The sequence below is a fragment of the Anarhichas minor genome, unplaced genomic scaffold (assembly GCF_050575085.1).
Source record: "Anarhichas minor isolate MPS153535 unplaced genomic scaffold, ASM5057508v1 ptg000016l, whole genome shotgun sequence".
NCBI lineage: Eukaryota > Metazoa > Chordata > Actinopteri > Perciformes > Anarhichadidae > Anarhichas > Anarhichas minor.
This window is the reverse complement of record NW_027466462.1, coordinates 1,034,310-1,105,669: the sequence shown is the minus strand read 5'-3', so window position 1 is coordinate 1,105,669 and position 71,360 is coordinate 1,034,310. Positions and strand designations below refer to the sequence as shown.

General features: G+C 40.8%; 4 protein-coding genes across 7 annotated transcripts in view; 2 read left to right on the top strand and 2 right to left on the bottom strand.

The window, feature by feature from the left end:
- Positions 1 to 3,552: 3,552 nt before the first annotated feature.
- LOC142950752 (palmitoyltransferase ZDHHC3) lies at positions 3,553 to 11,955 on the bottom strand. 2 transcript variants are annotated; one of them, XR_012954496.1, is made up of 10 exons: positions 11,827 to 11,955; positions 11,070 to 11,158; positions 10,759 to 10,832; positions 9,604 to 9,716; positions 9,407 to 9,468; positions 8,997 to 9,117; positions 8,793 to 8,865; positions 8,344 to 8,509; positions 5,470 to 8,194; positions 3,553 to 5,419 (listed from the first exon to the last, which is right to left on the bottom strand). XR_012954496.1 is itself a non-coding variant. In XM_076092350.1 (9 exons), the coding sequence occupies exons 1-9, from the start codon at positions 11,949 to 11,951 to the stop codon at positions 8,103 to 8,105; spliced, it is 915 nt and encodes a 304-aa protein (XP_075948465.1). In that variant the 5' UTR covers positions 11,952 to 11,955; the 3' UTR covers positions 3,553 to 8,102. The 2 variants fall into 2 exon arrangements, 1 of the variants encoding a protein (XP_075948465.1); XM_076092350.1 differs by having other exon boundaries at positions 3,553 to 8,194.
- A 943-nt stretch (positions 11,956 to 12,898) lies between these two features.
- LOC142950750 (serine/threonine-protein kinase 26-like) lies at positions 12,899 to 31,827 on the top strand. Of its 3 annotated transcripts, XM_076092348.1 has the most exons (14): positions 12,899 to 13,207; positions 20,550 to 20,601; positions 21,952 to 22,006; positions 23,276 to 23,344; positions 23,547 to 23,708; positions 24,223 to 24,279; positions 24,834 to 24,942; positions 25,191 to 25,348; positions 27,537 to 27,722; positions 28,700 to 28,842; positions 28,962 to 29,070; positions 29,152 to 29,214; positions 29,532 to 29,659; positions 29,884 to 31,827. In XM_076092348.1, exons 6-14 carry the CDS (start codon positions 24,244 to 24,246, stop codon positions 29,897 to 29,899), a joined length of 948 nt encoding a protein of 315 aa, XP_075948463.1. In that variant the 5' UTR covers positions 12,899 to 13,207; positions 20,550 to 20,601; positions 21,952 to 22,006; positions 23,276 to 23,344; positions 23,547 to 23,708; positions 24,223 to 24,243; the 3' UTR covers positions 29,900 to 31,827. The 3 variants fall into 3 exon arrangements, with proteins under 3 accessions (XP_075948463.1, XP_075948464.1, XP_075948462.1); XM_076092349.1 differs by lacking the exon at positions 21,952 to 22,006; XM_076092347.1 differs by lacking the exons at positions 20,550 to 20,601; positions 21,952 to 22,006 and having other exon boundaries at positions 12,904 to 13,207.
- Positions 31,828 to 33,153: 1,326 nt separating this feature from the next.
- Positions 33,154 to 43,132, bottom strand: LOC142950602 (FERM domain-containing protein 7). Its single transcript, XM_076092164.1, has 12 exons — positions 43,001 to 43,132; positions 39,000 to 39,104; positions 38,881 to 38,923; positions 38,364 to 38,442; positions 38,190 to 38,287; positions 37,399 to 37,513; positions 36,467 to 36,614; positions 36,066 to 36,161; positions 35,815 to 35,978; positions 35,116 to 35,181; positions 34,727 to 34,802; positions 33,154 to 34,341 (listed from the first exon to the last, which is right to left on the bottom strand). The coding sequence occupies exons 1-12, from the start codon at positions 43,127 to 43,129 to the stop codon at positions 33,154 to 33,156; spliced, it is 2,307 nt and encodes a 768-aa protein (XP_075948279.1). The 5' UTR covers positions 43,130 to 43,132.
- Positions 43,133 to 69,380: 26,248 nt separating this feature from the next.
- Positions 69,381 to 71,360, top strand: part of dachb (dachshund b) — a 72,013-nt gene continuing 70,033 nt past the window's right edge. Inside the window, exon 1 of the mRNA XM_076092338.1 lies at positions 69,381 to 70,075. Within this exon, the coding sequence (XP_075948453.1) occupies positions 69,381 to 70,075 (695 nt within the window). The remainder of the gene's footprint in view (positions 70,076 to 71,360) is intronic.

The following is a 71,360-nucleotide window of genomic DNA, read 5'->3' as shown; positions in this document are numbered from 1 at the left end:
TACATCAGATTATTTTGGAATAAGTATTCAGGTACTTTTCTTAAAATATTTACCTCTGAGATATATTGGACTAGAAGTCTAAAGTAGCATGCAATGGAAATATTCAAGTAAAGTACAACTTCCTCACGTTTTTAATGTACTTCAGTACCCTTACAGTAGTCTTCTAAATGCACTGAGTTACATTCCACCACTGAACAGATGTTTAGTGATTCTTCTTTACGACATTTGTCATGTGTCCGGGACACTAAACCCGCTGAATGCTTCCTGCAGCACCTAACAGCTAGCCGATGAACACGGTGGAGCACTTAGCATCTAAAGAGTCCAACGTGTTTGGAGTTAGAGGCAGAAGGAGAACGAATATTAGTGTTACATTCATCCGGAAGGACAGGAACCCGACACAAGATGGCTGCTACTGTTGCTCCCTGTCTGCTGGATGTGTAATCACCTCATCAACAGGTGTTTTCACTCATACCTGATGAGACCTCACTCTGTGTGGATCACACAGGATCATCACCAGCTTCCTGTACCGTGAATCCCAGTTTGTCTCTGCTCTTCTTCTACCTGAGCAGATCTCTAACTTGCGTAGGTGCTACGTATCCTTGAACAATCTTTCATTTGAATAGTCTTGGGTTGCTAAAACTCTAAGAAATCACTCTGAAGACATGACCTCAGTGACTTCATTTCAGCTTAGGTCCCCCAGATATATCCACTACAGGACTGAGTTACATTATTAATTAATAAATTCCGCGCTGACTGACCGACCTTGGCATTGAAACCCGGAGAGGTATGATGATGAAGTGTTTTCTGTGAGTGTGGATGACGAAGGCCGGTGGACCAAGCAGGGGGCATTTCAACACTAGCATGTGACCCGCTAGGGTTTCATTACTGATGGATGAACCAGTGGGCCCACTGGGGACGTAGAGCGCTGCTAGAGTTTCAAAACAACACTTGGTGCGTGCTGCTGTGTGTGCAAATGCGTATACAGTATGTTTATGTGCATGACGTGGGCCACGGCTCGGAGCCCAACATGCGCGCAATCTGCTGTAAGCGGCTCGTCGACTATTAGCGCGGCTATTAGCATCTCCGTCAGCGAGCGCATACGAGTTTTCCCTGGCGGGAGGCTTGACCTCGTTGACGCTCAACAAACAGCATCCGTCTTCAAGAAAAGACTCCATCGACACGAGGGGTGATGCCTCCTTCTCATCCTAGAAAGTTTCCTATTTAGGTAGCGAGCTAGGCGGGCTTTCCAGTAATCCCCACGAAGCAGATGACGTCTCGTAATCGGATATGTACTGAAAGCAAAAAACACCTGCCCTTAGAAAATAATGTCTGACATTAAAAATATAAAAAAGCTGCATCGAGAGGTTCAGCCATCATTGGTACCCATCTACGGAGCATCTGTGATATTGGTGAGGTGGGGTGCCTGCGCAGAGCGAAAAAGAGAAGATATTAAAAGACGATACAAACTCCAGTAACTGCCAGTTCACCCGGCTGCCGTCTGGTGAGCGATACAGAAGTATGAAGCTGACGTACAACAATTATGATGATTTTAAAAAACGTGGGACACTTTTCACAACATGTACAAACGATGACGGAGCAAACATGGGTTCATTGGGGAAGAAGATGCAGGAACCGGATCCTTAAATGTCCTAGACGTACATTAAACTCCTGTGATCTTGGGAGAATATTTTTCAAGTTTTGGATTCAAATAAAATGTGATATGTGTGTGAAATGCATTAAAGTGTAAATGCACATTTATCCAGAGAGACTTCTTCTGATTGAGTGTGGTTTTGGGTATTTGGCTGGACCTCTGATGGCGTTTTTTGCTCAGGGAACACGTAATCCGTTTTGGGATGGCCGCTCTTAACACCAGGGAACCCGAACAGCCGCATTGTGATACAGCGCTTTGTGTTTTGTTGCGCGTCCCCGTACTTACCTTTGTGCGGCGAACGGAAGCCGGGGGACAAAAGATCAGCACGTCTTTCCAGGAACCAGCAGCCACTTAGCTCTAAATAGCTTAGAGAGCTGAGACAACAGGCCTGGAGACGCACACAGAGACCACCGCACCTCCAGTACTCTGGTGTGTCTGTAGCTCAGCCAATACGCATCAGGAAGTAGATTAGTGAAGAAAGCCTGCAGCTTTAAACGGCTTAGGAAACCGAAACAATAGCTGCAGCGTCTGCACAGAAACAGAAAAGCGAAAGAAGAAACTCCCTGGGTTTATTTTCTCGATGGATTTTATGTGTTTTGCATTATTTTATATCAACACAAGAATCTTTTTACGTGACAAAATACAGCAAACACAACCTACATGACATAATCAGCCAAACATTTAATTTTCAGCTCAAAACCATATTTTGTTCATTAAATATAAAGTGTAGTGCAGGACTCTTCATGTGTCACTTCTACCTGCTGACAGCAGACCAAAGGATGGACACACTGATTTTGGTCCGAATACAGCAGCAAACTCAAAATGAATTTTCTATCAAAAGTATTTATAATAATATTAATAATAATGAAAAAAGTATTTCTGTATCTGCTGCTCTTAAATGTTATTTCTTAAATTCATTGAATATTTTAACCTCTAACACAGTGCATGACCTAAGGGCCACTCAAGATATTGTGATGATTCGTGTAAATACGTTTAAAAATGTCCATATTGGTTTCTGTTCAGGCCTTCATTTGTTAACAAATATAATAACAATATAAACCATATGAAGAGATAACCTAATAACCCATGGAGGCATTAATGTTTGTATGTTGTATGTAAATGTTTTTTTTACTAAATGTTATCAGAATCATTTTAATTTAGCCATTTGCATGTTCTCTTACACATGTTGCTCTTTCAAAGCACATAAAAGCTACATAATATATGAATGCATCTTTTCATCATGCAATGAGCACATGAGAAAGAATTACACTTTTTTTTCTCTGCTGGTAAGTTTATATCCTCTGACTGTGATGTAATGCTGCCATCTGCTGCGTACTTCACGTATTGGGAGACCTCTTAAATTATTTAGGAGTTTGGAGATCAATCCATAACCCTTCAAAAGAAACTAGTTATCTTTAGGACACACAGCACGAGCGTTTCCACCCATGAGTCCACCGTTTCCCTCACAAATGTGCAATCAATTAAATCACCAAAACCTCATTGAATTGAACCTTAATGAGGTCCCAATGAGGTCTGGTGCCCACTACTGCACACATTATTCACTATAGTTCTACAATTTGGCAGTCGCCATCTTGGTTCTTTTGCAGCGAATAAACAGGAAGTGACCATATTTGGACTGTGGAGTGACGTAGAGACGCAGTATACGTCTCTGGTAGCGACCTGTCAATCAGCGTGTAGCCCCGCCCTAAAGCATCCCCTGCTTTATGGTCTGTTTGACTCTAAATGGACCATAATGTACTAAATGAACATCATGCTGTATTGAAGAAGACTTGAAACTAGAGATTGAGACCATAAACTCTGTGTTGTTTGTCTATTTATTAAACCCAAAAAACAATTCATCTTCAGAATTCATTTGAACAAAAGGAAACAAAAGGAGCCAGTGAAGTTGAAAAAACATCCGTTTTACTTCCAGTTGAAGGAGCAGCACGTCATCAGGAATAATACACAGGTCACAGTAGTAACAATAAATAAAACAGTCGGTTGTAAACTTGTTCATCATGAAGCCACATGATAATAAACTCTTTGTTGCTTTTGTTTGAAGGGCGTGAAACTAACGTTTTTTGGGGGCAACCAGCCAACAGATACAGAGTTTTACAAGCTGAAGAAAACTCCTCAGTTTCCTCCAATTGTGCCAAAATATGAAGACTAACTCGGGTCCACGAGACTCTTCATTGACCTCAATGGTGAAAGACACTTTAACCACATCCACACGGCAGATATCAAACTTCATGTGTTTAATATTCAAAACAGTATTTCAAATGTTGGTAATTACTTCTTTGGTTGATTTTTTTGTGTTATTAGCGAACTACTTTTCAAAATTATGATTAAAAAAAACCCGGCTTTGCAACAATTACAAGCCACTGTAGGCCGAAGAGGGAAATTGTCAATTGTCAATAAAGTTGTACATGTTTTTGAATTGCCAAACAGGCTAGCAGAAGTGAATGTTAAATGTTTGGCTGGTTGCGAATCATTAATCTCAGGTCCTCTTTGTTTGTACACATTCCTTCCCGCTGTCAAGGAAAACACCAAAATGGGGTGCGCTTGTTTTGTTTCAGCTAACAGCTGGTGAATGTTTTTTACATGATAGAACCAGCGGTAAGGAGGCACCAGTGTGGAGGAACCGAAACAAGCGCACCACGTTACAAAAAAAAAACGGAAACGAAAAAACAGATCAACTGCATTTTTCGAGTCAAACAAGCAAGCAAGTACCCTGAAAGTTAGAACCCACCCGGACACAACACATTCACAGTTTGAAATGTTTTAGCTGTTTGATTTCAGAGTACAGGGACTGGAACTTATTCAGATTTTACACGAAAAGGCAAGAAGAGCTCGTTTCCCCGTTTCATTTTCACCACAAATGTTAAAATTCAAGGTGAGACAAATCCATCGCGCAACTCATACAAAAGCATTTCAAACCTTTGTTTTATCCAGATCACGATAGAGAAAACAGAAAAAAATAAATAAAAATAACTTTTCCCTTCATGAAAATTGCACATCATCGATATATAAAATATGAACCTTCCTATGTACAGCTGAACCAAACCTTGGCGAGGGTGTACTGTGTGCGATACCTGCCTGTCAAGAAGTGTTTGGAGAGCGGTTGACAGTAGTCAACAAGTGACACCATCTCCCAACTGGCAGTTGTTCTGGTTTTTGTAGCATTTGAGGAACATTTGTTAAAAATGAAGACAACACATAATAACTATATACACATAAAAACACACAGAGGGGTGAAGTTGTCTTTGAGTCTGCAGGTTTTTCTGCCGCTTTTCAATTTAAAGTGAGACGTCAACCACGAAAGACCTCCTCAGTGTGAGTGTTTCATGATCACATGAAGGAGAGCGGTTTCCGACATGTAGACACAATACAAATACTGTAAAAAGCTAACTATTATTTGTGTATCCCTTCCTTAGCTAGTTATGTATCCCTTCCTTTTTTTAAAGATGTATGGGCAATCTCTTCAACTTCTTTTTGTTGCCTAAACCTAAGTATTGTTGTTGCCTAAACCTAACTTCAGTATTTTTGTTGCCCAAACCTAACTTAGTAGTTTTGTTGCCTAAACCTAAGTATTGTTGTTGCCCAAACCTAACTTAGTAGTTTTGTTGCCTAAACCTAAGTATTGTTGTTGCCTAAACCTAACTTCAGTATTTTTGTTGCCCAAACCTAACTTCAGTATTTTTGTTGCCCAAACCTAACTTCAGTATTTTTGTTGCCCAAACCTAACTTCAGTATTTTTGTTGCCCAAACCTAACTTAGTAGTTTTGTTGCCTAAACCTAAGTATTTTTGTTGCCCAAACCTAACTTCAGTATTTTTGTTGCCCAAACCTAACTTAGTAGTTTTGTTGCCTAAACCTAAGTATTTTTGTTGCCCAAACCTAACTTCAGTATTTTTGTTGCCCAAACCTAACCAAGTAGTTTTTTTGCCCAAACCTAACCAAGTAGTTTTGTTCAGCCTTAAACCTCACCCTCAAACTGTTTTGTTTCCCCACTACACACTTCATTGTTGCTTCGACAACAGCAGCAAAGACGACCTCACCCCATCACATTAAAAAACAAAACACAGTTATTGGTAGAGATATCTCCACGGAATAGTTAGAAACAATAAATAAGTTAAAAAATCGTCCCTTCACTGAGATTTAGCAGAATACTGAGAAGTGTACTCTGTGTGTGTGTGTGTATTAGTTCGATAAGTGTAACTCAGTTTAGTTAGTTGACACATCAAACATAGTTGTACTTTACAAATAAACACAGGAATGAGGAAATAAAATAAACAGAAACACAAAAATGAATCTCTTTGTGGACATTCGTGTTTCCTGTTTGCTCATGAACCACGAGGCATCACATGAACACATCGTTTTAGTTTCTATTATTTCTGTTGTACCAGTTTGGTGGCAATAGTTCACAGGATGTAACGGAGGACAGGTAGATCGTTCTGTTTTCCATCTCGTAAGAAATGACATATTAGTGGATAAAATAAATATCTTTTAAAAATGAGAGTTGGTCACTAAACATGCCAACTAGAACTTCATAGGGTTCTGCGGCTTCTCCCCATAGGAGAACCTTTTTTTGGTAGAACCTTTTATAAAAGGTTCCACCTGGAATGCTTTGAGTTTTCTACTTAGAACCGAACATCTGTGAAAGGTTCCACCCAGAACCCCGTATGAAAGGTTCTACAGGAAACACTTCTACTGTGTAATGGTTCCACCCAGAACCCTCTTTAGAGGTTCTAACCAGAATCTTTCCACCTGCTAAGGGTGCCAACAAGAACCCTCCCAGGGGATTCTACCGAGAATCCTTTTATATTCCAAGGGTTTTATCTAGAACCCACACACGATGTTCTACCGAGATCCCTTTTATATTCCAAGGGTTTTATCTAGAACCCACCCACGATGTTCTACCGAGATCCCTTTAATATTCCAAGGGGGTCCTCTGGAATACACCGAGGGGGTTCTACCGAGAACCCTGTTATATTTCAAGGGTTTCATCTGGAACCCACCCAGGGTTCCTCATGAGGCCTGGGAACCCTTGAAAAACCCTTTCTCCAAAAAAGGGTTCTTCGGAAGCAAATGGTTCCGGGTAGAAATTCCGCCCTTCAGGAAGAACACTTATCTTGAGAACAACTGTTTGATCGGAGAACAAAAATAAATAAATAATAGAAAATACAGTGACCTAGTGTCTTTTGGTGTTTGTATTAAAGTGTTGGACTATAACTATGTCAGTAACAACAAAGAACCTCTTAGAGATGCATCTGTAAAATATGTGGTCCAAAATAAGTAGACTTCTGGTCCAGGGCTTCGTTATTTTGGCCCTTTAGTTGCAATGAAGAGAGGATAGAGCGATATTTAAGTGTGCTGCAAATTTAGTGTCAACAGTTTGGGTGAGACCTGAAACTAGTTTTCATTCTGGGGTTGAGGGTGTAGTGACACTTTGATGAAGTTGACCTACCTGACCTCCTTCAGTAGCTTTTCGTTGTAGAGGCTGATGCTTGTTTGAGTAAAAGGTAAAGTTTGTGTTCGAAATCTTCTGTTATCATAAATACTGACCAGAGTAAAAGCACCGGGGTCAGACTGACATGTGGGTCAATGCTGATCAATCCGTGTCGTATTTATACATAAATACTTTTGCATCATGTGTATTAGACTCCATTATTAGCATCTTGGAGTTTCCACTCGACAGTTTTGGTGTCTACTAGACTACTAGCGTAACACACGTGTTGCATTCTGGGTAATGTAGGCTCCAGGTTTTGATAAGGAAAAAGAATACATGGAATAAAAAAAAAAAGATGAAATCTCCGATTCTTCTGAATCGATTTTTACCCTTTTTTTTTTTAAAACCTGTCCATCGTGAGTTCGACAACGTTAAAAGGAATGCAATGCCAAATGTGTCATTTAATAATAGGTTTTTGGTGGATTTGAACCGCAGCTGTTTTGGAGGATCACTACGTTTTTAAATCCACTAATAAATTCCCTCCTGATCCATATTCTTATTAAATCTGGCGCTGAATGTTTGCAATTTCTGGACGTGAAAATGGACAAATTGAAGTAGATTAATGCATCAAATACCAGAAAAAAAAAAAAAATCAGCCTTGTTAAACCCACATCAGTCAAACCCCAGTGTTCACGAGAAGCCAACCTCTACACACAATAATCAAAGAAGGCTGGTGGTTAAACTACAGATCGGGACCGTCGGAGCTCCTCCGTCCCGACAGGAAAGAGAGTCAAGAGTCTGGGTTCTGGGTTCTGAGGCTGAACTCTTTTAGGTCCGGGGGGATAAAATCACACATTTCATACACTCACTCATTCCTTTATCTAACACACACTTCATTCATCCCGGTCTCCATCCTCCTTCCAAAAGGTAAGACATCGTAGCTCGGCAGAAAATTCACTCTTTTCTCTCTCACACACACACACGAAACCTTTCCTCGCCAAGATCAGACGTCGTAGTCGGGCAGGGCGGAGTAGGTGATGCCGCCAACCGACGGAGGGCTGGAGTGGAGGGGAAGAAGCCAGCAAAAGACCGAACCTGGAGAGATTAAAACAGATAAAACACTATTTTAGATCTGAAATTAAACAGTATTCCTTTACAGGGCAACTAAAACAAATGATTCACTAGCAATGATTCGCCAATGTTTTGCAAAGTCTAAATTGTAGACGATGAAACACAAACCCCACCTCTTCCGAAAACCTCCCGCAGCAGAGCGAGCTTAGGCTTGCGGGTGTGTGTGGGGGGCTGAGGCAGCTGAGAGGAAGAGGAGGAGGATGAAGATGCTCTGTCCTTGATCATCAGTCTGTTCTTCTTCTGCTCAATGGGAGTCTCGTCTGTGACTATGGAGACCAACTGGAGGGAAGGAAGTACAGAATTACATTACATATATATATATATATATATATATATATATATATACAATATATAGATAATATGTAATGTTTGTTTCTTCCAAACACAGTAACTTTATTATTAATACGTTAAAATTATCATCATTGTAAAAGGAAAATGAGCAGTTTCTAATTAATTTCCCGTCATTTGACTAATTGTTTCAGATGTAGTGATGTAGTGGAGGAGAAGTACACATTAAAGTACCTCACATTTGTAATGAAGTACAGTTGTGCTGTTTGTGTACCTGATCGTAGAAGATGACCATAACGAACACGCCGAACAACACCGACTCCACCAGCAGGATGATGTAGTGGGCGCTACGAGAGAGGAGGGAACAGAAACAACGAGCCGACCAATCAGAATCACTGACGACCTGAACAATCTAGTTCAATACTTTGAGAAGATTTGACACTGAAACACAGAAACGGCCGTCAGCTTCGTAACTCACACTATCAGGTGCTTGCTGGGCGTCTCCTCGGCTTCTTTCTCTGCGTCGCCTTCTCTCTCGTTCCTTATCTGCCACACCCAGGCCGACACCACCAGCGCCATGGAGTACAGGCTGGCCATGCCTGTGTGCAAAGATGGAGAACCAACAATCACAACATCAGGAGCTTTAACAACAGCTGTGGTGGTGGAAGAAGATCCAGATCCTTTACTCAAAGTTACTACAAGGAACTTTCATTTTGTCTTGATTCTGGCGGTCCCTGTGGACGAAAGCGGTAGTGTTTACGAGCGCCACTCATATGTATATACATACACACATATATAATATATACATACACACATATATAATACCCAGTAAGGGTTCAAAACGTTCCCAAATCAGTCTTAATAAAAGCTATAATTCAGTGAACTCACCGGTGTAGAAGAGAAACTGGATGAAATACTTCTGGTTGAGCTCTCCGACACAGTTGTTGATCCTAAAACAAATTAAAAATAGAGAAGAAGAAGATGACTAAACTGATTTTTTATTTTTAAAAAGGGGAACGAGACAAAGTCAGAGCAGAGGAGCAGAGGAAGGAGGAGGGGAAGGAAATGTGTGTGTGTTTCCTCACCAGGGACAGTGGTGGTCCATGCGGCGTATACACCTCTGACAGATGCGGCAGTGATGCGCTCTGGGAGGTCGGTAGGTTTCACAGCGGTTGCACACCGTCCAGCCTTCACAGCCCTGGAAACAACAGGACAGCAGGTTTAAAGAAGCACCTGCTGCCTGATGCATATCCAACCCCTTCACAGCCGTCTCTGGTAGAGACCTGTCAATCACAGTAAGCCCCGCCCTAAAGCATCCCCTGCTTTATGGTCTGTTTGACTCTAAATGGACCATAATGTACTAAATGAACATCATGCTGTATTGAAGAAGACTTGAAACTAGAGATTGAGACCATAAACTCATGTTTACAATGTTTACTGAGGTAATAAATCAAGAGAGAAGTAGAGTCATTTTCTCATAGACTTATATACAACCAGAGGAGTCGCCCCCTGGTGGACACTAGAGAGAATGCAGGTTTTGAGACATGAAGCATTGGCTTCACTTTTCAGAACCGGGGGTTGCCGCCTGGTTTTAACTCAAATCAAACTATGTCACTGATCTTTCTGACTTCATGGGGGTACACCATTAAGTATAATGGGAAACAACCAAGTCAATTGGATCATCACAACAGCGTGTTTACAATGTTTACTGAGGTCATCTTTAAAAATATAAAATTGAAGCTTGTAGTTGCAATTTTTCCAACACTTATCTGCCAATATTATCAACACAGAACAACAGATTCCTGTTTTGAGTCGAGCTATAGAGACAGACGTCACTTCACAGACATCATAAGTACATAATAACAAGCCCAACAGCAGACATAAGTACAGCTGCTGAGATGTAAAAACAGACGCCGTGAGATAAATACACAGTTGGTAATAATGTAATTATAATCTGAGAGAAGCGCTCTCTATCATCAGCCTTTAACGGTTGAATTCATGACCAAAACACGCCCAAAAGGTGGAAAAGTCCACTTTAATTCTTAGTTGTAAACTATATATATATATAGAGCCTCCTTTTTCTGCAGCATTGGTAACACTTGTGTAAACTTACCAAAATGTTGGATGTATAGATTCATTGTTTGCCAAATTTTGTAAAATAATTTGGCAAAGAAATTCAACTGTTGCAGTAAAACGATGAACTTTGTGTATTTAGAAAATGTTAAACTTCCGAGACTCACCCGCTCATTCATCCGAGACGACTGGGAGCGAAGGTCTGAGAAGTCCATGGCTGTCTCAGGAAGAGGCACCATACCTGGACACACACACACACACACACATACACACACACACACACACACACACACACTAAATACTAGGTTAAGTAAAGCAGCACTATTTTTGGTGCTTTTCCCCCCTAAGCCTCTCGAGCGCACTACAACTTGACAGAAAACACAAATACACAAGACGAATTAAGAAAACATTCTTCACCAATTTAACACATGTGCTGCAGATACAGAAAACACACACACACACACACACTCGTACTGACCGGGGTCTGAGAAGACGGCCTTGGCGTGGCAGGCGAGCAGCAGCAGCAGAATCAGGTTGAACACAGATCCGTGTAGAGAACACCACACGCTGTCAGAGGGTCAGAGACGCACAACGTCATGCACAGATCAGCTCGTTTAGAACCAATAATAAGCATCATGTGTCGTTTAATTGATCAAAATATTATTATTAATTTAACCACTTTTATTTCATTATCTTATAATATGTATATTTATTATTATTAATTATTATAATGTAAATTGTTAATATTTAAAGTAACTAGTAAAAAGCACAAAATAATATCTGAAATGTAGTAAAAGTATAAAGTAGCATTAAGTGTAAATACTCAAAGTAAAAATACCTCGAATATGTACTTAAGTACTTAGTTAAAACACAGCCACTGTTAATTAGTAAAAATGAATACAGTAAAATATAAATGACATATAAATATATTGTAATGTATCAGAGATAAACAACAGAAACCTCCTTCGTTACAGCTGATAGTAAACCAAAGAAAAACACGTGTATTCTGGTGTCACCTCAATATAAAACCGGTACAAACAACCACCTGAATACATATAAACACGTGTTAATGTCATCAAAAATAATACAAGTTTGGTTTAGATTCAGCAGAGAAAGACAGCGCGTGAGAGCAGGAAGCTGTCAGTTCCGGTTAAATGAATGGAGACAGCGCAGAGAAGCAGCCGCCATGTCGGTGTTTCAACGGTTTAAACGACACAAATACACAAAGCACCGACCTGTCCGAGTATGCGGGGATGAGGACATACTGTATGACCACGTAGTCCGCGTAGAACACGCTGAAATAAGTTAAAATCAGACAGATAACGCCGCAGAGGTCTCGCCTACAGCGGACGAGCGCCATCTTCTTCCGGGCTCCGCCCCCCTCCTCCCGCTTCCGGGTCACGTCACGCTGAAACCTGACGCTGCTTTCCTGGACCGTAAGAAAATCGAATGTTGTTCTTAAAGGGCCAGTTCACTCAATTAAAAAACGGATATATTAATTAAGTATATAATATAAAGCTGCCTTCCAGGACCGTAGGAAATAAAAATATATTCTTACATTTTTTTTCTCATTCGCATTAGTTAAATTCTTCGATGAGAATTTTTTTCTTTCAAAACATTGAGTCCAAATCTCTGAACATTTCTTTTGTTCACAACTGATTTTAATTCCTCATTCGTTCCAGTAAATTGCACATGTTTTTGGCACATGTGTGCAAAAGAGGAAGTAGAACTGCAAACAATTTGTGCAATAACTACTCACTCCGATGTCTCAGTGACATTGTCTTACACTTCACAACTACTAAAGATTCTTTCATTGTTTAAGCCATCACATGCAAAATGATCTATTCAATTATTAAAATCCACTAAATATAATACTAATATACTAATGTATATACATATATATATATATATATAATATTTTGTTTCTCCTCCTTATTAATATTGTTTTTTGTGTACATGTATATATATGTGTGTATGCGTGTATGTACATATGCATGTATGTATGTATGTATGTATGTATGCATGTATGCATGTGTGTGTACTGTACATGCATGTATGTGTAGGTGTTTATATAACATCTATATATATATACATATATTAATACAAATATATATTAATATATATAGAATATTATATATAATATATTAAATATATATATACATTATTTTTTCCCCTTCAAGTGCTGCCAGTATATCAACACAAGGTGTCAGTAGACTTCCTCGTGTATAAAAACTGTCATTTACTACTCTGTGGCTCCTCCCCTGAAGTAGGCAGTAACCCCTCGTCATCCTCCTCGTTTTGCTCAACACTTCTTTTTATGTGTTGCTGCTGCAGAGACTCTCAACAGGTCGTGTTTTGTAGTTTTCTCATTTCTCTCTTTTTTCTACTGCAAAAACACACCGCCCTGTTTTTTTTCTTCTTATCGGATACATCTCCTCCACTTTCTTCGTCGAAGTTAAACCTAATTTCTTTTTGGAGTTTATTTTTTCTCTCGAGGAGGAGGAGGTAGAAAGAAAGCAGGAATCAAGAGAAGAAGAAGGAGAAGAAGGGGAAGAAGAAGAAGAAGAAGAAAACACACACCTGGAGGAGTAAACCATGGAAGTTCCTGGTATGCAGGTGAGCAGAAAGGTGCACTCGGTGGTGGATTAGTTCGTAAAGGTTGTTTGGTGTGTTTCTGTCGTCGTTGGGAGCGAACTGAACCAGTTTATCATGAAGTGGAGGGAGGGAGGGGGGGGGGGGGGGTGTAATTGTGCAACTACAGGCCGTTTCCGATACATTTAGATACATTTGTATCGTGTTTCTGTGTGACGTTTGAACTGAACTCAAAGGAGGTTTGTGAGCTCGAGCGAACGGTTCTCTGTCTCCAGTCTGAAGAAAAGTCACCGTGGTGTTGTTTAAGAAGCTCCTTATGTAACATGTGGCGCTCCACACCGAGTTTATGGTGTACCAACACTCCTAAAGTAACTTCCAACGTGACTTTAGTACTCTAAACTGAGTTTATAGTGACATTATTGTGTAAATATCTCTAAAGATGTATCTGTAATACTCCTAAAGTTACTTCAAATGTGTTTTTAGTACTCTAAACTGAGTTTATAGTGACAGTAAGGTGTAGTAATACTCCTAAAGTTACTTCAAACATAAGTTTAGTGCTCTAAACTGAGTTGTTAGTGTCATTGTGGTGTTAATATCTCTTAAGATGTCATTATAGTGACCTAGTAGTGTTTAACCCTTTAAGATGTCCCTTTACTGTTCAAATGGTGACTTATGATGTGGTTTCGGTCGTCCGTACTGACGTTTTAGCGGCTTTCCTGTGTTTATATCTCTTTAGAAGTCTCTGAAATATTCCTAGTGACTGATACCTGTCATCAGTGTATGAATGGGTGTCAATGGATGGATGATGACGTGTGTTAAAGCGCTTTGACTGGTTTGAAGACTAGAAAAGCTCTATAGTCTCTACAGTCCTTTTTGTTTTTACAGTTTTAATGTGACTTTTGTGCTCCATGTTGAGTTCACACCGACTTTCTGGTGTTTACATCTCTTAAAATATTCCTTTATTTGCTCATTGTGTGTCTGTGGAACCCCATACTGACATCGTAGTGACTTTTTTTGGCACTTTTGGGTCGTTGTCTTATTATAAAATGGCTCTTGAGTGTGATGTTATCCCTGTAATATTCCCACAGTGACTCATTGTGTCTGAGAGCTTATTTTAGGCGTATTTATGGCTCGGTATCTTTATCTGTTTTTATATGAGTTATAATTAGACTGCCCTCAGACGATACTGTGTGATACTCCTTTATTGACCTATAGTAATACTCATAATGGACTAATATCTTTTGTTAGATTATTGGTTTGACATTGGACTGGTATGATAAGACTTAACGTTTATTCTAGGGTCACCTTGTTGCGTATTGAAGGTGAATCTGTAGTTTCTGTCTCCTCAACAAGGTGTGCAGGGTGAGTTATAAGCCTCCATTCGGCCTCCTGTTTGGCTGGCTTTCAGGTGTGTCTACCTGTGGGACTGGCTGTCGGTGCACTCGCTCTGCCGGCTCTGTTCGCCCCAGGTGGGCATGGCGGTAATGGTGTCAAAGGCTTGTTAAATACACACACATACACACACACCTGACACCACGGCAGCAGCTGCTGCAGCGCCGAGGCTGACAGGAATATATACACAAGTCTGTTGTACCTGCCAGGAAGACCGATGGTGCCTTGTGGGAAGTGTTGTGCAATGCTGACTAATGGTGACAGTTTCATGTTTATTTTTTAGTTAGGGCTGAGCACCGACGAAGTCTCCAAATGAGTTTTTAGTGACATTGTGGTATACATGTCTCTGTACTACTCCTGAAGTACTTCAAACCTGACTTTAGCACTACAAACTGGCTTTATAGTAACATTATGGTGTAAATATCTCTAAAGCTGTCCCCGTAATACTCCTAAAGTTACTCTCTAAGTACATAAGCAAGTGCTGTAATGTTTCCTGACTGGAAACAATACAAACTGTCTTCACAGTCGGTGATTGAATCATCATTGGTACGCGTCTACCAAGTGATATTGGTGACGAGGGGTGCCTGCGAAGAGCCCATTGGATATTTAAAGACACTATTCACCCAGCCACGGCCTGTTTAAACCCTGCTGCCATCTGGAAAGAGATACAGAAGTATCAGCTGCTGTACCACCAGACTACAGAGTAGCTTCTTTCCTCAGGCTAACTTAGTTTTCTTGTGTTTTTCTGATGTACCAAGATGTGACCACAAACTGTATTTCGTTGCAAAACCCTGTTGTACAAGTAACCTTGTAAATTTGGAAACTTAACCACTTCCTCTGGTAACTTAAAGCTGCTATAATCTCAAAAGACGCCTCAGTTTTTTCTTATCAATGGATGACACTGTGCTGTTGTGAAATCCCAACACTTCACTTGTTCAAGAAACCCTCACCGATACCAGATATTACAGATGCTGGTCTTCACATCCTTTTTGTATTTTTCTGATGTAATTTCAAAACTATGCCCTCATCACGACTCAGTTATTTACAATGCTTTTACAGTCTGTTAAGAATAAAACATTTATTGTTCAACACTGTAACATTTTGCTGCCTCGAACTTATGATCTTTCAGGGTTTCCCACAGTGTAATTTAAGCGGAGGCGGACCGCCAAGCCTGAAATACAGACCGCCTCTGCCAGCGCCACCAGAAATTATTAAACTTTTATGAACATTTTTATGAACATCTACCCTTTAGAGAAAATTTAGCAGAAGTGCTACATTAGACAGAGAAGGCCGACTATTGAAAGAGTGTTGCAGTTGTTAGTTTTCTAGTAGAAAGATCCTGTATTTTATGACCAAATTTGAGAGATTCGTGTTTCAAAGACTGCAGGAACTCAAATGTCTACATTGGCTCATAAAAATCAATTACTCATCAGGTTCCATCGTTGTTTTTTGCTGATCAAAGCGTTTTCAAATATGAGGATTTGCTGTTTTTTTAGGAGCAGTACAACATAAAACACAGTCCTCCTCACAGTCTCCTATCAATTTCAATTTGTTGTTCACAGTGGGACATTATCAGAGACCGACGACTAGAAAAACATAAATGACGATCTCTTGTTTTTGATAAATTAACAGGAGAAGCTGGTAACGTTAGCAGCATCGCTAATGGCTAACAAACGAAGGTTCCGTTCAGTTAAATTATGATGCTTTTAAGTTCCTTCTGTTTCTAAGTAAAATATAATCTATTATATCTATCTATGAGCTTAACCGATGGACTGAGGTGACACTAGGAAAGTACTCGATGACTCTGTCGTCTACAGCTGATCTGACGGCGTTTAATGAGACTTTTATTCCTTAATTGGTTCACGATGTCCTGGCCGCTTATGGGAAACCCTCAGAAATGACTCCACATCATCAGGCACATGTGAACATGTTTTCATTGGTGCTTATCTAATTGTTTTATTGTCCCGTGATGTTCTGAATGCTATTTTTAGTCGGCTATTTCCTCTCTGACAGAGAAAAGATAGTCAATTAAGAAGGTTAGGAATGTCCTGATCAAGTCTTTTGACCCTGGTTCCAAAATAAGTCTTGATATTGTGTATCTGCAGATAACCAATATTTTATTCTGTTGGAGTTGCACAACCTGCAGAAACTGTCTATAAGTAATAACCTTAAATCAGGGTTTTTGTAAACTCTCGTGTGAATTATTTTATTTCTTTACACAAATGAAAATAATCACATTTTCTGATTCGAACCCACTGGTTTGTTGACTGCGATTTTGAAGCCTTGAGTTTGGCATTTTGGCCGTCACCATCTTGGTGTTTTTTTAAACCAGAAGTGACACAAGAGGGTGGAGCTATGGACAACCAAATGCTGAGTATTTAAATTGTCACGCGACCAAAATGTTACAATTTTCATGAAGGGAAAACGGTGTGAAAGGTTTAGAGTTGTAAAACGAAAACACAGACTACTCCCAAAAGGGACTACGTCTCTGGTAGCAACCTGTCAATCACCGTGTAGCCCCGCCCTGAAGCATACCCTGCTTTATGGTCCATCTGACTCTAAAGGCGACTGTGGCGAAGTGGATAGCAGGGCCGTCCTTCAATCAGAGGATCAGCGGTTCGATCCCCGGCTCAGGCTCCACTAGTCGCATGTCGATGTGTCCTTGAGCAAGACACTTAACCCCAAAATTGCTCCCGTAGCTGTGCCTACGGTGTAGAAATGCGATACAATCTGAATTGTAAGTCGCTTTGGATAAAAGCGTCTGCTAAATGACTGTAATGTAAACGTCCTGTTTCCCTGATGAACTGACTCCTGCAGGGCATACTTTTTTAGTTTCAGCTGAAGCTTTCCTGACATCTGGTGTGAAAAGTTCCCGTAGTAAATCAGTCTGCCACTCTGACGTGAACGGGTGCAGCGCTGGCAGGTTGTTTTCCAGACATTGCATGGAAGCTCTGCAGGTGTGTCGACAGAGACGGGGAGTGTCCTTTTCTTCTTCTTCTCTTTCATGACACAATCACCGGCTCCACCAGACTGACACTTAAAAGAGACTTCTGTTGTGTTCCTGGGTGAGAAATAATCAGCTGCTTCTTTGGTTTTGGCTTCGGTAGTGAGTCAGTCTTTCTGTGGTCTGAATCATAGCATTTTATTTATTCTGGTTTGTTTACATTTTCCTACACCAGAGGCTCCTTCTTATTGGACAGACTTTCAACAACATGTCACGTCACACATCTGTCGAGTCCGATTGAGTCAAAGTCGCCAGTTTCACTCACGATCACGGTCGTCATCATGTTCGATTTCAAAGAAAAGCATCCGCTAATTAACTAATTAAATGATTTAAGACACTGATTTATCTTTGGTTCAAATTTCAGCTGAAACGATTAGTTGATTCGTCTCCAAAGAAAGTAAATCGGCAAACATTTTGATAATGAATTGCCCTTTTTCAAGCACAACTACCAAACACACATCCTAGTTCCAGCTTCTTTATTGTGCTATTGCTGCATTTCTTCTACTTACGGGATAATAAATTAATAATTTGGTGCTTTTGTTCTGTAGCCAAATTCCGACTCAGCTTTTTCAGATTTTTGCCTATTTCTAGAAACTATAATTTACAGCATACACAGAGGTTTTTGTAACTTTTCTTTCATAGAAAACTGAAATTCAATTATATGTTGATAATAACAAATTGCCGCAGTTTTGGAGAAAATGGATTTGTCAAAGTTACAGAACCTTCTTGTTGTCTAAACCTTGTTTTTAAGCTTGTTCCTCCACGCCTTTTTTTTTTTACGACTATATTGACGGCGTGTGTGTGATACTTTACCATCTGTGCCGCTGTGTGCCGACATCAAACTGCCATGCGGCATGTGTTTACATATGACGGGCTAAAAACATTTTAGAGACTGACAGCAAGCCGGTTTCGTCTGGTGGCCGATTGATCGGTGCATTTTTGTGTTTTGTCAGGAAATTGCAATGGCCATTGTTTACTGTTTGTTTACTAGAGTTTTCTCCCTGTGGTCTTGATTTGCTCTGCAGTATAAAGTCCTGCACCTCTATGGAAACAGAACAATCATGGCTGGAAGTAGAGAGAACTCAAGCATGTCTTTAGTGCAGAATAACACAGTTATTGTGACATAAATCTTGAAAAAGAAAAACGCAAGTGGAATTTCTTTAATAATTATGAAAAAAATTGTTTTTGTAACTCATCAATTAAAACAAAACAAAAGGGCGTTGATGTGTCTTTAAGAGCTCTCCTGTTGAATGACTCAACACATCATGTCATGTTTGTCGACTTGAAACGAAACAGGAAATGTTTGAAGAGCGGTGAGATGTTCACATGATGCGACTTTGCAAAGGTCATTTTTGAGAATGTTGTGTTTGTACTTCCTCCTCCAGCAGCTGTGACCTTTGAACCCCTTTTTGGTTGGATATTTGGACACCACTTGTTAGTAAAAACATGGATCTCTCGCTCTCTCTCACTCTCTTAATCGCACACAGAGTTTCCACAGTCGCGTCCAAGTTTTCCTGAATGCAGCTGAATGTTTGCATGTTCCCTTCACTTCCCTTCACCTTCCCACTCTGCTTCTTTCTGTCTTTGTAGCTTTGACCTGAAGCTGACTTCTCTCACCGCTGTTTCCCTTATCACCATTTAAACTCTGTCAATATTTAAATCTTCTGTCTGCATTTAAATTCAGGCTAACGTGATGTAAAATGTGCTGTAATGTGTCTCTGAGACTTTATAAGCCGAAGCAAAAGTTAAAGTTGTTTCCCCCAGAGAATGAGCAGTGGCTTGAAATTGTTTGGAAAATTAGCCAAATGGGAAAAAAACTAACGTACCTTGTGAAAGACAGAAATCAGGACAATTTGACCTTTTACATGAATCGACATTCTGAACAAATAATCTGACTGTGGAATGAATGAATCCTTGTTGCAGGTTTCAAATTTGAAATCTCAATAAAAGTACAAATAAGTGTGGACTTAGCGGCCGCTTGGAGCTACGTGCTAATATTCATCAAGCCAAAAGATATTTATTTGGCTCCTTTTAATATGATGATTTGCTTATTTTCTGTGTTGCAGAGTGAATGAGTACAATTTAAGAACTGTATGCTTCACTCACACACTCTTGTCACGGCGTAGAAAAGCCATCAACACACGAGTGACAACTTTGTTCGGCTCATTTTCTGGAACCAGTGTAGCATTAAAGCATGGTGGAATTATCAAGCTAGCTAACTAGTGGACAGCTAGCTAGTTAGCTAGCTTGGTAATTCCACCATGCTTTAATGCAAGCTAGTTTGCTAACTACTGGACAGTTGGCTAGTTAGCTAGCTTTCTAATGCCGCCATGCTTTAATGCTACATTAGTTACAGATGAAATGAGCCGAACAGCAGCCCTGGTTAGCTATCTAGCCTGCCACCTGTCTCTGTTGTGGTTCTTACCCTAACAACAATCACCATATTCTTTTTTACAAGACAAGTTTAATTATATAGAACATTTCAACAAAAAGGCAATTAAAAGCACTTTACATAAAACCTCTGAAGACAGAGTGAAAAAGAAACTCATTCATGTAACATTTTTGCTGTGTTTTGTGTCCAGTGATCCTGCTGGCTGGTTAGTTATCTAACAGCTTGTTCAGGTTAATGGATGCACAGTGAAGACGCAACACGCTTCCTGCTTCTCCTCGTAGATATTTAAACACTTTCTGGGTGATTTACGGCGTAAGGCTTTATCGAGAGTGAGCAACGTGATCCATATCCTCTCTTGACATTGTGGCTTCGGTTAAACATTAACGCCAAACAGCTTTTTTATATCTGGAAAGTAGGTTTGTTTGCATTTGTGTGATTCTCATTGAACTACACTATTGTAACTGATACGCTAAAAAATTAAAATTCCCAGACGGCGTGTCAAACAGTTGTTTTACTGATTATAAAACCGTCAGTGAATCATTGACTAGAAGCGTGTTTTTTTTGTGTCGTTTTTACAGTTTCTGCTCCTCGACTGGAATCACAGAATTGATCTACTAAACAACAGAAGTGGTCTGTAATGATTGAGCGAGTGTTGAATGTTTAACTTCCGTCTCTGTTGTTGTTACAGAAAGGTCAAAGAGTAACCTCTCAGCTTTATATAATCCCTCTTGAATCTGTTATTTCATCTTTGAGGCTTATTAGTATTTATACTCCTTATACTTTCACAAGTCAAATGTTCCTGATATTGGAGGTATTTTTTGTTGAGAAACGCCTCAATTAATTTCATGTCTTGCTGATTTTATTGCATTAAATAAATATAAATATTGCATAAATATGAAAGCACTTCTCAGGATGTATTTTGGGAACATAAATTGGAATAAGAAATATAATGCAACCATGTAGAATTTTCACTGAAAGAAACTTTATCGACATTCCCATCAGCCTCAGCTGTACTTTGTGTTTGGTGCTAGTTAGCACGCTAACCAGCTATACCAATGTAGTGAACATGGTAAACACAGACTGTGTACAGGAAGTGGACGTTGTCACCATTACGTCACCCATTGGTTGGTGGACCACGGTTTTGGAGTCTCGAGTTTGGCGACAATAAACGATTGTTTGATTTCGGTGTTTCTTTTCTATGATCTGAAGGTTCACGATATATAACAAATATATTAACAACAAATGATGTGTTTTCTTTGTTTAATAATCGCCGTTGTGATGAGGGAGTTCGTAGTCCGCTGGGGAAGCCCCATCGTTGCTTATCAAATTATGACATAATTGATATCTAGATGGACGATTACTTAACTTCCTTATTGCCTCGAGGTGAATCATAGCAGCGTGCGGTTACATTTTCCCAGGATGACAAACGCAAAGGAGAAATTAAAGGATGTTTTTGGTTCATTTTCTTGGTGGTAATGTGTGAAAGATGAGGACCAAATACTGACGTTATATTATGAAAACATAAAGCCATGCCACGAATTAATGGTACGAAGACCTTGTTCCTATTATGTTAAAACCCTCCTCTGTCGACTGACGATGAACTACCAATGCTTCTGACCGTTCAACCAATCTGTTACAGATTCATTCAAACTTTATTTTAACCCTTGAGTGTTGTTGTGACGGTTTATGGCTTTTTAAGTTATGTTCAAACTGTTGCATCTCAGCTAAATCTTTGTGAAACTAGAACATTTAAACACATTTAAAGGTAATTGCCTTCAGTTCCATGTCATGATTAAAGTTGCTGCTGTTATGCTTTTTATCTCATCGTATTGTGAGTTTATTTTATTCTGCTCTCACTGTCTCGCGTCTTTGCTTCTCCGTCTCTCTGCAATGAGCTAAAAGTATCAGCAGACAGTAACCACTGTTTGCTGACTGGGTGTGGCAACGTTGTGGTCACCGTGTGTGTGTTTCTTTTTTTAGTTCAGAGTGAGAGGAAACTCAACCAGCATCGCAGGAATATCATACACGTCTGTGGGTGTGTTTATTTAATGTTCATCCAAGCAATTCTTGAGGTGTGTGTGTGTGTGTGTGTGTGTGTGTGTGTGTGTGTGTGTGTGTGTGTGTGTGTGTGTGTGTGTGTGTGTGTGTGTGTGTGTGTGTGTGTGTGTGTGTGTGTGTGTGTGTGTGTGTGTGTGTGTGTGTGTGTGTGTGTGTGTGTGTGTGTGTGTGTGTGTGTGTGTGTGTGTGTGTGTCCGTTATTGCAGTTTTAAGATGCAATATGTAACATGTAGCCACACACTCCAAATAATCAGTGGACAGCAATTGTTTAATTAAAACATGCTTTTAACCCCCCCGGTGGGTTTTGGGGCTCAGAGGGTTAAACGTTTGAACCTTCAAACAATCACGACTGAAAGTTTCATTTAGCAAGTTTTCACTTTCCTTTGCTAGTAAAAACAAAACGTTTCAGTCGTGCACACAGAAACCAAACTCATTCATGCTCCCCAGAGAAAGAACCCTTTTCATTTCAGTGATCTTGTGACATTTCCTCTGACGCCAGAACAAATCAGAAAGCATCACATTAAAATCCTCTCAGCAGTTCCTCTTCAGAAGTGTTTTTCTTTGAAGCTGTAGACGTGACGAGCTGAAATGTGACGGAAGATGTTTTTAATTTAAAAGGCAGGAAACGTGAGATTCACATTGACGACGTTTGTTCCTGTAAACTCACACGGCCTTTAAGAGTTTTACAAGCAACAAAGTTTAGGAAACGAATGCAAGTCAGTGGAAAGCCTTCAGAGATAAGTTGTGTGTGTTTAGTTCCTGTTATCTTTAACTGTCATGCCTGCTTCCTTCTGTGTTTTTGTGAGGTTGTGTGTGTGTGTGTGTGTGTGTGTGTGTGTGTGTGTGTGTGTGTGTGTGTGTGTGTGTGTGTGTGTGTGTGTGTGTGTGTGTGTGTGTGTGTGTGTGTGTGTGTGTGTGTGTGTGTGTGTGTAAATCAGAGTCAAAGTTGCTGAGAAAGTGATCGAAACGCAGCTTTAATTATATTTTTGTGGACTTTACATAATGTATTCTATATGTGTATATTCTATAAACTTTACGTACATTTTTTAATTATTGTGTAAATATAAAAATGATTAATCAATTCCCGTCTGTCTCTCCTGTCCTTGTTTCCTCTCTTTTCTTTTCTCCTTGTCCCCTCTCATCTCTCCTCATTTACTCTCTTCTTCTCCTCTCCTTGTTTCCTTTCCTCTTCTTCTTTCTTCATCCCCTCTTCTCTCCTCGTCTCCTCTCCTCTTCCTCCTCTCAGAGTTCTCAGATTGATCCGGAGGAGTTGTTCACTAAATTGGATCGCATTGGAAAAGGATCTTTTGGAGAGGTGTGTGTGTGTGTGTGTGTGTTATAGTTCATATTTCATTTTATAAGGTTATCTGATTAATTGTTAAAGTTTTTACTATATATATTTTTCTGCTTCTCTTTTTGACCATCTTTCATTTCTTACTATTTTCTTTCCTTTCCCGATTTCACTCTTCCTCCTCTCCTTCCTCCTCCTCCTCCTCCTCCTCCTCCTCCTCCTGCAGGTATTCAAAGGAATCGATAACCGTACTCAGAGCGTAGTTGCCATAAAGACGATAGATCTGGAGGAGGCTGAGGACGAGATCGAGGACATCCAGCAGGAGATCACCGTTCTGAGTCAGTGCGACAGTCCGTACATCACCAAGTACTTCGGCTCCTATCTGAAGGTAAATACTAATACACTAATACACTAATAATATCTGTAAAAGTAGTATTACCACACTGTAGAAATACTCTGCTACGAGTAAAAGTATTAGAGTCCAAATATACTTAAAGCGCCAAAAGTCATGCAGAATAATATCCATTTTATTACTGGATTATAGTTATTGATTCATTAATGTGTTCATCACTTTAATGTTGCAGATTTTAATTACTTTGGGGATCAATAAAGTCTCACTGATGTATAATAATTGTATGTATAAAATACAAAAAAACCTCCCATTGTTGTAGTATAAGTGGCAAGTAAAGTAGAAGTAACTCAAAATTGTACTTAAGTGCAGTACTTGAGTAAATGTGCTTTGTTACTTTCCACCGATGGAGTGTGGAACGTGTCTCCAGCATCCTCTCATTGCTCATTAAATCAAAGTTAATCTGAAGGATTTATAGGTTTGAAATGTACACACAGCAACATGTGATGAATTAATAATCTCTGGGTTAATTTTGCGTTGTCTCTTGTTTCAGGGCAGTAAACTATGGATTATTATGGAGTATCTGGGTGGAGGTTCAGCGCTCGACTTGGTGAGTTTTAACATTTATTGATCTAATTTAGTCCAATAATAAGAAAATAAAACGTCATGAAGTGAATAAGTTTCAGCATTTCCTCAGAGAAGTGCTCCTCACATTAAAAACATGAAACTTTCTGAGTCATTTTGGATGGATATCTATAAGTTGGAAATAGATATGAATTAAATGCAAAGAATGGTTTATAATCACCTCATTCTTTCCCTGAACATCATTTACTTGCCAAAAGAACTGCAGCTCTAAAAGCTGTCAAGAAGTTTAAATCATTTAAAAGTAAAGTAACTATTAAAGATTCACAATATGTGATCAGTTTATTCTAATAACAGCCATTTTGGAAGTTGACGGTGACATTTTTGGTGTGTTTTACTGTCAAAAGAGTCGACACAGGGCAACAAGCTTGCCAGCTTGTTGCCTAATTGTCAGTCTTGTCTTGAATTAAACTGAACAAGGTGTGTCTGAGTTCCTACGTGCAGCCTCCGGCATGTCAAGTGAGTGTTTTATATCCGTGTGTGTGTGTGTGTGTGTGTGTGTGTGTGTGTGTGTGTGTGTAGCTTCGGGCGGGTCCGTTTGATGAGTCCCAGATTGCCACCATGCTGAAGGAGATCCTGAAGGGTCTGGACTACCTGCACTCTGAGAAGAAGATCCACAGAGACATCAAAGGTACAAAGATCAGCTGCTCTTAGATTATTCTTCCTCGCCTTATTGGTATCAGTCCAGTGATTTAGTGTGGCACTTTAATATACAATTACTCTTTGTTGTTGTGTTTTACTTTAGCCAATCAGTGAGGCTAAAGTCATATTTAAAACTGATAAAACCATAAAATATATGTAAAACATTAGCTATCGCATGAAACGCGCCTTTATTTTGAGCCAAAGCTCGTCATAACGATGTTGTTAATCCGTCGGTAGCTGCCAACGTGCTGCTGTCGGAGCACGGCCAGGTGAAGCTGGCGGACTTCGGGGTGGCCGGTCAGCTGACGGACACGCAGATCAAGAGGGAAACCTTCGTGGGAACGCCGTTCTGGATGGCGCCCGAGGTCATCCAGCAGTCCGCCTACGACTCCAAGGTAAGACTCCCGTCACCGTAGCACCTTCTTCAGCACCTTAAAGCTGCCGGAGGTTGCAACGTGTTTTAGTCGCCTTTAGCTCCTATACATTTTTTCTTTTTTTTGCTAAACCCCTCCTCTAAAACCTTAATTGTCCAATCATAGCTGAGCAACTGTAACTAGTTACATCTTCATGCATTCAAAGACTTTTTTATGGTTGCATCTTTATTCATGTCTTTGCAAGCAAAAGTGAAATAAATGTATTAAACGGTGCGTTTGTCTGCGCTAACGTAAGCTGCTGAAGTTAGCATACCTAGCTAACTCGTTACGGATTGTAGTAGCGTAGCGCTACTTCCAAAGCCATCACTTTAATGTTGCAACTAGGAACGGTGGAGCTCATTTTAATTACTTTATATCCTGCTGGGAAGCTTTTGAATTTCCCATCAGGATCAATAAAGTCTTATATTTTATCGATGTTCTTACTTACTTCATGTGTTAGTCGATGTTATTCTGTATCTGAATCTGTAAAGTACCTAAAGCTGAGAGATGCATGTATATAATAACTATATTTCCCTTTTGAAATGTAGTTTAAAGTAAGATGAAATTGAAATACTCAAGTACAAGTACCTCAAAACAGTACTTCCACCACCAGTACGTGTTTATTTTTGCACTCTTCTCTGTGTGTTCATTCGCGTTAAACTTCTGCATTTGCACTCGTCGGCACAAACAAACTTCCCTCGTCGTTAAACTGCTCGTCTGGCTTCATGCTTCACTTTATGGCTTTATATCCTCTGTTGCCGTCACACCGCGCGCCATTGTTTTGCATGTCGCTGTAGCAACCTCCGCCACGTGGGCTTGATGTTGTGTCTGGCTTTGAGGTCGTTTGCATTGTTTCCACAGCGTTTTCTTTGCATCTTAATAGGAAACTCCCACCGTGTCAAGTAGTCTGGACTTCTGAGATAATACAGTTTTTAGACCTCAAATCCATCCTCGTAATGTTTTGACTGTGGAGGGGATTCCCTCGTCTCAAATGAAATGCCAATAAGCCGCATCAAACCCTCCCGCATTCATAGCTGCACCTGCTGCACTCAAACGCGCACAAAAGTAAAAAGGCTGCTTTAAATAGTTGGATGTGATACCCAATGACAAAGCAAACAAACGTCTTTTCATTCAAATGACATAACAAGGTGACGTCTCCTCGCTCTCTCTGTCTTTGTCTTTGTTTACGTCAATACAAGTTTGTGGTTTGGCGTGTTTTGGAAATACGGTAATACCATTAGGGTGTGTGTACTCTGTGGTTTGATTCATGTCTGTGTGTTTTAATGGGGATTATATATCTATATATATTTATTTATGTATCCACAACAAATTGTTCTACTTTGTAATGTACGCGTCATGTTGTTTCTCAGCTCAAACGGAACAAATCAAGATGGAGAAACAACTTAAGATGTTGTCGTTATCCATTTGTTGTACCAACTAATTATTTTATCTTTGCTATTGACGGATGTACTGACAGTTTGACAAAAATTAAAACAAATGTGCGTAAAAAAGAAAAGACCAAAAACTGTGTTAGTCCGTCTCTACTATGCATCTTTAACAACGTGTCACACATGTGTAGTTTTTCTTAAAGCCTCAGTAATTCACTACAACGGATGGTTGCTGTAGTTTTTATCAATGATGTGAGTTTAGCAGCAGTAAAACGTACCTTGTACCTGAAAACACCTGAAAGCTACTTACTGACGGTATTTCATTGGCTCTGTTTTTACTTCATTTTCTGTTGTTTTTTAAGCTGCTACTTTTCAACCACGAATATATTTTGTACATTTTTGTACGCGTGCGCGGCTACAGACTACCATATGTTCAGTGTGTAACAGTCATGGAGCCGGCAGAGTTAACAGTCAAACAGTGACTTAGCATCCTGTTGTAATGTGACCCTGAACTAGTGTGTGTGTGTGTGTGTGTCTTACCTGGGCTGCCACATGGTCATTGGAGCAAGTTGAAACAATGTGACATTCAACCTGTGTGCATGTGTAACGTCTGACGGTCTGTGTGTGTTTGAATTATTTTGTTTCACTACTTATTAGGAATAAACTTTAGTTTGTAACAAAATAGTATCTGAAACTATTAGTATATTCAGATTCAGAGTTTGATTGCCAACTGTCTGTAGTAACAGTGTGTGTGTGTGTGTGTGTGTTAATTGTCTCTCCAGGCCGATATTTGGTCGCTGGGCATCACGGCCATCGAGCTCGCCAAGGGTGAACCCCCGAACTCCGACATGCATCCCATGCGAGTGCTGTTCCACATCCCCAAGTCTCCTCCTCCGACGCTGAGCGGAGATTTCTCCAAGAGCTTCAAGGAGTTCACCGAGGCGTGCCTCAACAAGGACCCAACCTTCGTAAGACACACAAACCACTGCTCGATGAGAGTGAATTCAGACTGCATTCTTATTTTATTATTAGATCTTCAAAAGGATCTTTTTCCCCTTTTTAAATCATTGTTGTGACACTTTTTCAAGCAAAAATAAATGTGTTTTGTACAGTTTTATGCATTTTACGGGGCATTTTTCGGTCCTTTACGCTGGTATTTCTATTTTCTGCACATCTTTGAAATATTAAACACCTTACGGGCCCTTAAAATAAACTAGAGTTTGGGCCCCCTTGTCATGTTTCAGTTCCACCAAAGAGACATTTCACCTCTACGTTTCTCACATAAATAACTTTTTGAGTCCCAAATTATCACAGAAAAATCTAAATAAAGAAAACAGATTAGATTACTTTCTTCTTTTCTCCCGTTAATCATCTCAGGAGGAGCCCGACCCCGATGTTCGGAACATGTTTTCGGGAAATTATCTAAATACTTCTTCCAGTACTGGTTTAACACGCTTTACACACTTTTACAGTTTGCTTTTACTAGTCAGTCTGGCAAAAACAATGAATTGTTCAAAAATGTTACAGCTGAAAAAATAACTAAATAAATATATCAAATACCAACATCTTGTTATTATACAGGAAGTATAAGGAATGAGATTTTGAGCTATAAACCTTAATATTTTTATTGTTTTTTATTCACGGTTCCCTGTTTTTTTTTTCTTCAATATTCTTTGTCATTTGTTCTGTTGTTAGTCATCCTGTAAATTCAATTAAATTCTTTGTAATTTAGGTGACGAGGTTTGAGTCACATCAATGTGTTTTCATGTCCTTTACTGTGTGGTTGTAGCTGCGTTTCGCTGCCCCCTGGTGGACAGAAAGCACCTCTCTTCCGTAACAAATGAACCATAAAAAGAAACTAAAGATCAGAGCGAGACACTTTCTTTCTTCATCTTTCTCTCCCAAAGAAAGACACTAAAGTGAATTTGTGTTTCTCTCTCTGCAGCGTCCAACAGCCAAAGAGCTCCTAAAACACAAGTTCATCATCAAACACTGTAAGAAGACGTCCTACCTCAGCGAGTTGATTGACAGGTACAGGCGGTGGAAGGAGGAGGGGCACAGCGGCAGCAGCTCCGACGACTCAGACGGGTAATTTCATTACTCTTCATTTCCATTTCTTTAAAGCAGGAAGCTCTGATCTGTTTCATGTCTGCATGTGCAATGGTGCAGTGCTAAGTGTGTGTTTTATTCGTGTGTGTGTGTATTAGTGAGTCCAGTAATAAGGAGAACAGCGACTCACCTGAGTGGTCTTTCACCGTCGTCCGTAAGCCGAAGACACCGAAGGCACCGAAGGAAGGGACAGTCCTCAATGGAACGGTCAGTTGTGTGTGTGTGTGTGTGTGTCCCCTATTTTACATTTTGGACTCACCTTGTTTTTCCTCTTCCTCACCTGTGCAGGGTCAGGACCAGCTGACTAAATCTGCCAGTCTGACCACAGTCATCTCTCCTGTCTTCACTGAGGTTAATACACATACACACACACACACACACACACACACACACACACACACACACACACACACACACACACACACACACACACACACACACACACACACACACACACACACACACACACACACACACACACAGCACATTTCCAAACACAACGAGGCGTCATCAAATCAGTATCACCTGCGTTGTCTCACCCCTCTGTGTGCTTTACACATTACGGCACCATCTTGTGGTTAAAATAAAAATGCACCAAAAGAAATCGAATGCGGCTGAATGTGTAGAAAATGAGGTACAGGTGATAGATGTTGTTCTTCTTCTTGTAGTTGAAGCAGCAGCACAAGGAGCACTCTGAGCAGCGATTGGCCATCGAGGAGCTTGAACGCAACATCCGATTGGCTGAAGAGGTCTGTCCCGGCATCACGGACAGGATGGTCACACACATCATTGCCAGGTACCACAAGTTTGTCCGTCTTTCCTTTTTTGTTTGTTATCTTTTCTTCTCATTTCATTAACTTATATTTATTTATTTTTAACTTATATTTATTAATTTTTGTCGTCGTATTCTTTTATTTGAGTTGTAATTCAGAACAATATGTCCGTATCCTAACATCATTTATTTACCAAATGTTTTTATTCTTTCTCTCCTCTTTCTCGATTTCCGTCACTCGGCCTCAGATTCTCGACCAACTGAGGGACTTGAAAAAGTTTTTTGGGGAAAAAGGAAGTAAACGTTATGTGAAGAGAGACTGTGTCTCCGTACGGTGACGCTGCTGGACCATTTTGGAAAAATGGAGGAGATTTGCTGTGCGATGTCTCCTCGCTGTACACACACACACATCACACACACACACTCACACACACACACTACTAATGTAATATATACACTAGATTATAAATACATAAATATATATATATTCACTGCTGCAGGTTTAAGACCTTTTTTCGCCCCAGAGTTCGCTGAATATTTTTAATCAACTGGTCTAAAGTTTTGAAAAAACAATCTTAAAAGTTGTCAGTTGGATTTATGGTTTTCGTTTCCCCTTTTTAGGTTCATGAACTTCTCTTTTTTTTTTTTTGGGTCAGACTTAATGCAAATTTAAGTCCCCAATTTAAACATTCTTAAAATGACCATCATGTGCCTTGATTATTTATGCAGTCAGTCATTTTCTAATCGTACACAGTACACAGAAAAATACACGGAGAAGTATATAGAAGAGGGTTCTCGGCCGTTAGCAGTGGTATGTTTTTTTTGTCACGACTCGTCTTGACTTTGTAGATGTTTATATGGTCGTCCAGTAGCACTTGAGACAGATTATATGCCAATATTACATATTTTTTGTTGTCTTCAGTAATGCTTTAAATTACAGTTCCCATTCAGTTGAGGTCCCACGAAACTTTAAGTTTTCAGGCTTCGATTTGGTCATTTTAACTTATAAAGTTTGTTTTACAACAATGGAAATCATAAATGCTTTTAAATATGTGACCCACTAGTGGAACAAGTTTTAGCTGTACTGACGGATTCGAATGGTAATTGTTTTGAACATCCAAGGTCAAACATTCTACCCTAAAAGTGAACACACTTGAGGAATCTGAACTTTTTAACTTCCCCGGTGAGAAAACTATTAAAACAAATCAATTTTAAGAATTCAGATTATTGACTCATTATTGGGAGCTACCAGCTGGCTAGTAGCTTGCTAACAAGTATCTGGCTAACTGTTTCTAAAGTAACACGCTAAATGTTTAAAATACTCAAGTTTCTTAAACTGTAAAAGCAATAATTTAACAAAAATCCAGACAAATTTCTGACTCACTTTTGGAAGCTACCAGACTAGCTAGGCAGCTTGTAGCTTGCTAACAAGTAAGCTAGCTTGCTAGCTAACTGTTGTGAAGTTGTTTCCAAAGTAACTAGCTAAATTAAACCATTTGATGTCCAAGATCCTCAAGTTTATTAAGCTTGTTAAGATAAAGTGACAACCTAAATGTTCAAAACGGCTGCCATTTGAATACAATCACTGGAGTTACTTGTGTCTGGTAACAAGTAGCATTGTACAACCGTTAGCTTAAGGAAATAACATAAATGAATGGTTTAATTTGTCTAGATGTAAATGTTGGTTAAGATTCAATTCTGGGATGTTGAAAAAGTGTCTGTTTGGAATAAGATTTCAGTGGAAATAAATGGAAAAAGGAATATTTTCAAGGATCTGCAAGTTGGACGCAACCACGCAAAGGTCTTCCACTTGCTCATGAAATGACTGTTCTCTTTTTCAATATGCATCGAGTTTGGGAAAACATTGTTGAGAGCTGAAAGTTGATTCTTAACAAAATGCTTAATGTGTAACATTGTTTTTAATACCTAGGAAAGTAGCACAGGTCCTTTTTCAAGAGCATGAAGGGAGCTGTAATCAAAGACTTTACTGATAGTTTGTACCAAAGACACTATAAAACTTGGTCATTGTATATTTTTGTCTTTTTATATATCATAAGGGATGTGAAAATGCTTGTTGAGGGGGGAAATGTAAAATGAAAGATGTAAGATTTACATAAGTGTACTCTTCTTTTTTTTGTTTTAGTAGCGGGACTTAGAGTTTTATGAATAAATATTTAAGTTTGATTGAGGAACATGTTTCCAAGGTTTCTTCTTTACTTTAATGCGATTTTCATAAAGTTTTCATAAATGTCAATTTTAGAAATTTTGTGTGTTCTAGTCAATGGACCTTTTTGCTTGTATGTGATTTTCTGTTATCACAATGTGTTGAAACAATTAGATATGATCTGATTGCTTGGGTGAAAATACCCAACATTGATATGATAAATGGTAGAGAACATACCAGAATCATTCAATTTTTAGCTCTTGGTGCATTCGATTAATATGACCATAATTTCCTTCCTTGTTTATTCCTTTTATTGGTGCTTTAAACCAAAAAACCTTCACATTTTCCTACAGAATTCACAAGAACCATTCATTTAAAATAACAAACGCATACCCAGCTACAGCAACCATAAAGTTATCCAATGACCTACGTACGCATCAAACCGACAAGACTTCATAATGGAGTTAAAATGCACTTTCTTGCCTCGCCCAACCTGTGAGTTCAGACATCCCAGGTCTACTGAATTTAGGACGAGGTAATATGGCCAGAAAAGTTAATGTTCTGACAAATGTCGAAAGAATAAAAATGTAATTTTCAAAGACAGTTGAGCAAAAGCAATATAATTGAGCTGCTCCACCTGCAAGACAAACATCCTTGTGGATAATTTGAATAACGCATCCCGTACAGATATGGACCGTCAATACGAGATGCTTCAACAAGGTAGAAAACAGACATTTTTATTAAACTAAGCTCCTGCTGTTTGTGTTCAGATGAGACATGATATCTGCTAGCGTTAGCTACTCGGCTACAGGGCGGGAACAGAGTAGAATCCACACATTAGTTCGACTCTCGCGTGTTCACCCTGATGTGGCATCTTGTGGTGAATCAATTTTCACAATGTTGATGTTTTACGCATCATGCAGACACACAAATCTGAATTAATTAAATATATCGCCATTATAGAAATACAGTAACGAGTGAACTGATGGCTGGATATAAAAAAAGAGACCAAGTAACTGTAAACCAGGTCGGTGGGTCAGGCCGAGGCTGCAACAAATTGTTGGACCTTTGATGATGAGCTAGGAGAGGTACATTAATAGAATTTTAGAGGTTTTAAAAATCCTAAAACATTTGCTAGCTTGTACCCGTAATGATGCTACTGAAAGAGGTTTTCAGTAAAACAAGGCAAAAACATTACATTTCATCTGCCAGTACACCTAAAAAAACAACACACTTGTTACACACATTATAACCAAAGTCTTTGTTTATTCTAGGCTCTTTATTTTTATTTTTTAAACCATCCTGCCAGTGTTGAGTGTGATCATATCATGAACCTTTATGTTTTCGTCTTTATCTACAGAGTGACTTCAGTGATCTTTGCAGTCTTCTCTTTCTTATCTTCTTCACCCTTCAACTCTGTTTTTGCTCTAGCTGCTCTATACTCCTCCTCCTCCTCTTCCTCCTCGTCCAGTTGGAGGCTCCCGGAGGAGTACCTCATCCTGGCGAGTCCGGCGGACCGCGCCACTTTACCGAGCGGGTGTGGTGGTGGGCAGTAGTACGGGTAGAAAACCTCCGGGTCCGAGTCGCTGTAGCTTCCCGAGGTTCCTCCGATCACGCAAAGCGAGGCGGGTCGATCGGGCAGAGGGGAGGAGTTCAGCGGGAGGTAGGTGGGTCTGGAGGGGCGTGTCAGGTGAGGGTAGTAACCAAGGGGACGGAACTCAGAGGCGGGGTTGAAGGCGGGGTTAGAACTCCTCGACAGGTGAAACTTGACGTCGGGTTGGCTAACCACGCGGCGAGGCAGCCCGGGGAGGAAGTTGGAGTCGTCGCTGTAATGACCCGCCTCTGTGCGCCCAACGGCCAGGAGCCTCGCCCCGTTACTACCCGGATGGTAAACCCGAGCCAACCCCAACCCGCCGGACCCGGAGGGGTGCAGGTTCCTCCTGATTGGCGAGAGCGACGGCGAGCCGTAGCTCCGTGGATAAAAAGGCGGCCGCGACGGGCCGTCCATCACCACGAAATCCCGCCTCCTCGGCTGCGGGAAGCGTTCCAGGGAGGAAACGGCAACGTAGTCCGATAAGTAAGGGTGCCGGTTGAGAGGCGAGGAACCGGCCAGTGGGAACGTTGGGAGGATGGGGTGATACTGGTAGGCTGGACTGTTCGGGTAGAGGAGCACCAGCTGCTGAGCGGTGTCCGGGTGTGGCTGGGGGTTGGGCCGACGGCGCGAGCGGTTACCGTAGACGCCGGCTAGCCTTTGGGCTTGGCGCTGCACCCCGATCCGTCCCCCCCTCAGGTCCTCCATCAGGGATGTGGAGGCAGATCTCGTCTTGGGCGAGGGGGTTGACGTGTGAGGAGACGGAGAGAGGGGGGTGACTTGGGTGAGAGGGCGGGACCTCTGGGTGACCTCGACGGATGATTGGCTGCGTTTAGCCCCTCCTCCTCTGATGTCGACGTCCACGCCTCGGTGGTGTGGGTCCAACTCATCCTGACTGCAGACCGCCAAGGCGTGACCCGACCGGGTGAACAGGTGGGAGTGCTCGTACATCTGAGGAAGTAAGAAACACAAACATTAGACTTTCCTATACTGCAAGCAACTAATTAGCTATTAATCAGCCTATTAGCAACATTTTCTCTCCATCTCTAATAGTTTAGCCTTCTGCTCACCGTAGCTACAGCCGTTAGCCTTTAGCTGAGGCAAGCAGAAGCTAAACTATTAGCAACATTTTCGCTCCGTCTCTAGTAGTTGAGTTGAGAAACATGTGTTCTTCAGCCATCGTTAAAAAACAAGCCAACAAAAATTGCGAGCCATTGTGAGTGAAAGTGTTTTTGGAATTATTCTGCTTTCGATCCAGCCACAAAAATCATCATGTGTACTAAGAGAAAAGAAGTCCATATGCATCTTTATGTGCACAAATGGTAGTTTTTCGTACTTGTTTGGAAACATCCGTGAGGAGATCGGGAGAAGAGCGACACTGTCTGGGATCGAAGTCTGACTGACAGTAAGTCCTGGATGAAGAGCGAGAAGACAAAAAGACATGAGAACCAAAAGAAGTGGCCTTTTAGCCTTCTTTATCCTGTTTTTATCTTTTATATATCCTTGAATATATGATTACCTGAGGTTCACAGGAGGAAAATAGATCAAAGAGTTAGACTTGATCATCCAAGTTCTTTGATTAAAAGAAGTAATTATAAATCTGTAGTTTTGGGTGGATCAGCACAATGTTTGCACCTTTTTGGTGGTATTTTCATAAAACGGGTCAATTTTAGCATCAGAATGAGTGTAAACTACGATCAAGTAGTCTGATGAATTTATTCTCACCTCTCAAAGTGCGCAGGCTTCTTCCCTGACCCCATACACTCCAGCAGCTGTTTCTGCGTCCGTCCACTGACACACAAACAAAAAAAACATCATCATCCTCTTTAAGCTCTCAGTATAAAGTGCTGCACGGAGGACATATTTTTGAAGGCCAACCAGGAAGTTAGCATCTCACTGGTTCCCTCGACACAAAAGCCATTTTGGATTATTGCAGAAAATGTACTCGTTTATGATCCTTTATGAAGTTTTGTTAATCAAGATCATCTTCACAAATGAACACCATTTTTATGATTTTTGGAAGCGTGAATACAATCTATGAAGGAACTCCACCGCGGTCACATGACTTCAGTAACCACCACTACGCTAGTTGTTTAGTCACGTAAAAGCTTCTAAATTCACCAGAGGGGTATTTACTGACCTATTTTATGTCGTTAAAATCGCTTCAGCTTTTGTTAAACACGGACCTTATTTCAGACATCTAAACAGAAACACATGACTGTAAGTGTGCTGACTCACTTCCTGGTTTTAGGACTCACTGCTGCAGATCTATATTGTGTTTGACTAAACACAACGAACAAAAGTTCCCCCCAAAATAACATTACGTCTATTGATTATGTGTTTAGACTTAATAGACAAACAAGAAAATGTGACAAAAGCAAACCAAGTTTATTACCTTTTCCACCCCAGCAGTGTGTGTTTTACCTGTATCTGAAGCTGGAGCCTTTACAGGACAGCAGTGTTTTGTGCATCGTCTTGGGTTCCTCGGACAGCCTGAAGAAGGCGTGGTACTCCACACACGTCTTCCAGAAGGACTTGCACACATCTCGGCTGGCCATGGACAACTCCAGCGTGTCCTTACACGACGGCTGCATGGACAAACATTTCCCATCAATAGCGGCACACAGTATGTGCACAGATAGATGTTGAACATATGAAACGTAACAGGTCCTCACCCCGACTTTGTCGTGTAGTTTGATGAGGAAATGTTTGCGCTTGAAGCTCAGCTTGCGGATCTTCGCCCAGCTGAACGTGTTGATTTTGGTGTTTCCCTAGAAAGTGCAGAACAAAGAACATCAAAATGTCCAAAATGTGGTCCGTTTTAACGTGTTCATGGCGCTAAATTAAAAAGTCAAGGGATCACCAAATTCTTTAGGATTCATCCTCTGGACACCCTGAATGTTTGTACCAAATTTCATGACAATCCTTTCAATGTTTGTTGAGATATTTCGCTTTGGACGAACAAACGGATGAACCCTCCAGAGAGCTGAGCTGCTATACTGTGGACATAAACAGCACCTCCTGCTGGCAGACTAGAGCCACGCCAGGTTTATGTTTGGAACTGTGAACCACCAACCTGAAAGACCAGGACTCCAGAGTGTGTGACCGCCAAGTTGATCCTCATTCCCTCCCCGTCGTGAGCGGGGTGAGGCCGGATGCCGTACATGTCCAGCTTCCTCGCCACCTCCAGCAGCTGGATGTCCGAGTCTCCTGGAGACGAACCTCTACGGAGAACGTATGAACCAAACACATTTTACTATTAATGACAATGGGTGTGATTAACGTGAGGTTTTGTGGCCATGTTTTTGGGTCAAAATCAACCACAGACTGAATGTGAGAAGTGGACGTAGTCACAGTGACGTCACTTATTGGTTTTTGGTCTTGACTTTATTTGGTGGTCGCCAACTTGGTTTTTAGCGGTCGCCATCTTGGTTTTTTGGCCGTCGCCATTTTGCCTTTTGGGCGTCACCATCTTGATTTTTAGTTGTCGCCAACTTGGTTTTTGGCCGTAACCAACTTGGTTTTTGTGGCCATCTTGTTTTTTTTACAACCAAAGGTGACATGAAAAAGCGGAGCTAATTACAACCGAACGCTGAATAAAACATTTGTAGTTGACCAGAATCTTAGAATTAACTTTCATGAATTGAAAACGCACTGTGAAAGAGTTAAAGTTCTAAGACAAAAACATGGACAACTCCCAGACCGGACAACTGCTTTATGGTCTGTTTGACTCTGAATGGACCATAATGTACTAAATGAACATCATGCTGTATTGAAGAAGACTTGAAACTAGAGATTGAGACCATAAACTCATGTTTACAATGTTTACTGAGGTAATAAATCAAGAGAGAAGTAGAGTCATTTTCTCATAGACTTCTATACAACCAGAGGAGTCGCCCCCTGGTGGACACTAGAGAGAATGCAGATTTAACACATGAAGCTTTGACTTCACTTTTCAGAACCGGAGGTTGCAGCCTGAAATCGGCACATCCTTAGGAGAGTGTGTACCTGTGTTTCCTGTGAAATTTGGTGATCTTGTGGTCTAGATATTCCTGGTTTGGGACGTACTGCTTCATCTCTAAATGGTGACTGTCCAGCTCCTCGTCATAGTCGCCTAGCTCTGCTGCAACACACACACACACACACACACACACACACTTACATTACAAAAATGCCTGCTAAAACAATGTTTGCGCAAATAATAAAACAAACAAGATTTTGTCCTTTAACTGCTAGAGTTATGCATACAACTGTTGGGTTAAGTTAGAGTTTGCTGCTTGTGTGGAAGAATCGATTACATTTCTAAAAAGAATCAAATTCTTTCTCCTTTTATGCTCAATAATCAGTCATGGAATTAGTATTTACATCCTTTACTTAAATGAAAGTACTAATACCACACTGTGGGAATTATCTGCTACAAGTAAATGTTCTGTGTTCAACTTCAGTAAAAGTGTGTCATAATTATAAGAAAAATGTACTGAAAGTATTGATTGATCAGTGAAATGTTTTACTATTATATCTGATGTTTCTGGATTAATATTACTGCTGCATTAATGTGCAAGTTGCATGTTTTTAACTAATCTACATCAAGGCATCATATCAGGTGACTGCTTTGTGACGATTCATCTTCCAGCTGATCCAAGAGGCTTTTTAAAGACTATTTATCTGAAGAAGTGGGAGGATTTTCTCAACACATAAAGGAACACTTCACCCTTCAGTTCATCACAAACATTCAACATCAACACATGTGGAGATACGAGGTTTTACCTGGACAGGAACTGTTACGATGTAATGCTTACACTGCAGTATGTGAGAGACCAGCAGGGCGGCGCTGTTGTCATTGCAGGTCAGACTGCCGTGACACAAGTCCTGCTTCATCTGTAAGGCAAAAAGATACCTACACACAAACAATACCATAATCTATGACTGCAAATTCAGCATAAAACATCAATCGTATCAGAGGACGCAGTTACCTGGTGAGGCTTCTCTTCAGCTGTCCAGGATCTGGTGGAAAGAACTTCACTATAAACCTGAAGAACAGATCGCTGGTGTCTGACACGAGAGAGGGGGAGAAGAAAGAGAATCACAGCTGAAATATACAACAAAATTAAAGTTAATACACTGACAAAGAACCCAATTTAGCTCGCGAGCTATCTTAGCTATGTTCCACGCACAAATGGAAAGTTATCTTACCCGATGCGTTTTATCCGGCAGCTCCTTTTCTTAGCATCATAACATGCATCACACATAAAATGAGACGTCTCACATAATCAGCTCTCAACCATAATCGCATGAATGCCGATCACAGTTCCAACTTCCTACTTATTTGGCTTTAATTTCAAAATAAGAGCCCAGTGTTATTCAAGATAAATTGGCAAATTAATCCTCACACTGCTTTCAAATAGCTGGATGAAAGAAAGAAAAAAGAGGATTATTTTAGCCGGAATTAGCTAAGCCACAAAATAGATGACGAGTCCTTTAGGAACTTACATTTAATCTGTTTGGCCAGCGGCTTCAGCAGCTCCAACCACACCTGCAACCCAAACACAGTTTTATGACAAAGAAATCCAAAAATAATCAGTTTTTCCGTGTGTTTTACGTTCTCTTACGTAGTTGCCGCCGTGGTGTCTGAACTCCAGCCCGAAGTACTCTTTCTCCAGCAGCTTCAGATGACCACACACTTTGTTGAAGAAGTCGCCTCCTAAAACCTTTTGCTGAGAGAGAATTAAAAGATGGAGGAACAGAGTGAGAGGGATGATTGGATTTATTTTAATTGAGACGGTCTTAAAACTGGAGTCCGGGGACACTCGGGGGACCCTCGGGGGACACTCGGGGGACCCCAGACTATGTGGTGCAGCTCTCCGTTAATTAACTCACTTTGCATATTGAGAGTTTGTGTAATATTCTCTGTTCATAATGTGAGCTGGAGGTCCATCGACTCTTTGCCTTTCACACAAAGAAAGGTGAGAAAAGTCAATGATGTCTTGGTGTTAACGAGACGTTTAGATGCTTGATTTCATACGTTTAGTTGTGAGTTTGTGGTTCTACTGCAGGATGATCTTTGTTATGTTTGTGCTGCAGTTTCATGTCATCGGTCAACATATGTGCTACAACATGGGCAATACATGAGTCAGGCTTTACACATGAACTTCTGTTTGAATCAGGTTTAAATTGGGAGTTTTTCATTAATGTTAATTAACTTTAGAAATAGAGATTTTTGATTGGATGGCATGTTAGGCTAACAGCTAACGGAATGGACGGTGTGTTTGGCTAACAGCTGATGTAAGTGCCAGTACACACACATTCCATTGCTTTAGTTTCTTCACTGTTTGCTTTATCTTTCCTCGTGTCTTTGTCTTTTTAATGTTACATACTGTAATACGTACACTTTGTGTATTTCCCCCTTTCTTCTAGACAGTGATAATTATTAAATGTTGTTATATTATGGCGCAGCTCTCTTTAAATAATAGATATACAAAATCATTTTGATAAGAGACTGTTTTATTGTCGGTATTTATTTATTTGTATTTGATCAGCTCCTCTCATTTCATCCTTTCCACCTCTCACCTCTCTCCTCTTTCCCTTCTTTAATCTCTTCCTCCTCTCCTTCCCTCTCTCCTCGCTCCTCTCTCTAATTACTGAGATGCTGTTTATGCATTGCAACACAAGGTTGGTTTTTTTTAGCGCTTGCTGTCTGCTAGCCGGCGTTCATCGCCCTGGCGGGGGTCGCTGGACGCCCTTCATTAACTTGTCAGTAGAGGGAGGAAGAGGAGGGACGGAGCAGCTGTAACCGATTATAAAGAGAACACAGGCCCAACCGATGATTACTGGAAACAAATGGCCGCCCCCAGAACAACAGAGCAGTTAGTCTCAATAGAGCGGAATAGAGTACAAATTGAGTGGAAAGCAACTTTACGGTCCAATCTGCTGGCTGGAAATGGTGATGGAGAACAACGCTGATTATTATTTTTTCCTAAAATGATTTATTTTATAATTATGTCTACTGAGAAGTTTAAAAATGAAAAATAACACGGAGGTGTCGAGTTGGAGAGAAGTGAGACCTCTGTAGCCGCTACGTGCATAACTCACAGGAATCTCTGTCTGCAATTGTGTTGCATTGTGGGTAATGTAGGCACCACGTGAGTCTGCGGGTGTTATAGGAGTGCGATCATAGACTGTACATAAGAAGTGGACGTAGCCCTCGTGACGTCATCTGTTGATTTGTGGACTGATGTTTTGAAGCCTCGAGTTCGGAGATTTCGCCATCGCCATCTTGGATTACAGTCGTCGCCATGTTGGCTTTTTTTAGGCAACCAATGACCAGAAGTTACCGTATTTGCAATGACGTAGAGACGCCGTATACGTCTCTGGTAGCGACCTGTCAATCACCGTGTAGCCCCGCCCTAAAGCATCCCCTGCTTTATGGTCTGTTTGACTCTAAATGGACCATAATGTACGAAATGAACATCATGCTGTATTGAAGAAGACTTGAAACTAGAGATTGAGACCATAAACTCATGTTTACAATGTTTACTGAGGTAATAAATCAAGAGAGAAGTAGAGTCATTTTCTCATAGACTTCTATACAACCAGAGGAGTCGCCCCCTGGTGGACACTAGAGAGAATGCAGCTTTAACACATGAAGCTTCAGCTTCACTCGGCAGAACTGGAGGTTGCCGCCTGGGTGCAACGCTAAATCAGTGGAGTACTTTTTTAATAGAATACCAATACCAAAAGTTATTGCATTTCTTTTTCTGGGTGGCACCAAAGTCTTACATTTCTTATTCGACATATATATATATTTGTTTTTTACAAAATGGTTTCATTTTGACACATTATTTTACTCTTCCTGAAATCATAAGAACTAATGAGTTACATTTTTTTCATAGAATAAACTTTGAGAGTACATTTCACTACTCTGTCTAGCCATCATTCCTCCTTCACGCATCCATCCATCTTTTGTCCTCCACCACATCTTAGTATGGGTTTGGTCTCACACACACACACACACACACACACACACACACACACACACACACACACACACACACACACACACACACATATTACCACACACACTATATTTATCACAGGGTGGGTACAGTTTATTTTTGCCCTCATCCATCCATTCATCCCTTCTTTTTTTTCTTTCTTCTATTTCCTCCTCCTCCTCTTGTTGAGATGCTACTAATGTCCCGGAGGGAAACCGACAGGAGCTACTTTGCTAACACAATACTGCGAGTCACACACACACACACACACACACACACACACACACACACACGTCTCTTTTTAGATTGCGTTCCTGCCTCCAAGGCGGCGTCACCATGTTGAACAACACGAAGCGTCTCTCTGCTGTTCTGCAGCTGCACAGCGGAGCACATGACGGTTCATAGACAGCAGAGGGTTTACGCTTCACATCCAGACGTCTTCACGTCACGTCAGATGTTTGGCAGCCGGGGGAACATCTGTAACTGTTTGATTTCCTCAGTATTTGTCTGATTACTTAAGATATTTAATTAGAAATCTATATAAGTCCAAGTCTCTGTATTTATTGTAAATCCTAATTATATTTTATGAAGCTCCCAAGTTGATTTAACTCTTAATGATTTAGCGTGACATTTGATGTCGAGTTGGCATTTCTTTCTTAGAGGAAGAACAATGTTTAATTTCTTCTTCTTATTTCCTAAAACCAAAGGTGACCAACAAACCTAAACCCAAATATATTTAGTTGAGTGTCATAGAAGACAAAAACTTGAATTTGAGAAGCTGACGTTCTTGACGTTTTAACACTTTAACTTAAAATGACTCAGTCCAGTCTATGACATTTGATGAAAGGCAGTAATGAGTCTCTGAGTATATCTAGTAGCTCTGCCCTGCTTCTCAGGCACCTGCTGTAGATTCATGGCATTAAGCAGCTGTTTCATTTCACCTTAACGTTTCCAATCTATGTTTTGTAGTCTCTTGCTTCTGATGGATGATAGATAGATAAATGAATGGATGATGGATGGATGGATGGATGGATGGATGAGTGGAGCCTGGAGAGAAGTATGAGTTGGTGACTGTTGCTGGTTTTAATTTATGGATAGTTTAAGAAGAAGCAATACTCTCATAAATAGGTGTGAAGGGACACTATGGAGCTGTGAACGTGACGCATTTAGCTTTCAGTTTGCCGGTTTAACAGTAAGCACAGAAGTAGAAGTGAAGGCCTCAAAAATCCAGATGCCAGCTGTGGTTATGTGGAAGAAAACGAGTCCTTAACTACAACAGAGGTGAACTGTTCAGCCCCCTCAGGCCTGCAGGTTATAAGTACTCAGATCTTTTACTTGTAATGTACTTTTATGGTAAAAAAAAATACTCTGTTATGACTAAAAGTCCTGTATTATAAAAGTACACAAACTATAAAGCTCTCAAATAACTCTGGTGGAGTGGAAGAATACAGTAGCATTAAAATGGAAATACTTAAGTAAAGTACAAGTACCTCAAAAGTGGACACAGTACCTGATTAAATGCCCTCAGTTAGTCAACTATGTATCATAGAGAGGGCTGCACGTGCGCATGCGAAATAAGTACAAATAAACCGATTTATTTCAACTGGTGACGAACTTACTTCCACCTCGAACGTGCGCTCGCTGTCATCCAGGAACACCACGCGCAGCCGGAGCTTCGTCTCCTTGGAGACCCGGGACCTGGTCGTGAGGCTGCCGAGTCTCCCGGTCCGCCGGGGACGGTCCCCCATCTCCGTGTCTCTCACGAGGGATTACAACCACGGGACTCCATCCGTGATGCCCTCCACCATCCTGACGGTAAATCCAAAAGTCAGAGCAGAACCACGACGGTTTCACGCGCTCCTTATCATCACCATCCTCATCCTCTCCGGGGATCCGTGGCTGCCGCTGGAGCGCGCGCTCTCCAGATGCGTGACGTTGTTTCCAGACACTGAACCCACGCTTTACCACCAACACAGCTTCTCCACACTTTACTATACTACAGTACTACAGTGGAGGAAGTACTGAGTACTGCATTCAGAATAATACTCGCGTAAAAGTACTGAAATATCATCAGAAAAATGTACTTAAAAGTACTCATTATGTTGCAGATGAGTCCTCATGAGACTATTATTATTATTATTATTATTATTATTATTATTATTGAGCCAACCTGTAGTGAAAAGTACATTTAATAAAGTACTACACTAATATACACTTTGTAGGTACTTTATTCAAAAAAATACTGTGCTTGGAATAATAATTTATGTTTTAAATGTATTTGTCTACTATTGTTCAAAATGGGAAAAAAAAACTAAAATACATTTGTTAATATGTAAATATTATTTTTTAATTTCAGAAGTTTTGCTGCTGAACACACAACGTTCCTTCACTGAAAAGTCCGGTCTCACCTTTTGTTTAAGTTTTATTTTCTTCTTCTCTTGTATTTTCTGTGAACTGGCGTGTTAGGAGCACAGACATGATGCTGTACACTGTGTGTGTGTGTGTGTGTGTGTGTGTGTGTGTGTGTGTGTGTGTGTGTGTGTGTGTGTGTGTGTGTGTGTGTGTGTGTGTGTGTGTGTGTGTGTGTGTGTGTGTGTGTGTGTGTGTGTGTGTGAATAATATGAATTTCACGGTGGCTGGACGCTTTTAGAGGACTGACCTGTCCTAAAGTAGGCTAGTAGTGCAATGCCTCCACTCGCCTCCAGCATGGACTGAGCACTTAGAGTGTGTGTGTGTGTGAGAGTGACACACATGTAAAATGTTGGTCAAGACATTTTCTGTTTCCTTTGTCTGTTTCTGTGACTGTCACACATTGACATTGACATTAGATTAGATTTAACTTTATTGACATTTCACAGAGAACAAGTACTGCATCTAACAGGACGTAAGCTGCAAAAACCAGTATCTAATAGTGTAATAGTAAGAGGTACTCTAAGAAATTAGGGTTCCCAAAGGGTTCCTCCTGAAGGGCTGATGTTCTAAACATTTGCTTCGGAAGAACCCTTTTTTCAAGGGTTTTCTGTAGGACTAAGGGTTCCATTAAGAACCCCTTTCATCCAAAGAACTCTTTTTGGAAGAAAGCGTTCTTCAAGGATTGTTGAAAGCATGGGTGTTAAAAGATCCTCTCAGACCACGCCCACAAACATCTGTGATTGTGAACCAAGATGGTTGTGGGTTGAGCTGCACCACATCAGCCCCGGTCCTTGAGGAGCCTCATGAGTGTGTTCTAATCCAGATGAAACCCTTGGAATACGAAAGGGTTCCCTGTAGAACCCCCTAGGTGTCTTCTAGATGAAACCCTTTGGAATATGAAGGTTCCTTGTAGAACCCCCAAGGTGTTTATTGATGAAACCTTTGGAATATGAAAGGGTGGGTTCTTGTCGGTACCCTTAGAAGATGGAAGGTTTATGCACAAATCCTCTTGAGAGGGTTCTGGGTGGAACCTTTCACAGATGGTTGTAGGTATAAGCTTCTATGTTGGGTTCTAGGTAGAACCCTCTGAAAGGGTTCCAAATGGAATCTTTATACAAGGTTACCAGGAACCAAAAACGGTTTCCTTATGACGAACTGAAGAACCATCTATGGTTCTAGTTAGAACGTTTTATTTCCAAGAGTGTAAATATGAAGACGTACAGTATGAACATGACAGTTACCACAACATAACGTGCAGGTATAAGTACAATAGACAGTAGTATAACTATGAATATATATGACATATAGAGTACAGACATCAATATAAAATAAAGTACATTTGACTTTGTTTTTATTATCACAACAGACCACTAGATGGAGATAAAGACCTGAGGATCATCCAGAGCAGCTGATAGAAGACACACACACACACACGCACGCACACACACACACACACACACACACACGTACGTCCAGTAAACATGAGTAGATATTTTGATACTGTAATATGAACCTCTCCGTCTCTACTCACCATCTGCCACACACACACACACACACACACTTCATTTTTCCATCCCTTGTCTCCAGTTCCCTCCTTCTGTCTCTCCTCACCCGTCTCACTTTCTCTGTCTGTCTCTCTCTCACACACACACACACACCTAACCTGCCTGACACAGTAGCATCTGGCATCTTTATGCTGTTGCCTCCCTCCTGAGACACACACACACACACACACACACACACACACACACACACACACACACACACTGACAGCTCTCCCTCTCATATAATTCTTCCACTGCAGCAGCACGTCGTCCTCTAAACTCCGCTGGTTCACATCTTACCTGCAGGTTCGCTGAGACTCTCAGGTGATACGCCTGCTTAATAATAAACATTTAAAACAAAATACAGCTCATGTTAGCGAAACTATTTAAATATTAGGACTCAGAATGAACTTTAACACACATGTCCAGTTTGAGTCCTTCCCTCCTGAATGAAACGGACCGATCCTTCTTTTAATGCCAGGACTTAAAATGTAAAACATTAATTCATCCAGTGCTGAAAACTACATATTTATATTTCTGATGACATGAGGAACAAAAACTAGATTTCTTCCCATTGTTTATCATTTATTTATTTATTTTATTTATTTATATTATTTATTTAAGTTAAATGAAACAGTTTAGATAAGAGGGAACGTTCTCTTTAAAGATAACAACACTGACGGATAAGTAGATTATGATGAAGCTCCATAACATCTGATGGAGGCTGATACGGTATTTGATTACATTTTTTAAGAAATCACTGTTATGTGAAGTCTAAATAAATAACATTTTAGCAGATCATTTAGGAAGACGAGTCAATAGACCCTTGGCTAAGGCCCGCCCCTCCAACGCAAACTCTCTACCAGAGACGTATACGGCCTCTCTACGTCACTGCTCCACAGTCCTAATATGGTCACTTCCTGTTTACTGGTTGCAAAAAGCCAAGATGGCGACTCAAGGCTTCATAACATCAGTCCACAAACCAATGAGTGACGTCAGGGGGACTATGTCCACTTCTTATATAGAGTCTAAAAGTGTCTCTTTAGACAATAAAAAGACTAAACTAAACTTCAAAACATATCAAAGATAAAACGTCACCCGGTGCTCGATTGTGAACACTTCTATCACATCTCGTCAAGTACCAGACATCACCTCTGGACGTGAAGTTAGCGTCGCATCATCTGTCGGATGTGGCAACCTTTGACCCGAAAATTAAGAAGAAATCCCGATGTCGACATCTGTCGGCCCTCTCGAGGGAAAATCCAACATGGAAGCGTGCGCATGGATCCTGGCGTTTCTACAAGATGAAGCAAAGGAAGACATGCAGCGTGACGAGGAAGGGGACATGATGTGGAAAAAGAGAGAATTCTCACACACACACACACACACACACGCACACACACACACACACACACACACACAGAGTGAGTGCTGATGAAGGATACGCTGGAAAAAGCTGCAGAGAACAGAGCAGGTGGAAACCATTAACCGCTGCATGGAAAGTCAAATAGCAGGTCTGTGTGTGTGTGTGTGTGTGAGACAATCACAGGAAACCATTTAAAGCCACCGCCGAGTTATCACCTGAGACTCTCTGTGCCCCCCAATTTCACTAAACTCCACCCGCCTGCTCCACCCTGCAGCTCGAAACAAACACCCTTTTCAGCTTTTTTCACATCGAGTTAAAACAATTTTTTAAAATTTAATATCTCCGTTTTGTTAAAAGAAGAGTTTTTGCAGCGTGTTAATCTCATTATCTTGATTAATGTGAGCGAAGAGAATGTCAGCTGTTGGTTTAAACTTAATTTGGAGCGAAAATTATTGAAATAAGAGACGCAGGAAGCTGAATTAAGACGCCGTCCCGTCTCGTTTCTTGTAGGCTTTTTTTTTCTGAATGTGTCGCACAGATTCAGATGAAATCTAAAAGTTCTGATGGATTAATGTCGAGCTGCGCAGAAAAACAGGATGTTTTCTGTTGTCATTTTAACGATGACTTATTTCTGCTTTTTCGTCTCTACCAGCCGTCTCTGACAACCAGCTTCCTCGTGCGGTCTTTACCTGGGTCTTTGTTTCAGATGGACGTCGGACATCACACTTGTGAGAAACTGTCCAGAGGTTATTTAGACTAGAGGCATAGTTCACCCAAAAACAATATAAATTGAACTAAAAGCTCTCAATGGTCCCAGAAAAAGCTCCTGGAAATTGGAGGCAAATCCCTGCAAACAGACTTTGACGGAGTCCGAACAAAAGACGCAAAAACGAATATTTATCATAAAATCCATTTCCCAGCATAATCCAAGTGTCTTGTATCCAAACACAACTATTTGTGTTTCATCAATCGTGTCTGAGTCTAAACGTTAACACGACTAAAGGTTTGTTTTTCTCTAAAACCATAAAAAAAAAACTCCGAATGCTGATATCTGACATCATTTTAATATGTTAGCGTGATACTGGATCCAAATTTGAACTTTAAGAAACATGTAAAAAAACAAAACAATAGATGCTTAAAACCACAAAGAACAACTTGGTAAATGTTGGACGTATTCTCTCTGGACGTAGCCAAGATATTTATGCATGTTATGATCTTTTCCCTTATATCTTATTATTGTCTTATAATGTGAGCAGCTGTAACTCTATCGGACGTTTTTAAAGCCAACTTAAAAAGCATCCCCTGCTTTATGGTCTGTTTGACTCTAAATGGACCATAATGTACTAAATGAACATCATGCTGTATTGAAGAAGACTTGAAACTGGAGATTGAGACCATAAACTCATGTTTACAATGTTTACTGAGGTAATAAATCAAGAGAGAAGTAGAGTCATTTTCTCATAGACTTCTATACAACCAGAGGAGTCGCCCCCTGGTGGACACTAGAGAGGATGCAGCTTTAACACACTTTAACATTGACTTCACTCTACAGAACCGGAGGTCCAGTTGATAAATAGAAAAAATGTAGTGATGAATCAATGGCAATAATCCAGTGTGTGACTGCAGTGAACTTCTTTGTAAATATTTATAAGGAAACAGTTTTGTATGTTGAGATTGCATCTTTTTTTCCGTCTCAGTGATGGATGACCTTCTCAGTCGGAGTCACTTCCTGTGTCATTAAGGCCGAGCTTGATATTTTCAAACGTATCTCTGATTTGTGTCGTATCAGCAGTCGGACTGAAGGACTTGGAGGTGAAGTGGATCAGGAAGCGGCGCGGTGTTTCCTGCTGCTTAATGGGAGATAATGGAGGTCTGATTGTAACGATGTGAAAACCAAAAGAAAGCTGATGACGGAGATCGTATCTGCTGGGAAAAACCAGACCGATGCTCTCCTTCTCTATTTCTCTTTCTCTTTCTTTCTCTCCTTTATTTGTTTCTTTCTTTTTGTCTTTCTGTTTCTTTGTCTTTCTTTCTTTCTTGTTTCTCCTTTTTGCTATTGCTTCGTCATCCTTCCATCCTCCTGATATTTCTCTCCTCCCACTTTTTCAGTTTTATTTGTCTTTCTTTCTAAATTTCAAATATCTTTTTCCTTTTCTTAGTTTCATGTATTTGTGATTTAATCTCTTCTTTCTCTTCTCCTTCGTGCCTCTTTCTTTCTCTACTGATTTCATTAATTCTTTGTCATCTTGTCTTTCTTCCCCTCCTCGTCTGTCATCCCTCCCTCTTTTTAGTCTTCCTCATCCTCCCCCTCCCCGTTTCCACTTCTTCTCCTCCACTTCATCCCTCCGTCCCTGCAGTACTGAGTGAGAGCAGAGGAGCCTTGCTGGCTAACCACCTGTTTCAAGCACGACTCTATTTCTCTCACACACACATACACACACACACACACACACACACACACACACACACACACACACACACACACACACACACACACACACACACACGATGAAGATGATGTAGGTGCACAGGTCAGTTCTAACTCGACTCGTCTCTTCTCTGGTGTAACACTGATTTTCTTTCAGGCCCAGATGTTGAACACACGACCGTCTCTTCGTCTGTGCTCCGATCACAGCGGATCAATAACTCGGGACAAGTTTCCTGGAGTTTGTACAAACCTTCTGCCTCATCAGATCGTTAACAGATGTGTCTGATTGATGTTATATTGTAATCATCAACGGTCCACCACGTTGGTTCACACTGGAATATTTCAGCAACTACTATGGATTAACTTTAAACGAACATTCATGTTCCCCAGAGGAAGAATCCTACTGACTTTGTTGAGGTCTAAATAAAAACAAAGCAATACTTTGGTTTCCTTTTCTTCCCTTTCCTTTCTCTATCTTTCTTCCTCATTCCCTCCATCTCCTCTTCCTTTTTTCCAAAACGAAAACCTACATACCCATGAGCGTTAGCATGCTAACGTAATATAACATTGTAACATAACATTGTAACATAACATCGTAACATAACATCATAACATAACATCGTAACATAACATCGTAACATAACATTGTAACATAACATCGTAATGTAACAACGTAACATAACAAACCATAATATACAATTACAACATAAACGAATGCAACAATGTAATGTAAAAGTCATAACAATGTAACGTTACAACATAAAATTACTTAACGAAGTAACGCAACGAAGTAACGCAACGAAGTAACGCAACGAAGTAACGCAGCGAAGTAACGCAACGACGAAGTAATGTAGCAAAGTAACAAAGTATGCCAACATTTTTGTTGTCCCATTTTTTATTAATGCCTCGCACACAGATATACTGTAATTTGCAGGTTTCGTGTCCCGTCCAGACACAGAGAGCATGATTTAGTCTTCGGGAAAGCAGAGGAAAAAGGAGCTCAGAAAAGAGGATGAAAGGAAGGAGGTGAAAAGAAAAGAGAGAACATAAATGAAGGCACTTGATAACACAAAGTCCTCTTTTATCTTGTGCAACAGGCAGGGTTAGGGAAATGAGACCAGTGTTTTTTGTCTGAGAGGGCAAAGCAGAAAAAGGGATTTGTCTCCAAATGCAGCTGTGGCAACAGGCTGTGTGTGTGTGTGTGTGTGTGTGTGTGTGTGTGTGTGTGTGTGTGTGTGTGTGTGTGTGTGTGTGTGTGTGTGTGTGTGTGTGTGTGTGTGTGTGTGTGTGTGTGTGTGGTTGAATGAGATATTGAAACAGAGACATCCTCGTGTCTGTTCTTGACTGATGAGAGCTGAAAATAGGATTTGTCTTTGAAACAGAAGAGGACGGCTGTAAGCCAGTTAGGACGACTGAAGAGCCCATTTCACACCCAGGAAATGGAAGTCAGTGTGAAACGTTTGTTGGAGGGTTTCGCTTTGACAATTACAGAGATTAAAAGGTACAGATTTCACACTGCAGTTTCTCCACGCTGTTAGCAGAGCCCCCCCCCCCCCCCCCGGTCTCTGCTGGAGGATCTGGGTCCATCCACCGTGGACGGTCTCTGCTGGAGGATCTGTGTCTGTCCACGGTGGACCGGTCTCTGCTAGAGGATCTGGGTCTGTCCACGGTGGACCGGTCTCTGCTGGAGTCTGAGCTGAAGGAGGTTCTGGTGAACCTGCATGAGTTCATCCGGTTTCACCAGAATCAGACGAGCTTTAAGAATAACTCTATAGAAACAGACCATCTTCTCTCTGATGGTCTCTTTACTGATGGAGGTCTGATAGAGGACCAGGACTCCACTGAGACTGGTTCAGGACCAGTTAAAAGTTCCTCACAGTCACTTTAAGTAGAATACTTCAGTAATTCAAGACGAAGTCTGCAAATCAAACACAGGAAACGTAGGATGAGCTTTTAAAGTGATTAAAACACAGAAACACTGACACAAATTACACGACTGACCTTAAATTGAAATTAAACAAAATCGTGTGTGTGTGTGTGTGCGTGTGTGTGTGTGTGTGTGTGTGTGTGTGTGTGAAGGGTGGTGTTAAAAGGATTGGAGTAGATCTCATTATTACAGTAGAAAGGTTTAATCATAGTTTTCCACTTGGTTAGTTCTCTGTCTCTCTCTTATTAGACGCAGAGACACAGACGCTCTTAATGCACTCCTCCGTTCATCCTCCGTTCATCCTCCGTTCATCCTCCATACTTTTTTATGGTGGCGTCGGTCTTCATTTCACTTTATATATTTTGTAATGTTGACTTTTTTATTGTTCATTTTTTAAAATCTTTTTCTGAACATGTTTGTTAATTTCTGTTTCTTTTTTAGTTTTTTCTGAACATTTTCTGAAACATTGTTTATTTCCTTTTTTAAAGTCATTTCTGTTTCTTTGTTTTCTTTCTTTCTTTGATATAGTTTTCCATTATCTATAACTTTCTCTTTTATTTAACTCTTTCAGTAAACTCTTGCCCTCAGCATGTCTTTCTTTCTACATTTTATTTTGCTTCCTGAAAGCGTTTCATTCTTCTCTCTAAACGTCGAACATCTATATCTGGACCTGTGAATGGGCTCATATGTAAAGTTTGTATCAATAAATATGTCTCATATCAAAGGTTCACTTTGAGAGTTGGCTTCCATATGAAGCGAGTCTCACATTAATGTGGAATTAAATTTCTCACAAAACATGCTGAACATTTTTTATCCTTTTTATTTTATTTCAAAGATATAAACATCTGTATCTTCTCCTTTTCTCGTTTTAGTCGTTTATTTTGTATGTTTTCTCTTTACTGTAATAAGTTTCCTTCCTTTGTGTCCGTCTCTCTTTTCTTTCTTTTCTCTTCCGTCCTCGGTTGCTCACCGTTAATCGTTAACGTTGATCAACCGCCTTTAATCTCACTTCTCTCTGCTCTTCTTCCCTCTTTCTCTTCTCTCTCCTTTTCTCACATAATTGTATTTGTGTTTTCCGAGTGAAGGAATTCCCCCGATCTTTCCTTCCGCTCCTCCCTCTCTTCCATGTCTAATCATTTACACACTTTCCAGTTCGACTGGATGAGCGGAGGTGGAATATATGAGCCGTGTTAACTGGCAGCTCTCTGAAGAACAAACGAAAAAAACATTCCTCTTTTTGTCAGGAACAAAAATACCTTCTTTAAATTGTTTGTCTGTTTTACAGTCATCATCCGTCACATCTGGGTCCGGCCTTCGAAACATCTGCCTGCACTCGTTTCAAAAACTGCCCCGCGAGGCGTTCAAGTGTCAATGAATCATTAACATGTTAAAGTGACAAATAGGAGCGTGCATGTGCAGCACCACGTAGTGTCCCACAGTCGACCAGCAGGGGGCCTCAGTGCGATCTATGAAGTTAAAATGATAGTATTTTAAATAATAAATAAGCTTTTATTGTTTACTCCATCATGAATCATCATCTTACATTTAGTAGAAAGACAAACATCCGTTTTGAGTATCTCGCGTTTGACAGATACCATCGAGGTGAATCAGGCGCCTTGTGAGCACGAAAGTCTTTACCATCAATATTAAACTGAGAGCTGACTGGAGCCAACAGGTTCATTAAACAGTTCAAAACAAAAAACATTTCTCAGGGTTCATTGAAGTCTAATCCTTTAAAGCTACTATCAGGAACTTTCATTTAGTGTTGATTCTGTCGCCCCCTGTGGACTAAAGTGGTAGTGTCTCTGAGCACCAGACTCCCTTTAGAAAACCTCTTACTGCAGCAGGGTCCACGGTAGACAGTCTCTGCTGGAGGATCTGGGTCCATCCACCGTGGACGGTCTCTGCTGGAGGATCTGGGTCTGACTACTTTGAGTTTGTTTGAATCGCTGTAGACACCAAAAGTGATGACTGTAATATTTGAAACAAGAGTATTTATGAAACCGTCAGCGTGCATCACAAGTCGCAGCTCAGAAAACCTTTTTACTTAATGAAGTCGAGAACACCACAGCGGTGGTTTTGTTTCGTGGACTCTTCTTTTTTTTCTTTTTTTTTGCAAACGTTGAAAATAACAACCCCACTTGAAGGCACCATGACAGCCTCATCAGTTTAAGTAACATTTACATGAATAAAGCTTCGACATAAGAGAAGATGAAGCTTTATTGATCCTCAGAGGGGAGACAGTCGGCAGCACAAAGAAATAAATAAATAAATAAATAAATACACATAAATAGAGAAAGTCAAAAATCAATAGTAAAATAAATATAAACTAAAATAAGAATCGCCAGACTAATGTATAATATGTATACTCTGACTGTGTTAATATAGAAATATAGTCAAAATCTAATATATAAAATGTAATTTAACAGTATGACGTATTCACATAATATAGTGTAAAGAAATTGTACAACAACATAATATGTATATTATAGTACAGCAATATAAAACACATGGCATAGTATAAGTGTAGTATATTATATAATAAATACATATAGAATATCATATATCAAAACATATACATTATTTGACCAATTCTTTTGCAGTCAAATCTGAAATCTTAGTTTTTAAGGTGGACTTACTGCACCGTAGTGAATATTCAGGATGAACACTGTAGCTCAAACATAATTAAATTAGCTGATTTATCGACAAAAAACACAAGAAAACTAAAAGTAAAATGACAGCCAATCAGCAACAAGGTGAGGAAATTTCAATAAAATTAGAATTTAGATGAACTTATACGTATTTTTCGCTTTGTTCAGCATCGTGTCACTTTCAGCTACGCGTGTGATTATTATTAAAGATGCTGTGTGTGTGTGTGTGTGTGTGTGTGTGTGTGTGTGTCTTAATGACACCGCTGCTGAGTCAGCAAAAACAGCACGCAGCGGGTAGAAGATGAAAGATGGAGAGTCGGAGGGGTGATGGAGGAGAGAGAAAGGAAGAGGGGGGAGTCAGAAAGGGAAGATGAAGAAGAGGAGAGAGGATGAGAGGGGAGGAAAATAAATATAGAAATAAAAATAAAATAAATGGAGAATGTGATGAGAGATAAAAACCTTTTAACGAAAAGAATTTAGTTAAATATTATGATTTAAGGTGAATAATTTGCTCATTTTTGTGTTTTTGCTGCAAAAAATGGCACGTTTCATGCTTGAGTGTCTTTTTTTTCCGTGTGTGTGCATCAGTGTTTGTGCCAGGCTCATGCCAGCCGGTGTGTGTGTGTGTGTGTGTGTATGTGCGTGTGTGCGTGTGTGTAAACAATAGAGTTGATTAGGCGTTGCGTGGCAGTGACAGCGCTGAGGGGAGATGATTAATGATTCTCTGTTTAATGTGATTAGTCCATTAATACCTCCTGTGATGGCTCCGACCGGCTAACACTGGGGAAAGGTCAGCACACACACACACACACACACACTGCTGTAATGAATCATTAAGGAGGTCAAAGATAGCAGTGCTGTTGGTTCCTGTTCATTTTTCTCTGTTTCAAGGCGCTAAATTCGACTTTCAGAGCTTCTCTGTGTAAGTCAATGTAGTGTCCCCAAGAGTCATAAAAAAACTCGACTGTGTGTGTGTTAGAAATCCTGTTAACGTCGAAGTGTTTAGCATGTTATTTCCAGCTGTACTCTTGGTTTTAGTAAGTATTTGCATTCAGGAAGTCACTCTGGATGTGACAGACGATGCAGTACCGCTAATGGCCACCAGATGCTGAACCTCAAAGTAAATTAGCTCCATAGATGTATTGAATACGTCTGTTGATATTAAAATAAATCAAAATAAACTGACTCAGTCCCACATACACCGTCCTGCTGCCCCAAAGCCTCACTACAATCATCCGCTGCTGAAAGTAGTCCCCAGAAATGCTCCATTCATTCCTGCCTGAGTAACAAATGCTAACCAGCTGTTCTATTACATTACTAACCCTTTCTTCAAGTTATATAAATATGTGTGAGCCGTTTTTAGCTTGGAGACAAAGCCAGAGCAGCTGTTTCCAGTATTTGTGCTAAGCTAAGCTAACAGGCTGCTGGCTGTAGCTTCATATTTAACACAGAGACATGAGACTTGTTTCGACCCACTAATTTAAATGAAGCGAAGAAGCATATTTGCCGTTTGGACTTTAACGTAAGTGAAGCACTCCTCTCACCTCCTCCTCTCACCTCCTCTGTTTGTTAGAAGAGTTCACATTCTTCCAGGTGACGTTCCAGCTTTTATAATCAGCCCTCTCCGTATCCAGAGAGAACCCTTCTGTGGAAATCAAGTGATCTTCTTCTTCTTCTCCTCTCTGGCAGGTTTGAGGAGGAAACACAGCCGCCGTGCCAGTTGTGTCTCCCTGGAGATCAATGTGTTTACCACCAGAGACACACAGCCGGTAGAGCGGCAGGTATCAAACGGTTTTATTAGCGTCGGTGCACTTTTATGTGTCTTTAAAGCTGTGTGTCGATTTCTTAAAAAAAAAGTGTGTTTATCGCACAGGTTCTGACTGTCGAAGTAATCAACTGTGAAACTGATCAATAGTTAACATTGTATTGGTGTGTGTGTGTGTGTGTGTGTGTGTGTGTGTGTGTGTGTGTGTGTGAGTGTGTGTGAGAGAGGGAGAGTGTTAATCTAACCAGTATAGTTAATATGTTGTTCTCATACTCTATTAGCCACTGTTGACAGCTGATGATTGATCTTCTCATCATTTTTCTCTCCAACACCCTGCAGTGACTGTGTGTGTGTGTGTGTGTGTGTGTGTGTGTGTGTGTGTGTGTGTGTGTGTGTTTAAACCTGACATGTCTGTTTTTTCTTTGTGCAATGAGGTTGTTTTGTTTTAGTTTCATGCTGTTAAAGGTACAACAGGGACGCAGTTAGCATAAGCGTTAGCATTGCAAATATATATTTATGAGAGAGAGAGAGAGAGAGAAAATACACAGAACGCAATACAATACAATGTGTCAAAAATAATGACAAATATCAGATAACAGTGGAGGACCCAAAAATAACCATAATAAGAACTCATGTTCATGGAAAGGTGAAGCATCACTTCTTACTTTGTGTCGGTGGTTGTATAGAAGTCTATGAGAAAATGACTCTACTTCTCTCTTGATTTATTACCTCAGTAAACATTGTAAACATGAGTTTATGGTCTCAATCTCTAGTTTCAAGTCTTCTTCAATACAGCATGATGTTCATTTAGTACATTATGGTCCATTCAGAGTCAAACAGACCATAAAGCAGGGGATGCTTTAGGGCGGGGCTACACGGTGATTGACAGGTTGCTTCCAGAGCTCCTCAGTCCAAATATGGTAACTTCTGTTCACTGGTTGCAAAAATCCAAGATGGCGGCGGCCAAAATGGCAAAACCGAGGCTTCCAAACATCAGTCTACAAACCAACAGGTGACGACGACTACGTCCACTTCTTCTTAAGTCAGTAATAAGTGAGCCTGCAGAGGTTTTAGAACTATTTAGTTCTAGTCCATTGGATTTAAGTCACTTTAAATTGTACCTTTGATGGACTGTTGTAGTAAATATGAGAACATCGTCCTCTCCGTATTCAAAAATAATTACTTTTAATTCTGTTTCCTTTTCTTTTTGTCATGCGTCTTCTTTTACTCTCCTTGTTTTGCTGCCACCTCCACCAGAACTTTGTGGGATTTTCTATCTCAACGGGACATTTCACGGCTCAATCAAAGCAAAAAGTCCAATTAAAGTCTGTTTTGTAGAAGACGTCTTCTCACGCTGTGGTTCTCTGCTGCGGCTTTACTTTGTGATAAGACTCACCTGCTGACCTTCCAGCCTGCAGTGTTTTATGGAGCTTACCTTCACTGGGGCCTTGCAGGGTGTAGGGGGGGGGGGGGGGGGGGGGGGGGGGGGGGAGCCTTGGCAGCCAAAACTCAGCCAGTAACTCACTCCCAGCGCTTCAACAATGCAGTTAGGACTCAATTATTTCCCACCTTTGTTGCGTCCCCCCCCCCCAGCTCCGAGGAACCCTCCGCACCTCAGAGTCGTTGCCACATGAACCCGTCCCAAGTAAAAAAACCTCTTTTTACATTCGCCTCCTTCAAAGCAGATCAATCAACCAAAGAGAGGGGGGGGGGGGGATTAAGGGCGGGAACGCTCTCGCGCCGCGGCTTTCAAGTTGGCAACCGGCAGCAAAAAGTTTTTCCGGGGCTAACGAAGCCGTTATCTATATGAGAGGAGAAAAAAGGAAAAGAAAAGTTAAGCTATACGTTGAAATGCATATCTGAGGCGATCGCAATTTCAAAGAGTCACTGGCGCTTATCCAATCACACAGCAGTCAGTCTTTCTCCCCCCTCTCCCCCCCCGCCCTCTCTCTCCTCCCTTTTTCATTTTATCTAAACCTCTCACACATTCCCTCGATCCCACTCCCCTCCTCTTCCTCCTCTTCCTCCTCCTTTCTGCTCCTTTTTCTCTGAATTACATCCATGTTCTTGCTATCACTCCCCCCTTCAGATATCTCCCTCCCCCCCTCTCTCTCCCTCTTTATCTCTGTTAAAGAGTGTTGATCCCTTCCTCGCTCTAGAAACCTCCAAGCTTGGCAACACACACACACACACGCACACAGACACACACGCACACAGACACACACACACGTGCATTTTAATTAATACATAGATTTAAATTGCGATGCCTGTGTGGTGAAGTGATATACACCCCCGCTAGTTAAAAGTCTTTTTTATTGCTTAATCAATGTTGAAATTAATATGATTTAACTCCCGACCCCTCGTTACACACACACACAGACACACACCTCACACACACACACACATACACATGTCTGCTAGGTTATTAATTATAACACTAATTAACCTACAACTAATGATTTGGCCTATGTGTGCATGTGTGTGTGTGTGTGTGTGTGTGTGTGTGTGTGTGTGTGTGACAGAGACAGAAATCATGTGAGTGCTTGCATTGAAGTGTGCGTGTTGGTGTAAATATATGTTAATTTGATTCCCAGATATGATGGATTATAGGGGCTTACGATAACGACAGTGAAACTTCTCTTCAAAGCTCCGGGGGTTCGTTTCCGTAATTCCGCTTGGCACTCGGATCAATAAAGTTTTCCGAGTCAAATTTTAAGAAGCCGAGCCCTCGTCCAAATGCATCCACTCTTCCTGTGCCATGTCCCCGTCCCCGTTGACTTTTATTCTTTTGGTTGTTTTTTGTTCACCACCTGGGGACCCCGAGCCCCCCCCCCCCCCCCCAAAACAACAACCAGCTTTGGTTTATTCCATTGAAGGTATTCCTTTGTTTGTTTAATGTTTAGCTTCTGAACCGGTTCATGATTGACTCTTTTGCTAAAACACTGTTTTACCGCAGTGAAGTTTGGGGGCCGGCGCTTTGCTCAAAACACGTTTCAATAGTTTTATAATCAAATACTTTTGATTTGTTTTCCAATTTTTTGCAGCAGGCACTCAAAAAGGTTGATTTTTACCTGAACCACAGATTCAGTTTTATGTGTCATGATAACAATAATAATCATAATAAATAAAAAATAAAAAAGTGATTAGTTAATTGTTGTGTTGGTATCCATCAAATGTTTGTACAAACATTACATTACATAACTTTACACATTGAGGTTGTTTTTTATATACGTCAATATGTATTAGAACTTTCATACGTGGCGGAATCTACTTTTTCTTTCAGAGCGAGGTTCATTTTTTTTTTGTTTACACAGCGCAGATTAAGGAATTAACCAATAATGTTGTTCAGAACGGACATTTTCAAAGTTTAATGTCACGGAGGCTCTGTAGTCTGAACCATAGACTGTATATAAAAACATCTTGTTTTTTCGTAACCAATGAACAGAAGTGACCATATCTGGACTGAGGAGTGACGTAGAGACGCTGTATACGTCTCTGGTAGAGACCTGTCAATCACCGTGTAGCCCCGCCCTAAAGCATCCCCTGCTTTATGGTCTGTTTGACTCTAAATGGACCATAATGTACTAAATGAACATCATGCTGTATTGAAGAAGACTTGAAACTAGAGATTGAGACCATAAACTCATGTTTACAATGTTTACTGAGGTAATAAATCAAGAGAGAAGTAGAGTCATTTTCTCATAGACTTCTATACAACCAGAGGAGTCGCCCCCTGGTGGACACTAGAGAGAATACAGCTTTAACACATGAAGCATCGGCTTCACTCGGCAGAACGGGAGGAAACTCAATAAAATATCGCAGCCATGAGGATCGTTGTAATAATTTAATATTTAAAATTAGAAAACATTTAATATCTCTGCCTTTGCCTTCCATCATGTCATCTTTCTGTCCTTCCTTTGTTCTTTATTTTTCCTTTACCTTTTTATATTTTCTGGTTCCGTTCTTCTTCACCTATTTTTAATCCATCCTTTCTTCGTTGCTTCCTTCCTTCCTTCCTTCCTTCCTTTCATCCTCCCTTCCCTCGTCTCCTTGAGCCGCTCCCACATGTCCTTCGCCTTAAGACGAGGGCTATTGATTTCACACACCTTGTTGAAATTGCGTCAAACACACACTCGACGTCTCTCCCTCACTCTTTATTTATGTCTCTCTCTCTGCGACACACACTCACTCACACACACACACACACACACACACACACACACTCACTCACTCTCACACACACACACACACTCACACACACACACACACACACACACACACACACACACACACTCACTCACTCACTCACTCTCACACACACACACACACTCACACACACACACACACACACACACACACACACACACACACACAGCGGCGCGGTGTGACAGCCAGGCTGACAATAGGTGGCTGTCACAGTGATTGATGGCACTGATTATATGTTAATAATGAAATAAACATTAAAAACACATTCAATGAAGCTCCCTATTAATGAACCAACCACACTATCTATCTATCTATCTATCTATCTTTCTATCTGTTTATCTATCTGTTTATCTATCTGTTTATTTATTTACATTTATATCTATACATCCGTCAATCCGTCTACCAGTCTGTCCATCCACCCATCCATATATCCATCCGTCCGTTTGTCCATCTATCTATTCCCGTCCGTCCATCTATATCCGTCCGTCCGTCCCTTCGTCCGTCTATCTATGTCCATCCGTTCATCCATTCATCTATCCGTCATCCATCCATCCGTCCATTCGTCTCTCCATCTGCGGTTGTTATTTTGACCTAACCAATCAGAAGCAAGGGTTAAATCCGTCCTATTTTGGTCACAGACGTTGTGGTAGTTGTTGCTAAAAAGCAGCTAACTTAATGTTTGTCATTTTGACCGAAGAAACAAACTTTGACTTACAACATCCTGCACAGGTGCATCAATCTCATGCACTTGGGAGAGGACAAAACAATACTGTTGATGATGGCGTAATGTCTGAGTGCTGCATCTCAAGGGGTTTATCTGCTAATTAAATTTTGAAAATAAAGAGAAAAAAAACATCACCGTCTTTTCAGCAATTAAAAAAGGTCTGACGTGTTCACTGACGGAATATATTTCTATTTTTTACCTCACGATCGTCACTACGAAAGGTGACAAACAAACTTTTAAGCACATTAATAATAATAATGATAATAAATTGAACAGTACAATGACACAAAACAATCAACAACCAATGAGGGGAGATGGTTGAGGTTGAGATGATTCAGAGATCTGCGAGACTAAATACATAAGAAATGATTAAGCAGTCAGAGATTTAGATTAAGACAAAAGAGATGATAATATTATCCAAATAAAGTATGGAATGTATGGAAAGAATTTAATAAATAATGTTATATACAGGTAATTAAAAACACAATGGAAAAGCATTTTGTAAAAATTATAAAAAATTAAATTATAAAGAATATATAGTTATATATAATATAAAATGATAAAGATTAAATGAAACATATCTAATGTAATATACATTTCTTTAAAATATTACACGTATTTATTTGCTATACTATTTTCACAAGTAACCCTATTTGTTATGCATAAGGCAATAGCCCCTGCATTACTTTGAACACACACACACACACACACACACACACACACACACACACACACACACACACACACACACACACACACACACACACACACACACACACACACACACACAACCCAGCAGGGGGGAGTTGACTTTCACATCAGCAGTTTAAAAAAAAGTTGAAAAAGTTTTGGGAGGATAAAGAGAGAGATAGAGAGAGAGAAAGAGAGTATTTTGGTAAAAACAGAAAGCAGGACACAACGTTAACCGACGGCAACCATCATCAATCAGAGTTTGAAGACATCGCTGCTGGCAAAGACGACAGGAACAGAGAGAGAGAGAGAGAGCGAGAGAGGGTAGCGTCAGGATGAAGGGATGTAAATGCTAAAGGGGAACGAGTTAAATATAAAAAAAATTGGGGGGGAGAGATAGAGAGAGACGGGGGATGTTTTTAGCCTCTTTTGGTGAAGATGGCATGAATGATGATGAATGAGAGACATAAGAAAAGGGAGAGAGAGTTGTGTTTTTGGCCTCTTTAGCTGTTTTAAAAGAGGAATTAGGACAATGACGAGTCACCTTGAGACCTGTTCTATCTCTTTCTCTCACGTAATCTCTCCTCCTGCCTCCCCTTCCTCCCTTTTCTCTCTTTATCCGTCTCCTGGTGCCCAGTCAGACCAAATACAGGCAGCCTACTTTAAGCTGTTGAGCTAACATGCTAACTAACCAATAAAATGAAGCGCTAGCCTACCACTCTCTCTAGCCCGCCAAGCTAGCTGACCTGCTAACTAGCTAACCCAACAAAAAGTTAACTTCAACAATTTGGGAAAATGAATGCGTCTAAATTCGTGAAATTTGTACTGAACGCTTAGTAGGCCTATTGTCTACTAATATACTCTGTATATATACATAATATATATAATATACATACTGCGACCTACTGTTACTGGTAAGCTAGCTGATAACATGCTAACTCACCAAAAAAAATGCTAGAGCTAGCCTGTCACAATAGCCCACCAAGCTAACAGGTTTTCTAACTTAGCAAGCGAAGCAAAAATCTGATGGAGTAGAACATTTTAGTGAATTCACTTCTGCAAACTAGTAAAACTTGTGGTGTACATAGTGACTAGCTACGTACGGGAGGACCCACTGTCACTGGTGAGCTAGCTGATAACATGCTAACTCACCAATAAAATGCTAGAGTTGGCCTGTCACAATAGCCCACCAAGCTAACAGGCTTGCTAACTTGGCTAACCCAGCAAAAATACAGTTATTGGCTTTCTTTCCAAGAGTGAAATGAGAAGATTGACATGTTAAACATATCTTAGCATAAATAATGGAAACGGCTAGCTAGGCTAAACATCTGCCAACACCTTTATTTGCATCTCATATCTTGTTAATAGTCCCAACTCCATTTATAACCGCACATTGCACATGTTTACTTTTCATTTTCATTTGCAGGTTGAAAAAAACAATACAATGCGTAAATTAATGTGCTTTAGAGGTGTATTTTTTTTTAACTTTGGAGAGAGCCAGCTGCCTCCCAGCTTCCAATCTTATGCTAAGCTAGGCTAACGGACAGACATGGGATTGATATTGGTTTTCTCAACTCAGTTTTGGAAAGTAATGGTTTTTCCCCAAAATGTTACACTGTGTCTTTAACTCATTTTATCCAAGAGATGTCTCACAACTGCAAGCCATGCCTCTCTTGAGGAGCAGGGTTATACTCCAGCAAAGCAGGTTATATGAAATTAAATGGTGCGACACAGTTAAAATGGATAGCTTGCTCAAATTAGGACTCCGTGACTCTAAGTTCCCTCAAAGGTCGGCACAAGCGAGACGGTTTACAATCGGTCAACGGCGCTAATTTGTGTGTCAAAGTTCACCAAAGTTGGATTCTACACAAAACTGTGAGTGAATCCACGAATCGTGCCAATTTAATTTAAATTGATTTGTACCTTATATTTCAAATACTGTGCCCTTAATGATCCCTCCGTCTTCCCTCTTTCTCTTCTCTCCTTGTCTTCATCCCTCATTCATTCCTCTCTTCCTCCCCCTCTCTCTCACCCATCCTCCTCTAAAGTCTGTTCTTTCTGGATGAGCAGGTTTTATGAGCGGAGTGATAAAGAGATGGGGGGATGAAGGGCAGAGAGGGAAGGAGAGGTGGAGGACAGAGGGGGATGTAGGGAAAAGAGAGAGAGAGAGAGAGAGATGGGGACAAAAAAGAGTGGAAACAGGAATGAGCTCGGCCTTTATTACCCCAGACTTGATATTGCCCTGGAACATTTTTATGGCATAAAATGTCCGTCCCTTTTCTGTCTCAAGGTTTATTTCAGATTTGAAACTTTGGCACGGATTTGTTTAAAAAAGACAGAAAAACGAAGCCAAATACTGACAGCAGGATTTAAGTCTTTTTAATGTCAGTCAGTTCTAGTGCCCATTGGAAATCTAAAAAGTCTGCATTGTCTTCTACTAAACTTCTATCACAGTAATGTTATTCCACAATATTAATAAACATCACAATACAGTGAATATTCCAGGAAACTTGACTGTACTTTGGCACAGCGGTGCTTTGGGCTAAATGCTAACATCAGCCTACTAACATGTTAGCATGATGATGTTAGCATGAAAGAAGAATCGAACTGCTAGCATGGCTGTAGACGCTTTGTGTTATTATTCATACTTTGAGAGATATGTCTTGAAATGATAACATTGTTTAAAAACATGTCAAGAGCAGTTCACTGGATATAATGCACACTCGCTAACCAATCACAATCCAGTATTCTCTGCTGCCACACAACACCCCATCATAGCGATTCACCAAACTATTTTTGACCCCATTTGAGTGTAAAACAAGAGGAGATTTGTATTCAATATTTGGTGTGTCCAGTGAGTTGTAATTTAGCTGATGATGTCATTGAAAATTTAGCTGATGATGTCATTGAAAATTTAGCTGATGATGTCATTGAAAATTAAAAAAAAGCACCTTGTATGGAAACAAAGCGCCGCTGTCACTCCGTCCGGCCCCGAGACGCTCGCGCTGCAGTTTGACACTTGGTAATTGTGTTGTTGAATTAGATTATTAAAGAACACAACTTGAGCCGCCGCCATCAACATCATCGCTGGAGGTGCCGAGGATGATGGGAAAAGACACACACACACACACACACACACACACACACACACACACTCACGTGTCATCTCAGAATTACTGTATATCATCACAAACTTGCTTACATGCACGCAATGTCATCTGCTACACACACACACACACATTGTAATGAAAGCTGGGGGCTATTGTGTGTGAGATGGATGGTTTGACTTTAAGCTTGTATAAATAAAAGCTAAATAAATCCTGATGGCCTCTAGTGATGGCTCAGATACAGCAGCAGTGTGTGTGTGTGTGTGTGTGTGTGTGATGTTTGTGTTTGCAGAAACACTTTGGATAAGAACTGAGGTGTTTGTGTGTGTGTGTGACAAGAGTTTGAAAACACACACACACACACACACTCTCACACAGCCCGCGGCTCTTTTCTCATTCATGTTTTTGTCCCAAAGTGAAATTAAAAAAAGAAAATTATAAAAAGCCAGCAGACCAATGTCACCCGACACTGCGGTGTAAAATATTCTCCCTCTTTCCTCTTCTGTTCCACTTCTTTTCATTCTCTTCTGTCCCCATTATAATCAATCGCTACATTCATTTATATATTTTTTTATTCCTATTTTCCTTTCCTCGTTCTTATATTTCTATTTCTTTATTCTCTCCTCTTTACTCGTCTTTACCACAATGGTCAAATCAAATGGTGTTTGTGTCCACCTGCTGAATTTAAGACCAACATTCACTCTTCTTTTTGCTCTATCTTTGGTCTCCACCACCTCCTGATGGAAATATGTCTTTATGAGATAAATACTCTACTGTTTCCACCAGCTGGTCTCTGACTGAGTCTGTCTGCTGTTTGCTGCTGAGCAGGTCGTGCATAGAGGCGTTTTACAGCTTTTTCCTGTGAAATGATGCTTTTAGAGCGGTGAGCAGTGTTGATTGAGTTGGTCGGTGGAAAATAGCGTTGGGCGTTGATGAAATTTGGGCTTCTTTTGGTCAGAATGTTACCAATATATTACCAAACAAGCTGTCATTTATTGGCAAAAACACAGAGACTCTTCCACTAATTCATATTATCGCCTCTGAATTTCAGAAATATGTGACTGCCACGAGTTGTTTTCAACCGTCGTCATCATTGAAATGGGAATTTGTGCATTTGGTTGTCCAACTGCACTACTTGTGGGTTGTGATAACCTATTTATCTAACATTTTATCTTTGCTTATTTGATGAGTTTTTTATCATATTTGGCAGGTTTTAAGTTGTGATTGGGCTGGAAACCTTCAATCTGATTTGGCAACACTGGCGATGAGAGTGAACCAGAATCGTGCAGATAAGCGTTGAGCTGAAACTCCCAATTAAAGCTGAGGGGAGCTGCAGTTCATCACTAGCACATTGGCCTATCCTTATTGTTAAAATATAGATTATTGCATCTTTTAGGTTGGGAAAAGATGGTGGTCATGGTGAAGGAAACCATCAGTTGAGAGGGAACACTGTCTCCTAGAAAATAAAGTACATGTCTTTATGTATTACTCCTACTGTTTGGAACATATACACAGAGGCTTAAACACTCACAGTGACTCATGATAACAATCATTATAATGGGGCTTTAGTTTCCAGTGTAGAAGACTGTATAAGCTGCAGATGGAAATCTTGGAAAATATTATGTGGTGATTTTCGTGTTTTAGCCTCATTAGTGGGATTCCAGGCTGTTCTTTGGTTCTCCGGCTGATAAGTTAAAACAGTGGTGGTCAAGCTAAAACAAAACGGTTCCATTTTTAAATTTAACAGTTGTCTTCCTTCGTTCAGGTTGAGTCCCGGTAACATTCCTTGAACATACATCATTGTCAAGTGTCACTATACATCCTGCAGGGACTTTCTCTTCACTCACAGATTACATTATTTCCCCTCCCTGCTGTCGTTCATGTGCTTTTTAGAAGCAGAAGAGTGATAAGGAGAGATAGCAGCGAAAAAAAAGATTCTCCTCACTGCATTGTTTTAGTATCACGACTAAGCAGGTCTAGTTTAGCTGGTTTTCTACTGAAAATAGTTTGTCAGTGATTGTAATTCTGGAATTCAGGTGAACGTAAAAAAGTAATGTATGTCAATGGGAATGTTCTCGCTGTATGGTGGCGTTGCTTTTTAACATTAGCTAAAAGATCTGCTGGTTGTGTTTGCCTTTTGAGTGTTTTAAGTAAATCATGCTGCTTCACAGTCTATTCATTTCAAGCCAGTCGACAGAAAAATAATTGTTGAGATTGTAAGTTTCTGCAAATCATGGGATACGTTGAATGTCGAAGTTTCTGACCAAAAAATATGTTTTATAAATATGTTTGATGTTGTTTTATATCAGCCTCATATCACGGTTGCAGAGATGCATACGTTGTAAACGTTTTGAAACGATTGGTTTGGTTTAGGCAACAAAACTACTTGGTTTATGGTAAAATAAAGGAGAAAAAGATCATGGTTTGTGTTAAAATGATAACTTAACAATGTTTCGTAACAAAGTAACGTAACGTGACAAAGTAACGTGACAAAGTAATGCGACAAAGTAACGCGACAAAGTAACGCGACAAAGTAGGGTATGATTTAGGGGCGGGGCTACCTTGTGATTGACAGGTCGCTACCACAGCGTTTTCGTTTTTCAACTTTAACCCTTTCACAGCGTGTTTTCACTTCATGTAAATTAATTACAATATTTTGGTCGCCCGAAAAAATGTGTTATTTCGCGTCACTTCTGGTTTCAAAAACCAAGATGGTGACGGCCAAAATCCCGAAGTCAAGGCTTCAAAACCGCTAACCTCTCTCTCTCTCCATCCCTCTCTTTCTCTCTCCGTCCCCCTCTCTCAGCCCCCCCCCCTCTCTCTCTCTCTCTCTCCTGGGGGATGAAGAGCATGTAGCAGACAAGTTTTTCCACTTTTTTGTCCTCTCCGTCTCTTCTCACCTCCTCTTCTTCCATCCCACCCTCTCTCTTACTCTTCCTCCTCTCCTCACATGTGCCCTTTTTTTGTCTCCTCTTCCTCTCCACATCCCAAAATCCAAGATCATAACGGTCATTATAACCCCGCAGAGAGATATTCACCTCCGCTAAGACCTCATCTCTCTCTGTCTGCCTCTCTCTGAGTCCAGCTTGGCTTTGATCATTATTAGTCCTGAGAGACGACTTATTGCCCTCGTGTCTCTCTCTTCATCTCTCTGTCCCTTCTTACTTCCTCTCACCTTTTTTACCGCTCATTCCTCCTTCGTTGTACTTTTTCACTCTTAAATTCTTATTTGTGTACTTTATTTTTTTTTATCTCTTCCTGGTCTCCTGAGGGGGGAAACACGCACTACTGTGGAAGGTAGTACATGTACTGAAAGACACTACAGGTGAATGGGGTCAAATATTCAACTAATAGATATCATCATTACACTTCACCGGTTCATTAATGACATTAAGATGATTATTTTATGTATTACAAGTTTTCTGAAATGTTACGTTTAAATATGTAAATGAGGCATTATGTAATGGTAACTTTTGGTGAATTTAGGAGAAATCTACAGACGTAAACAGATAAAGTAATAAAATAAATGTTTTCTTTCCACTCGTCTGAAAAAAGACGAGTTATGAAAGAAAAATAAACCAAAAAAACAATTTTTTTGCCCTTTTTACTTCACTTGTCATTTTAGAAAATTAATTAGAAACTTTTAACGCAAACTTATTCAGTGGTTCCAGTTTCTTGAATGTGAAGATTTTCCTGCTTTTCATTATAATATTGTTGATAATATTAGTAATAATGTTGAGGTTTTGGTCACTTTGGGTAATTGTGATGAACATTTCTCACTATTTTCACTATTTTTACAAACAAATCAATCGATTAATGGAGAAAATAATCATCAGATTAATCCATAATAAAAATAATCAATAGTTAATAGTTTTAATATGAGCTCCAGCTCGACAACTAAAACAGTAAAATCCTGCTTTTACAGCTAAAATATTCTAATGATAGAACATCTAACAGTAGAACGGTCGATTATTCACACAGATTTAAATTATTTCTTTCTTTTTAAAAAACTTTTCTTTCTCCGTCTCGTCGTCTCTTTTCTCTTTCATTCAGTCAGGGTTCAACGTAATGAGATTACACGGGATTATAAAACCCCGTCTGTCTGTAATCCACACCGCTCAATCCCATTTCACTGTTTAACACACACACACACACACACACACACACACACACACACACACACACACAGTAATTCATTCTCTCTGCTGCTACATGATGATGTATTTTCTCATTCTTTCTCTTTTAATCCCTTTCTTCTTCTTTTGTGATATAAATTATCACCACGTGCCATTTAGCTTCTTTTTTTTCTTCCTTCCTATCTCGTTTCCTTACGTCCTTTCTAAATTCCTGTGTCGTCCTTCTTCTTTCCTTTTGTCTGTCCTATCCATCCCTCCCTTCTTCTCTTTCCTTCCTCCTGTCTTGCTTCCTCGTTTCCTCCCTTCTTCCCTTTCTGTCCAACCTTTTCCTCACATCTCCACCTCCGGTGATGCGTTCACTGGTCAGCGGTCATTGCGTGAGGAACATGCGTCAGTCTCGCCACCAGAGCTCGCATGTGAGCCACTCCTGGACACACACACACGCACACATACACACACACACACACACGCACACATACACACACACACACACGCACACACACGGTAATGGTTGAGAAGAAAAATAAAAACTTCCCGTTTGCGACTCAAGCAACTCGTGAGAAAGTTTATGAAACAGCAGAACGAGAGATGGGACCGATACCCTCCACACACACACGCGCGCGCATGCACACGTACACACACACATCAATGGAGTGTAATCAAGTCCTCCTCTTTCATTCCCCGCCAATCACACCCTCAGTCCTACAGGGAGGGGTGGGGATGTCTTCTCTGATTGGCCCAGCCAGCTGTCAGTCATGATTGAAGGGGGGCGGGGCCTGAAGAGGGGGGGGGGGGGGGGGACCTGGAGTCTGATCCAGTAGCTTTTACGCACAGACCGGACAGTCCGCTCTTCCACGCGCGGATAACGAGAGTGAGAGAAGAACCGGAGGAAAATCAGGAAGAGGAGAAAAAGTGACAAGAAAACAAGCCGAAAAACACGCACGAGGGCTTTATTTTATTCCTCTTCTTCCCCTCAACTGGAAAGCGAGAGAAGAAGAAAGTGTGTGAGTGAGAGAGGGGGAGACAGAACTCGCCTCAGCTCCATGTCGCTCCCCGGCTCCCCTCCGCTGCTCTCGCCGCCGTGCTCGGGCGCCCCGACTCCGGCCGCGCTCTACCGCTCTGCGCCGGACGCGCTCCACACCTCCGTCAGCTCCACCGGCACCTCCAGCCCGGGCCACACCAACTCCCACGCTCACTCCCATTCCCACTCCCACTCCCTATCCCCGTCGCCGCGGCTCACCAGCAGCATGCTCAGCGCTTTCCTGCCCGGACCAGGGGGCGCGCTGGCCGGATTGGGCAACGGCGGCGCCGCCGTCTCCGGACACGACCGGGGCTGCGCCGCCGCCGCTCTGGGTCCCCTCGGCGGGCTCGGCTCGCTGAACGCGACCGGTCTGACCCCCGGCTCCCCCGGTATGGCGCAGACCTCCGCCAGTCCGGGTCTCTGCAGCGAGTGTAAGCTGGTGGAGGTGCACGGCGTGAAGGTGGCCAGCTTCGGCGTGGACGGCCAGGAGCTCATCTGCCTGCCGCAGGTGTTCGACCTCTTCCTGAAGCACCTGGTGGGCGGGCTGCACACCGTCTACACCAAGCTCAAGAGGCTGGACATCGCGCCGGTGGTGTGCACCGTGGAGCAGGTGCGTGTCCTGCGGGGGCTCGGCGCCATCCAGCCCGGCGTCAACCGCTGCAAGCTCATCTCCAGGAAGGACTTCGAGATCCTGTACCAGGACTGCACCAGCGCCAGGTCGGTCAATACTTTAGTCACTTTGTTGTTTTTCTTTATTATCTGTAAGATTTTTCACTTTAAAGTTTCGGAGTTTCGCTGCAATTTACTCAAAAACTTCCCGGTGTGTTCGTAGCGAATCTACCGACTTCGAATACATTCAAATCTCGCAACGAAGCGTCTTTTTGCACGTTTTTCCTTCTTATATTTGGAAGAGATTTCCACTGCACCTGGCTCTAAATCCTCTAAATGTTTCTGTAATATTCCAACTGTCAACCTGCAACCTCCAGACACTTCAGCTGTGTTTGAGACACTAAAAACAACTTCTACTTTATTTAACTGAATATTTCTGGAGGCGATGTGTCACCTTTTCTTTTTATACAAGCACTTAATAAGTGAAAATATACCAGAAATATGAATCCTTATTGGTGATTTACTTTCCTCTAATATCTCTAAGACCTTCCTCATTAATCTTAGTTCATCAAATTTACAGTATATTCCTGTAATTCTGCTTGGACTTGCACTGTTATTAATAATCTCTGCACTCAGAGATTTTTACAAGACATCCTTTAAAAAACATAATTATTGACTCGTTCTTCAAACTGACTTCCTGTTCCTGTCAACAGTGTCCTTACTTATTTTTGCTTCGGTGTTGAAAATTATGCTTTTACTGTTTCGACTTTGCCTGATGGAAGTGTGTGTGTGTGTGTGTGTGTGTGTGTGTGTGTGTGTGTGTGTGTGTGTGTGTGTGCTGCTAAATGTGCAGACACTTGTTTCAGTAAAAACAATATACGGAGAGCAAACACACTTTTTCCAGTTGACTCCGTTGATGGAAAAGCTCCTCATTTCTCATTATCCATTACTTTATACCTCACCAGTCAGTGTGTGTGTGTGTTTACGTAAGCGTTAATGTGTGTGTGAGATTGAGAGCGGGTTCGTTGGAACAGAAAATGCAGCTTTAATGTGTGTTTATGTGTAAACAGACGTGTTTTTAATACCTGATGTATACACATGGTCGTGTGTGTGTGTGTGTGTAGACTTACTGTACCTGCTTCTTCTTTCCGTTAAACCGTCCCATCAGATTAAATCTCTAAAGTTGCGTCCCGTGCATCCGATTTGGATCTCCACCATTTTGAAGAGCGCTCCAAACAAACACGACTTGTTGAGGACCGAGATGTTAACGAGACGAACCAGATCCTCTGTTCCTCAACACGTCTCTTCACTATGAAACTCCACTTCTACATGAGACCGTACCTGTGCAGCACAAACGAAAACCTGAACTCTGTTTTTGTTGCAAATGTTAGCA

What these genes read in the sequence shown, in the direction of transcription:
- LOC142950602 (XM_076092164.1), bottom strand. Translation starts at nt 43,129, where the DNA reads ATGGGGGACCGTCCCCGGCGGACCGGGAGACTCGGCAGCCTCACGACC. An exon ending in AGCGCACGTTCGAGGTGGAA is followed by an intron (nt 39,105 to 43,000) that starts GTAAGTTCGTCA and finishes ATTCTCTCTCAG; the next exon opens with CAAAAGGTTTTAGGAGGCGA. An exon ending in AAGCCTGCGCACTTTGAGAG is followed by an intron (nt 34,803 to 35,115) that starts GTGAGAATAAAT and finishes CTCTTCATCCAG; the next exon opens with GACTTACTGTCAGTCAGACT.
- LOC142950750 (XM_076092347.1), top strand. Translation starts at nt 13,187, where the DNA reads ATGGAAGTTCCTGGTATGCAG. An exon ending in AGTCCGCCTACGACTCCAAG is followed by an intron (nt 25,349 to 27,536) that starts GTAAGACTCCCG and finishes TTGTCTCTCCAG; the next exon opens with GCCGATATTTGGTCGCTGGG. An exon ending in AGCTCCGACGACTCAGACGG is followed by an intron (nt 28,843 to 28,961) that starts GTAATTTCATTA and finishes TGTGTGTATTAG; the next exon opens with TGAGTCCAGTAATAAGGAGA.
- LOC142950752 (XM_076092350.1), bottom strand. Translation starts at nt 11,951, where the DNA reads ATGGCGCTCGTCCGCTGTAGGCGAGACCTCTGCGGCGTTATCTGTCTG. An exon ending in GGCCGTCTTCTCAGACCCCG is followed by an intron (nt 10,833 to 11,069) that starts GTCAGTACGAGT and finishes GTGTGTGTCCAG; the next exon opens with GTATGGTGCCTCTTCCTGAG. An exon ending in ATGGACCACCACTGTCCCTG is followed by an intron (nt 9,469 to 9,603) that starts GTGAGGAAACAC and finishes AATTTGTTTTAG; the next exon opens with GATCAACAACTGTGTCGGAG.